At 41.9% G+C, this 72089-nt stretch overlaps 1 protein-coding gene and 1 non-coding gene across 2 annotated transcripts; both read right to left on the reverse strand.

Moving 5' to 3' along the window:
- Positions 1–8906: 8906 nt before the first annotated feature.
- TEKT3 (tektin 3) lies at positions 8907–37791 on the reverse strand. The gene is made up of 7 exons (XM_045778183.2): positions 37193–37791; positions 34409–34492; positions 26776–26846; positions 22958–23101; positions 20213–20435; positions 17285–17439; positions 8907–9220 (listed from the first exon to the last, which is right to left on the reverse strand). The coding sequence occupies exons 1-7, from the start codon at positions 37769–37771 to the stop codon at positions 9004–9006; spliced, it is 1473 nt and encodes a 490-aa protein (XP_045634139.2). The 5' UTR covers positions 37772–37791; the 3' UTR covers positions 8907–9003.
- On the reverse strand, positions 21297–21400 carry LOC123779789 (U6 spliceosomal RNA). The gene has a single exon (XR_015726807.1). It is a non-coding gene; the product is annotated as a U6 spliceosomal RNA (small nuclear RNA).
- Positions 37792–72089: the final 34298 nt, after the last annotated feature.

Genomic DNA, 72089 nt, shown 5'->3' on the forward strand with positions numbered 1-72089 from the left:
ACTAGTCCTTGGTATTTTCTTCTATAAAGCAGGGACACAACTCCCACCAGTAATCACTTTATAATGTGAAGACTCTCAAATGAGTGTAATATGCAAGTTTTAAGTGAAAAACAAGCCAAAATAGTCTCTCCGATATGTCTAACCATACCTTCAGCAAGTCCTCTCCTTTCTCTTTTTCTTTAACAATTACATTCCTTCAAAACCACTATACCTTTGAATGAATTTATAATTTTTAATATTTGAATATAAGCTCTCTTCAAAACCAAGGCCAATCCTAATCAGAGTCAGTTGGTTCAGGTCAAACAATCTCTTGCCATCCTTGCACAATTTTAGTTGGGATGGTGGGTTTGGCTCCCTTGATATCTACTCAAACCTTCTGAAAATATGCCTTACTATACTGTAGAGGCTAAAGCCTTAAAACACACACACACACACACACCCTCCATTTCCCAGGCTGTCTTATAGCTCAGGCTCTGGATGTGATTCAGGTTGCACTGATCGGGCTGTGCTTCTGTAAGGCTTGCCTTTGGAATTCAGCTCCACGGGAAGAGTGTAAGGATGCGAGGCATGAGTTTTGCTCCTGTGGATGACAGAGGTCATGTTGCTGGAGTTGGTAGCTGTGTCTACCACTTCCTGATTTAGCAGGGGCGGCCTTCTGATCCCAACAGAAATAGTGCTGGATGCGATAGATGTTAGTGGTAGCTTCTCAGCTCAATGGGAGTTTCCCCAGCCCGTAACAGGCATCTTCTTTGGTGGCCTAGTTTAGTGACGTGGTTTGGGAGTAACTGAGGAAGCCAGCCAAGAGTCTGTTTCTTTAGCTTTGCCAGTGACCCTAGAAAACATTCAGTACTCTATACAGATGGTCCCCTACTTAAGATGGTTTGACTTATGATTTTCCAACTTTACGACGGTGTGAAAGTCATAAGCGTTCAGTAAAAATCATATTTCAGACTCTGAATTTGGATCTTTTCCCAAGCTAGTGGCATACGGTATGATCTTCTCTCGTGATGCCTGCAGGTCTCAGTCAGACAGGGATCATGAGGGTAAATGACCGACACTTACAGCCACTCTCAACGCCTGTATCCATTCTGTGTTTCACTTCCAGTAGAGTATTCAATTAATTCCATGAGATATTCAACACTTTATTACAAAATAGGCTTTGCATTAGATGATTTTGCCCAACTCTAAGCTAACGTAAGTGTTCTAAACACATTTAAGGTAAGCTAGGCTAAGCTATGATGCTTGCTAGGTTAGGCGTATTAAATGCATTTTCTGATGACATTTTCAACTTATGATGGGTTTATCAGGATATAACCCCAACATAAGTCCAGAAAGATCTGTGTCTCTTTCTGTCTAATGTAGCCAGAGGAGATCATCCTATCACAAAACTGCCCAACAGGGATAGTCATTGTTTCACCAGTCATAGATCTGTCTCATTCCCAAGTCTTTGAGCTTTCTCCTCCTCAAGAGATAAATATTATCCTTGTCTTCTTGAAGGATGAAAATAAATATCTCAAAACTTCTACCCTCTATGTAGACAGTTACTCATCCTGAGTACAAATTAACCAGAACAGGGATGATTCTGGAAATCTCACTAGATAGCTCTGTGCTTGTAGATTTTGACTTTTCATTGATTACTCTCTATATTTCATAATTAGACTCCTTTCTACATTCCCTAACACTATCACACCATAATACTCAGTACTCATTTTATTAATATACGTTCCTGTGTCTCCTGAGCTCATATGAGTAAAGAAATATGTTGTGAACTAAGATGGGATGAAGAGAGTCCACACCAACATAGCAGATGGCGAGATCTAGTTCTGAATTCTCTTTTCTCTCTAGAGGAAGTTAGGGAGCTATTTTTGTAACTATAACTCCACCTCAGATGAAAACATAAAATGCACGCATATGGGAAAGAACTTATTTTAGTTAACCAGCACCAAAATCCTGCTGTATGTGGTCACTAAACATGATCACTTCCCATCGGGGACCGAACGTTCTTTAAGAAAAATATGCTGGCAAGACCCAGTACATGGAGGGCAATCCTACAATCCATCAGTGTCTATGGTTATCACCGACAGGATTCCAGAAGAGGTTGAGCGAAGGAGAATTTGATTTCTAGAACTGAGTACCTTCTGTTAAATGGTCAGGGATTTTTTTCTTCCATCTTAAAAAACAGAGTATACACCCAGTTATTATCTTTAAATTCTACTTAAGGATAAAATCAAGGAAGTTTAGAGCTAAGACTTTCAAATACTCTGGTAAAAATAATTTACTGTGTTTATGAGACTGCTCAAAATATTATATCCTCATGAACATCTTTCAGGAAAAATAGCACATTGGTTGTAAAATAGTTTTTTTAAAAAAAAAACCCACAACTTTGAGAATGTCTTAATTCATTCTAAAGAGTTTAGAAAGAGGCAATGCAGTTATGTATCAGTGAAAAAAACTTTTTAACTTTTTATTTAAATTCAATTTAGTGAACATATAGTGTATTGCTAGTTTCGTGGGTAGAATTTAGTAATTCATCAGTTGCATATAACACCCAGGGCTCATTATATCAAGTGCCCTCCTTAATGCCCATCACCCAGTTACCCCATTCCCCCCCCCTCCCCTCCAGCAACCCTCAGTTTCTTTCCTATAATTGAGTCTCTTACGGTTTGTCTCCCTCTCTGTTTTCATCTTATTTTATTTTTCCTTCCCTTCCCCTATGTTCATCTGTTTTGTTTCTTAAATTCCACATATGAGTGAAATCATATATTTATCATTCTCTGACTGACTTATTTCACTTAGCATAATATTCTCTAATTCCTTCCACATCATTGTGAATGGCAAAATTTCGTTCCTTCTGATGGCTGAATAACATTCCATTATATATATATCGCCACATCTTCTTTAGTCATTTATCTGTCGATGGACATCTGGGCTCTTTCCATATTTTGGCTATTGTGGACATTGCTGCTGTAAACATTGGGGTGTATGTGCCCTTTTGAATCACTATGTTTGTATCCTTTGGATAAATACCTAGCAGTGCAATTGCTGGGTCATAGGGTAGCTCTATTTTTAACTTTTTGAGGAAACTCCATACTGGTTTCCAGAGTGGCTGCACCAGCTTGCATTCCCACCAACAGTGTAAGGGGGTTCCCCTTTCTCCCCATCCTCACCAATATCTGTTGTTTCCTGAGTTGTCTATTTTAGCCATTCTGACCGATGAAGTGGTATCTCATTGTGCTTTGATTTGTATTTCCCTGATGCCTAGTGATGTTTGGAAACAAACATATCTGAGTTCAGCTCCTGACTCTGAAACTCACTAGTGTCTTGATTCTGGATTATTCTACTTCCCTCAGTCTCAATTTCCTCATTTTTTCAATGTGAATAAGTTAGATGTGTGCCTCTTGGAGAACAGCTGTGATTGTGAAATAATATTTATAAGGTTCCTCTACTCAGCACCAGTTGGCTATCACCGTTATCATTACATGTGTCACTATCAAGAGATTCTGATCATCGACCCAGAGGCTGGGTGCCTCTCATGCTTTAATTCTATGCACATTTCCCAAAATTAGAGCTTCTTCAATGCCTCTGTCCTCAATTCTAAATCTAACAGTGCCATCATTGTACACACTGTTTTGTTGTTATTGCTAAGATCTATCTGGAGACTCTCTAACTATATAAAACAAGTAGTTAAGAGCTCATATTCCAATGTCAGATAAGGGGGTTGAACACTCAATCCAGCATTTCTATCTGAGTAACCTCAGACTAGTTGCTTAGCAACTGTGGGATTACACAATCTCTCTGAGTCTCAGTTTCCCCATTTGCAGAGTGGTAATAAGAACTGTCTCATGAGATTGTTGTGGTTATGATGAGAACATAGTAATGAGCAACTCAAGAAACTTGTTTGGGCTGCCTGTTGTGGCATAAAAAATTATCCAAGAACTTAGTAGTTTAAGACAACAGTTTATTATTTGTTATGATTCTGTAGGTTGGATGGGCAGTTCTGCCTCCCATGGTGTCAGCAGAGGCACTGGGAAGGCAGGAAGATTCCAGCTGGCCTCATTCACATGCCTGGCAGGTGGTGCTGGCCTCCCTATGAGCCCATCTGCAGCTATTGGCTGACGTTTTGTTCCACATGAGCCTCTCCGTGTGGCTGTTTGGGCTCCTTCACAGCATGGTGATCTCAGGGCAGTCACACTTCTTACATGGCAGCTAGATCTCAAAAGCATAAAAGCAGAAGCCTCCAGGCCTTCTCAAGTCTTCGGCCTGGAATTGGCACAGTATTACACTGCAGTCTGTTGAGTCAAGTGATCAGAAAGTCAGCCCATAGTCAAGGAGAGGAGAGGACTTTGCAAAGACGTGAATACTTGGAGGTGTGGTTATTTTCCCCCAAGACCGTGAGAAACATTTACTATGTCTTCCTTTTAGGAGACTGAGAACGTTGGTTGCCCCAGCATGATTTTAAAGCATCCATGCTTTGGGGTGCCTGGGTGGCACGGTCAGCGGAGCGTCTGACTCTTAGTTTCAGCTCTGGTCATGATCTATGATCTCAGGGTCCTGGGACAGAGCCCCAAGTTGGGCTCTGCACTCAGTGGGGAGTCTGCTTGAGGATTTCTCTCTCTGCCCCTCCCCCTGCTCCTGGGCATGTGCTCTCTGTCTCTCTCAAACAAATAAATAAACCTAAACAAATAAAGTTTCAATGCTTTAATCTTTCATTCTGTGGTGTGGGTGGTGTTCTTACGTCTTGTCTGTGGCCCTGGCTTATTATTTTCTCAGGTTGCCTGGCCTCATCTCTCTTAAAGAGCCTCTATCTTTACTACATATATCAAGTGGCCTGGGGTTGAAAGGTGAAACCGGTCAGCTTGTTGCAAAACAATGGATACCTCCCAATACATATAACAATTTTTGTTATCAGTAAATGCATATGTTTCCATAAAGAGCAGGTTCTCAGGCAAGCAGAGCACCATTTGGTGGGGAGTGGGGAAGTAGGAAAAGCATCCTTACGTCTGAGTGACTGAAGAGCTAAAATATACCCAAGACGAGAACCTTGAAATTTGGTCCAAAGCTATCACTTCACCTTACAGGGAGGAGGAAAAAGTAATTGAGAAAGATAAGCAATTTTTATGGTTCCTGCAGCCCCATCCATCCATACACAATGGGGTACCATTTAGAGCAGCAGTTAAAGTCCCCCAACAAGCTCCCTCCTCGCTGTGCCATGATGCCACCAGAGTTCCTTTTTGGTTCTGGTGAGCTCTTTAGAAGGTCCTTTTGCTAAAAGGAAAAAGTTGGCAGCAGAAATGGTCTCCTATTAACTCCCAGAAAAATTAGCAAATAGCAGGGTCCTGAGGGAATGAGCCCTAGATCACAAAACAGAACCTTTTTGATGTTGACAGAGAAAGATCTGTGCTGAGGAGGATTCGGAATGACTTAGGGCAGGGCTAACTGTATTTGTGCTGCCTCTTCTCTGCTCTGGAAGCCCTGCAGGCAACACTATCCTGGGGCACATTTAGATTCTTACCTGTCCGAGCTCACACGGGGCCTCAGAATCCTTCTCAACTCAACACTCCATAAATACGCACTACCATGGTCTAGCGTTGGTCCTGCAGGGTGAAATCGCTTGTCCAGCTCTGGTGAAGAGATTAAATATTGTCTTTTTTCCCCATGAAGGCACGAATATATAGGGTTCCAAAAATACCATCAGAGCACTCTGCCCTGAAGCCTGGTCTTGGCAACGACGCCAAGGATGAACCCAGTGCTGCTGGGAACAGTTGAAGGAAGGGTCAGGGCTAGCAGAGTGGACACTGACAGGGGAGCCTGGGGACATGACAATGAGCAGCCAGTCCGCCTCTTCCTGTGTGCCTGGGGTCAGCCCTGCGTACAAAGGGAAGGACTCCATTCCTGCTTTCAGAGCAAAACAAAAATTATAACCTCAAACCAGACCCCAGCTCAGCTATTTACAGCATGAACTCAGGACTCAAAAGTGCCAGGTGAGGTGTTTATGACAACACTTCCCTAGAGGCATAAATGGAAATTACTAAAATTATAGGTGACTTGGCTATTTAGGGACAGTTACGCACATTTCCAAATCCGAATGATGCGTGGGGAGGTGGAAGCCTTGGACATTCTAGGAGCCCTTCTTAAGCCCACATACTATTACAGATACTTGGGGCCTGAATATATAAAGCCACATCCCCTGTTGATATTTGCAGGCCTATGATTCTCAAACAGGATCACACTTTGTGATTCTTAGCTGTTCGTGGATTTCGGCATTAGAATATTTACCCTCGTGAAGTGGCCACAACATTTAAGACTAGTAACCGAATGTTTATTTGTGGAACTTAGCCTTGCCCACAGTTTACCAAAATAACAAGAAAACTGGCCTTTTTCTGTGTCTGAACTACGTTTTCTTCCCATCACATTCTTGCAATGCCTGCAACATATGTTTAAGGAAAAAAACTCCACGGGCATATAGTCCTTAAAAAAGGTAGCAATTCATGGAGAAAGTCGGCAAGATTTTCCCCGAAACATGTGACAACTTAGAGACATGTGGAATTTACGTTTATTCTTACTGTCTTCTAAAAGCGATGACTATCAACATTTGATTGCCCTCATTGCCTAAGTGTTTGACAGGGACTTCTAGGTCTTTGTTTCCATTAGAAGCAAAGGGACAAGGACAAAAACCTACAATTTGATTTCTAAAATGATATACTGAGACCACAAAAATATCCCTGGTCCAAGCTTACCATGTTTATGTCAACTCTACTAGCATTTCGAGATGTTTCATGAAGTTGACGAACCAAGGTCTGAGAAACTTCTAAGAAACAGAAAGAGAGAGAGAGAGAAAGAGAGACGGGGTTTGGGGTTAATCGACAATGGTTAGATGGGAGCAGAGAGGACAGACAGAGAGATGCTAGCTAGCTAGTCCCATCTCATCACTTCTGCGTCAAAGGATTCAAAGCCAGAATGCTGGCGACATCCTATCAGGTTCAATTCCAGATGGTTAAATGTAAGTTCAGAAAACACTAGAGGAAGTAAAAGAAATTACAAGTAAATACTCTTGAGATGAGGAAGAGCTTTCCTGGTGTAACTCCAAAGGCATAAATAAATCATAATGGAAACGTGTACATTTCACCCTCTATACGTTAAAAACCATAAACAAAATATAAAGGCGAGTGCCATATCAAGAATCCATGTTCGGTACCTATGGCGAAAGTGACCTGTGGTTGATATACAGGGAACTCTCAAAAATAAATGGAAAAAAAAAAAAAAGATAAATACTCAGGGGAAATAGGCAAATAACAAAAACAAGCAATTAACAGAAAAAACTCAAGGGCCCAGGGAACAATGCTCTATCTACATCACTAGTGTCCAAAGAACAAGATGTTAAAGCAATTAAGACCATTTTTATGCTATTAAATGGTAAAAATGAAAAAAAATCACAAAGTATCAAAGATGCAGAAAGACTCGCCCTCCCATAGACTGCTGTCAGGAAGGCAATATGACAACACACCGTAAAAAAGCCTTTTTTCAAAAAATTGGTTATAGAACATTCTAGAATATCCATGCAACGGTACATCAAAAAACCATTAAAATGAAGTTGTGAAAAGGTGTTTAATGACATGGAAAGTGTACATATGATGAAGTGGAGGAAGCATAAATGGGTTGAGGTGAATGAGGCACTGAGAATAGTATCGGACACATAGTAGGTGCTTTAAAAGTGCTACCTACTTTATTCGAAATGATTCCGATTTTGAGAGGAACACCAGTGTATAAATACAGAAACAAAAATCTATGCCTATCAAAATACCTCGTTTAGAAATATAGTAGACATTTATTTTCTTCTTTTGTTGTCCGTATTTTCTCAAGTTCCCATGAGCAATATGTTTGGTTCTTGGAGGTAGAAAGGAAAGGTTTTCAAAAATGATGCTGTGGCTGAACGGCCAGGGACGTATGTATATATGTAAATAGCCATAACCATTACATATTACCCACACGTGTAGATAAATATTATATACACATGGAGTCAAAGCCAAGGGATTGAGAGCACAGAAAATAAAATGCTGACAAACCTCAGTGATCATTTCTGGGGGTTATGGTCACGTGTGTGTTTTAGGAGTTGGTGTGTGGGTGTTCTCCATTTCCAAAATATGTCATGCAAATGTTTTTCATTTATAATCAAGAAAAAGTTACTGTAAACAATAACCCCTGGGATACCACAGGAGCTCCTGGAATTTAAGCAATGCCCCATTTTGCAACCCATCTAGGGTCAACGCCTCTGTCGTCCTGGACCCTTTGCGCTCAGTTCCCATGGAAAGAGTTACCAAGTCCTGTTGATTGGTTAGAGTGTGTTTTGCATTTCTCCTTCCTTTGGTTCTACTGCCGTCACTCTGATGTCATTTCTCCATGGCAATTTCATAAGGCCATTTCCCTGCTCGGAGATGCCTGTCAGCTCCCCGCCCCCCCCCCCCAACTCCTTGACCTGGAGGTGAAGGTCTCCCCACGTTATATACCCTGCATTGTGATTCACAGTCAAACTGGTCTCCTTACCATTGCTCCAAATACTGTGTAGTTTTCCACCCTTGTTTTTGCTCAGACTACCCCCAACCACCACACACCCAAGGGCCCTTCTCCTTCCCTTGGGTTTCCTTTGCGGCAGAGCTGAAAATCCACCCTATTTGTGATTCCTGCCCCCCATCGCCTCCGAGGAAATACATGTCTCCTCTCCAGCCCATTCGTGTTACGCAGACAACAACAAGAATAAGACAAATAATCTTTTTTTTTTTAACCTTCTCTATTAGATGGATTCTATTTCTTTATATCCTTCCCACAGCTCAGAAGCCTAGTCAATCATAGAAAATGAAGGTTTGGATGGAAACAAAAGACTCTCCAAGACAGGACGCTGGTACGTGTCTATCAACACAATCCTTTAATACGTGAATATAGTAGCACTCTGCTTAAATGAGCCTCCACAGGGCTTTGGTTCCTCGCTTCCAGCTCCTCGCGGGGTCCCTAACAGAAGCCCACCAGCCGGAGGGTGTTGGGGAAGGTCTTGCGCATGCTCATGCATTTTTCCTGGTCGATGTACAGGGAGTTGGCTTTGACGGCCAGGTCATGCTCCAGGGTGGCCTTGGTGTGGACCAGCGACTGCAAGGTGTCCTCCGCGTCCCTCAGGCGCTGCTGCAAGGTCTGGATGGTGTCGTCCACCTCGTACACCTCGTTCACAAGGCTGCGTGAGGACAGAAGCGCAGGGTTAGGTTAGCGGAAGTCACAGTCCCGAGGCTGGATATGTGCTGAATTAAGAGCCTGCAGGGATATTGAATTCCTACTGGAAGGGAGCAGCTGGGCTGAGTGCACTCGGGGCCCCCATTAGCACACAGGTCATCCCTATGTCAGAACAAACGTGCGGAGGAAGCAATCCTTGGGCTTCCCTGTGGTTCTAGAATCAGGCCAGCGCCACTCCCATTTACAAAGCCCAGAAGCCAAAAGGCAAACGAAGCATATTTTAGGGAAGCCATCAAATGTTCATACACACACACACATATTAAATTATTATATTTTTAAAAAGAGAGGAACTTGTAAACATGTGACTTTCTTTAAATAGGAAAAATGGGACAAATCAAAGCTTAGCTGGGCTAACTTACGTTGGTATTTTAGCATAGAAATTATTTTCATTGTTAGGAAGAGGGGGACTCCCAACCTCACAGGGTGGCTAGAATTCAGCACAATGGCGGTGGGAGGGGTTAGTTAACGGGGCATTCCTGACATTATAATGCTCCTGCCCCCCAGCAACGTCCCAAGGCAACGCCTCAAGTTCCCAGACTAAACGTATTTGCAATTGTCAAAAACGTAATCAGGGAAATTCAAATCAAAACCACATTGAGATACCACCCCACGCCAGTTAGAATGGCAAAAATTGACAAGGCAAGAAACAACAAATGTTGGAGAGAATGTGGAGAAGGGGGATCCCTCTTACACTGTTGGTGGGAATGCAAGTTGGTACAGCCACTTTGGAAAACAGTGTGGAGGTCCCTTAAAAAGTTAAAAATTGAGCTACCCTATGACCCAGCAATTGCACTACTGGGTATTTACCCCAAAGATACAGACGTAGTGAAGAGAAGGGCCATATGCACCCCAGTGTTCATAGCAGCATTGTCCACAATAGCTAAATTGTGGAAGGAGCCGAGATGCCCTTCAACAGATGACTGGATTAAGAAGATGTGGTTCATATATACAATAGAATATTACTCAGCCATCAGAAAGATCGATTACTCAACATTTGCAGCAACGTGGACGGAACTGGAGGAGATTATGCTAAGTGAAATAAGTCAAGCAGAGAAAGACAGTTATCATATGGTTTCACTCATTTATGGAACATAAGAAATAGCAGGAAGATCAGTAGGAGAAGGAAGGGAATAATGAATGGGGGGTAAACAGAAGGGGGAATGAACCACGAGAGACTATGGACTCTGGGAAACAAACTGAGGGCTTCAGAGGGGAGGGGGTTGGGGGGCTGGGATAGGCCGGTGATGGGTACTAAGGAGGGCACGTATTGCATGGAGCACGGGGTGTTATATGCAAATAATGAATCATGGGACACTACATCAAAAACTAAGGATATGCTGTATGGTGACTAACATAACATAATAAAAAATTATTATTAAAAAATAAATAAATTAAATTTAAAAAAAAACGTTAATAGCACAGGATAAGGCTTGAAATCAGCTATATAAACAGTGAAACAGGTTGTAGTTCTAATTACTTTGTGATTTAAAAAATGACATATTTTTCATTAAGACAAAAAAGGAAAAATTCATTTCATGGAAAAACCTATAGCATCTCCTCAAATTATATTAGTCAATATTGTATCAATTTTCATTTCTCTGATTATTAGCAAACCTTCCCTAAGTGTCTACTGGCCTTGTTGCTTGTTGCATTTTTTTCTGTGAACTGCTTCTCTCCTTTGCTCCCTTTCTACTGAACTGTTACTATTTCTCTTACTCATTTGCAAAGAACTCTTTCCATATTAGGCATATCGATTCTTTTTTTTTTTTTTTTTTTTTTGGTCTGCTTTGCTTCTGGCAAATATTTTCTCTAATTTGTTTTTTTGCCTTTTTAAATTTTGCTTACGAAGTTTTTATTGTATGTCAGATTTCAATTTTTTACAGTCAGCCAAATCTTTCTCTTTCTTCGTGATTTCTTCTATTGTGTTTATATTTAGAAAGTCTTTCTCTTCCTGGGGAGCAATTAAGCAGGGGCAACTTTACCCACTGATGTGACCAATTATATTGAGGAGAAATGACTATGAGGTTACTTAAGAAAAAAATTAGGGGACAGTTTATAAAAAGACAATAATAATAATGATAGCAACACATTTATTAAGTATTTTATCATATATATATACACTATACATGATATATAGACATCTACCCTAAGTACTTTACAGGATCAGACAATCTAATCCTCAACGCCATGAAGTAGATACCATGATTATCTCCATTTTACAGATGACAAAACTGAGGTATAAGGAATTCAGATAACTCTCCTTACAGTTTTGCACAGAACTACCCATCGGCTGCTTTTAGTTACCATGCTGCTCCCTTGCCTAACTCCGGTCAGCTGAAAACACAAGTCCAGATTTATCATATTGTAACTAGTGACTCAATTTTAAGGTTTTCTTCCTTTGGGAATTCATTTATCAGCAGACTGGAGGTGCATGGAATTAATTAAAATATACAGTAATACAGGGGCGCCTGGCCGGCTCATTCGGTAAAGCATGAGACTCTCGATCTAGGGTCATGAGTTCAAGCCCCACATGGGATGTGGAGCCTACATAAAAAAAAAATTTTTTAATTAAAAAATTAAAACATACAGTAATGTAAAGAGAACAGCAGCGATGACCAATAAAGATATGTGTGTCCCTAGGGATAGAAAGGGATTTCACATCATAGAAAAATATCCAGGCCATGCTAAAATCATTATTATAGCAAGGCAACAGTCTAGCGTCCCAGAACTCAGCAGCTGGAAAATAAATGTGAGAGGTCATCAAGCCCAGCTTCCTTGTTTCACAGACAAGGAAACTGAGCTGGGGGACTGATGAACAGCCCTTTCCACAGGCACGAGGCCCACATGTGTTATTAAGCTTTGCACGGTTATCCAGGAAACCAAGAAGGAAATAAGGAGTCTCACTGGCCGTAATAAGGAACCGGGTCCCATTTCCTGCCCCGACTGGCTCAGCTCCCTGCAAGCAAAGGGCAGAAGCAGAGACCCGGGATATTGGTTTCAGCATCCAGGACCCCCGTGGGTAAGACCATTTCTATTTATAATCCGCACCGTGTAGGGTGGCCAGGTTAATACACAGGATGCCCAGGTAAGTCTGAATTTCAAATACATGTGCAATTGTTTTAGTGTAAGTATTATTTTTAATTGCAATCAAATACACACAACAGAGAATTTATCGTCTTAACCATTTTTAGGCGAACGGTTCAGCTGCATTCCCTGCGTTCACACTGACGTGCAAACATCACTACGGTCCAGCCACGGAGCTCTTTATCTTGCAAAACGGAAACTTGGTCCTCATGACACCCGGACTCCCCGTCTCCCTGAGCCCCTGTCAATCACCATTCTACTTTCCGTCTCTCTGAATATTTGGGACATGTTTATACTGAAAACCATTCATTGTTTATCTGAAACTCAAATTGTACTGGCCATCCCGGGTTTTTGATTTGCAAAATCGGGCAACCCCACCACAGGGGCCTAGAAAGTGCCTGGCCCAGAATATTAAGACGGCACTAATGTAACAATTTTTTCTACCCCAAACCCTCCACGCTTTCTTCTTCCTAAAGGCACATTTTGAAGGAGATGCGCCAAATCGGAAGCCGCTGTTAGGCTGAGTGGAGGGGAGACAAGAGGGCAGAGAAGGGGGTTCTCATTTTGGACTCCATAGAGATCTGTATTCCTTGAATTCATTTTAACATCAGAATGCCTCGCGAGCTTACTTGTGAAATTGAACAAGAAAACTTGCAGGGAAAAATACGGTGACAACGTTTGACATAAAAGAACAAAGGAATCATTTCTTTGCAGTGATATCTTCTGTTGAGTAGTAGTATGAGAAAACAAGAGGAAACAGCATTCGTACCTAATGATCACCTATGCTCTAGCCACATGATGGAAGCAATGCCAGCAACACTTGGGGAAAAAGAGAATTTGTACTTGCTGTGGGGAAAGAAACTCACAATATGATGCTGATTGAAAAAGTCCAGGTAGGGGTGCCTGGGTGGCGCAGTCCGTTAAGTGTCTGACTTCGGCTCAGGGCATGATCTCAGGGTCCTGGGATCCAGGGGAATCAGGCTCCAGGCTCAGCAGGAATCTGCTTGTCCCTCTGCTTCTCCCCTCCCTTGTCCTGCTGCCCCTCCCCTCCCCTCCCCTCCCCTGCTTATGCGCAGGGGCTCTCTTTTTCTCAAATAAATAATCTTAAAAAAAAGAAGAAGAAGAAGAAAGAAAAAGTCAGGATAGAAAACCCCATAGGCAGCGCGATCACAATTGGATCACAATAAGGACCGCTTATCCATGTTCACGAGTCGGGTGGCAAATATCACAAAATGCTAACCTCCGATAGCAACCCTCGATGGCACAAAGAATCCAAGATGGGTTTTATTTTTTTACTTCCTTTTTCTGATTTTTTTTTTCCATCATGAACACATGGTACTTTTAAAGCCAGGAAGAATGCGGTAAGTATTTTACAAAAAAGGAAACACAAATTTGAGGGACTTAAACTCTCTTTGACCTTTAGAGACCAACACCGCAACAGGGCAACGGGGCAAACTTATCTCGCCGGGACAGCACAGCAATCGGACTGCGATGGTCTAGAAACGCGTCCTTGGGAAATACACCAGCCCGGAGGGGTCCACTCTCAAGACACCTGCAGGCAGCCCGAAAGCCGCAAGGTGCTCACGAAAGGCCCACAGAAGCAACAACAGGCTAGGAAAACACCCCCGCACAGCGCCTCTCCCCGCACTGTTGAGAAAACAAAGACTTTCGGGGGGGGGGGGGGGGGAGGGGAGGAACTGAAACCAAAGTGCCTAAAGTTTCCTTTGGTCTCCGATTGGTAAACACAAAATCTGCTGTTGCTTCGATCAAGGTGGGTTAAAAAGAGAGTCTCTTGGAAGATCCCAGGGTATAAAATACCACTAGCAAAGCAACAGGTGTTTGGGGAGGTTGCGGCAACAGTGCCACTGATGGGGTTTATGGCCCCAGGTTCTGGATAATCGCACCGGCCCCCGCCTCTCACCTTCCCCGGAGCTATTCCACGGGCTTTAAAAGGAACCCAAACCCAGAGGCAGGAAACGGAGCACAATGATCTATGAGTCCTTAGTTCTAGCTGACAAACACTAGTCTAGTGGAAAATTTATCCCGGGAGGGAACTTTTGGAAATACAGATGTTGAAAGATCAATGATTTATTTTTTTTTTTTTGTAATTTTTAATTTTTGGAAAGGGAATTCAAGATCCACAAAATGCGGGGGGCTAGCAAACACCCTTGCCGCCCGCTGCTGCGGGATGAGGGCTGGGAGGTCCTGTAATTCCCTCCCCTTGTGCCCTTAGAAACACATTCTCACCCATCTTTCAAGGCCACATCTCTGCCTCGGCTTCCTTGTTCTGGGGAGATCACAGAGAGCTGTTCTGCTGAAACCGCTCATTTTGGGGGGAAATTACAGAACTGAAAAACATCTTGCATTCAAATACAAATAAAGCTACCGTCCTTTTTCTTTCCCCCCTAAATGTACCAAGATTATTGAAGCAAAGCAGAACCTGGTCTGGCCTGCCTCCAAAGATGCCAAAAATGTTTAGAATTACTTTTGAAAGAACCCGTTCAGAACATTGTAAATGAAAATAAAAGTCTCGAAATAAAAACTGCCGTTTTTCTCTGTCCTCGCTCCCCTGAGTCCGTGGTCTTTTTGGCAACGATACTTAAACAAGAAATCCTGATGGAAACAAAAGTAGGTTTTGTCCTAAAGTCAATAAAGGAGCAGAGGAAATGGACATAGCATGGATTCTATAGGAAGCAACGGGAAAGTAAATTCCGCTAACTGTGAAGGGGGATAAAAGTAAAAACTCAGCTTCTGAGAAGCAGCCTTCAATGGCTCATTGTCTGTAACTCCAATTAGACCACTGCTCAAAACCCTTTGAAAAAGCAGCCCCGGGCTTGTCCGATGGCAGGCTGAACAACTGAGAGATCCCCATCTTGACTTAAGGTGACTCTGCAGAAATTTTCAGAGAATGAAACTTTGCTCAGCTTCCCCTACTAAGATTTGCAGAAAGCCACAATGCATGATCTAATCCTAACTGGCCAGATGGCCGTGGACTCGCTGCCACCCTTTTCGGAAGCACGTGGACACCGCGGCCAGGCCGTGGGGCACCTGCTTGACCTCCGGAGTGGAGGACCGCTTATCCTAAATAATGAACGGGCTGTGTGGGAAGAGGGGTTCTCTGGAAGCCACTTGGGGAAACGTGTGGCCAGCCTGGGTGCACAGCCTATGGCTCAGGCCCAGACAACAACAGCTCCACGAGGAGAAATGCAGCTAATCCACGGGCATATATTCTAGAGTGTTCTTCTTAGCACCCAACACGGACAACATGCATGCTATACGGGTAGGGTGTTTTGCTGTAAGGATCTCCTCTGTGACCCTCAGTTTCATCCTCTGTGAGAGAGAGATGGGGGTACCGTACCTGCTTGGTCAACCCGCTCCATAAAGGCGCTGAGAAGGTCAGATGGGATTGGGCGTATGATAGGACTATGACAAAAGCACCATATATGCAAAGGGGGGATGGGGGGAAGCAGAAGCAAACAGTTGGTTTGGTTGAATAGGGCTCTGCAGTGAGGCCAGCAGGGACTCAAACTGTACCTCTACTTAGCACGTCACGCAACCCACTTCTGCCTCAGTTTCCTTATTTGTGAGATGCAGATAATGAATGAGGTTGTGTAAGGGGCTGAGGATGGGACTCAGCACAAAATGAGATCCATACACGGCGCCCGACTCTCCTGCCATTTTACCATCTTTCTTGTCTTCCTCGTTGTTGGCCTCACAAAGATCTCCCTTACCCTCTGGGAAACCCACACTTGCTTCCTTGGCAAGGCTTAAAGCTGTTTTATCCCTAGGATCAATCCTTTGGGACGATAAGGGAATCCCATCATGGAACCAGATAGGAGACGAGACTAGTGGCATTTCCCCACGGCACCAGAAAAGAATTTGGAGTTCAAGTGCGGCCCCTTTGTTCCTCCAGTTGCTATAAATTTGATTTGCTTCTGCATAAAGCATTTCCTGACCTGAGAGGAGCCATGAAGAAATCCAGAAAGAAAAGGCAAGCTGGCCGATATTGGGAAAAGGGAAATGAAGCCAAGACATCAGGGGGAGAAAAGCTTTGCCCAGTTCCTAAGGAGCCCATCCTAAAAGGAATGTTCAAAGTTAAAATCATCATAATAAAAGGCGCCTAGGGTTGGGTAGATAAATGGCGGCATGAGAGTCTTGTGGCCGCGTCTATGGGGGCTGTGCTTGATGAAGGCCAGCTGTTTTCGATTTCCACTGAGAACACAACAAACTGAAGTGACCCTGAAGGGGTCCTAGGGGACCACAAGGATCGTCTTAATGAGGAGAGTAGATATTAAATGCCAGAAGAGGCCAGTGAGGACAAATGGGTGAGAACAAATAGAAAGGGGTCAATGGAACTGGCACCACGAGTCCGTTTTCTGATGAGTCCCAGGCCCTGAAAACCACACAGCAAGCGATGCACTCTGCTGCTTATAAGAGAGGTGTTCTGGAAACTCCAGACCCCAGGGAAGCACAGAGGAACCCAGAGGACACATTGGTCCCACTGAATGAGGCTTCGGGTTTATTATCACTTTTTTTTTTTTTTTTTGCATAGAGTGTTGATATAATTTCCTTTTCTTTAATTGTGATAAAATGTACATAACATAAAAAATTTACCGTCTCAACTATTTTTAAGTGCACAGCTCGGTGGCATTAAGTACTTTCGCACTGTGGTGTGCCAATCACCACCATTCATCTCTAGAACTTATTCATCCTCCCCAACCGAAACTCCACGCTCCTTATTAATAATTATTAACACTTCCGAAGAAGGCTCCTGCACAATGACCACTACCGGACTCTTCCATGTGGCCGGTGTGAACGCGGAAAGCGCCTTCATAAAGAGTATGGAGCCACCATGGGGCTGGTGGGTTGCCCCAAGGAGCACCCCAAGCTTGGCCCTCCCACCGAGGGACCACTCCTGCCTCACCGTAGCTGAGCCATGTCCCTGCAGAGCTCTATGTTGGGTCTCCTCGTGCGCTCGTCCAGTCTGGTCTGAGCCACCTTCAGGAAGGCCGACTTGTCCTTGATGGCCTTCTTGATGGATTCCATGGTCATTTCAGTCTGGAAGATCTCCTGCAGGGTCTGTGTGAAGAGAAGCAAATGCTTGATAAGGTCTGAGGCCAGCCTTGGCCTCTCCAGTGGGGAAGTGGGTTCTCTGAGGGCCTTGCTCCCTCCCAGCCCCCTCCCCGGGGATCTCTGGAGAGCTGACTGTGTATGTCTCTTCCCAACTCCAGGTGCAGTCTGCCAGGCGGGGAGTATCTACACCACAGAAATGAGCAAATACGAGAAATTGGAGCCTCCTCCCCCCCCCCATCACTGATTGTTAAATATTTACAGCACACATGGGTGCGCGACTCTGTAAAAAGGTGAGGCCATGAGGTGTGCGTGGCCCTTACATCCCTCCTCACATCGGTATGTCCTGCCTCTTTTGTCTTCTCACTAGTGTCTTAGAGATGTTGTCCTGCTAGTGGAAGATTTGCCTTGTGGCAAGTCAAGTTCAAGTTTCTGAGTGTCTCCCTTGCAAGAGAGGAGCACTGGCAGTTTGGGAGTCCTGATTTTATATTCTTTTTTCTTAAAGGAGGGTCCCCCAAACTGCATAAACCCACATCCCTCCCTGGTCTCCTCTCCTATGCTCGGACAACTCTTCTTTCTTCTACGACCTTGACCTCTGCACTCGCAATTCTCCACCAGCTCATCTCGAGGTGGCCCCTGGATTCCTGGACCCAGTGGCCCTCGTGAAACTGTACTCTCAAAGTCGACAATAACCCTCCCCGATGTCTCCCTCTCCTTGAAACCTGTGTGTCTTCTCTGGCCAGCCGCTGTCCTGATTCCTTGCCTCTCTCTATCTGTTCCTCACTACCTCCAGGACAAGACTCTGTCCTGAGCCACTTCTCTGCTCCGTCCTTTCTCCCCCTGCAGAGCTCTCATGTAACCTCACGGATCTGACACTTGCATAATCCAGGAGCCCTGAAATCTGTCACTTAAGCTTTGACCTCCCTCCCAAGCTTTCAACAACCTGCTGAAAATCATTGCACTGTTCCTATCACCAAAGCCAGCCTCGGGGGCTCCCTGCCCCCTGAAGCCATCCCTGTCTCTCACCAGTGGAAATAACTCTTCCTTCTGCTAAACTTAATGTTTTATCTGCAGCTCTGAGGAGTTCTTTCTGCACCTTTCTGGTCTTTTCTACTTTCAGGTCTCGTCTCGCTCTAAGATACAAGATGGCAGGGCCAGTGTGTTGCTCTTGGTGCATACCCCAAAGCACCCAGCACAGTACTTCGAATGGAGCTGTGCTGGCCTGAATGCTATCCTCCTCCCCACCCCCAGAAAAGTGCCTGTGTTGAAGTCCTAACCCCCAGTATCTCAGAATATGATTGTATTTGGAGATGGAGCCTTTGAAAGAGGTAATTATGTTAAAATGAGGTCATTAGGCTCGATCCTAGTGCAATACGACTGGTGTCCTTATAAGAAGGGGAGATTAGGAGACAGATGCATGGACAGAAGAGCAAGTAAAGACACAGGGAGAAGACGGCCATCTCCAGCCAAGGAGAGAGACCTCAGAAGAGACCAACCCTGCTGACACCTTGATCTTGGACTTCTAGCTTCCAGAATTGTGAAAAATAAAAAATGACAAAATGACTGCTGTTGTTGAAGCCACCCAGTCTGTAGTGCTTTGTGGGGACAGCCCGGGGAACTCATGCAGAAGTAAATACAAATTTGTTGAACGAAGGGACTGCATCAGGTCAGGCTTCTAGAGGCCTTTAGAATAGCTCCGTACTGCCCAGTGACCATCTTCCCATCGATGTTCTCTACAACATGGCTCTGGCTGCCTTTGCAAGCTTCTCTCCCAGATCCAAACTCAGCCTCCAACGGGCTACCTCCCAAGGCTTCGTTCGAGACGTCGCCCACCTGAATGTTCACCTCTTTCTCTGAACCCCAACAATGCTTTCTGCGTCTGTTATCTGGCAAGCGCCATTTGTAATTTTCTATCGTTACTAATTGTTCATGAGCTCTTCCTAAGTAGGCACATCTTCACAGATACACGCTTCCTGGGACCCAAACTGCATATTAGGCTTCTCGCTGCCCTTCACAGAAGGGAGCACACCGTCTGGCCCCATAAATATTTGTTGTCCAAAGAAGACACCACGAGAAGGGAAAACTTAAATTGCTGCCGTCTGAGAAAACATGTGCCCTCAGTTGGGTAATCCCGTCTTCCAGCACACATGGCCGACTGTGTCAGGTTCTTAAAATAAGAAACGAAAACCTATAGGCAGCCTAACCCACAGAAATAGTAAGAGCTCCAAGACCAATGCTAAAGAAAGAAAGAGCTCCTTGTTTATCCTGAAACACTCAAATTCTGTTTAAATCCTTCATGTTATTGTCCCTGTAAAATGCTTAGGCTTAGAGCGCTTTAAAAAGTTCAATATCAGAAACACTTTGAAGCACCTAATAGTTTCCTGTATTTGGTTTGTATTCCAGAGAAAGGGCCTGAAATAATTTAACAGAAAACATTCCTACCATATGTTCTAATAATAAATTCACTTCCTAGTTACATACAGTGGTTCATTAAACTTTAATCATAATATTTTTGTTTCTATTAAATACTAGGAACCTTTCAGTGCATAGTGCATTCTTTGTATTCCAAAAACCAGTGGATTCCAATTTCATTTTGACACCTGGCTACCTGGCTAAAATAAATGGTGTGCTTTGTACTGTTTTTAATTTTTCTTCGTCCGTATGGCCAGGAGGTCATGCGCCTTACGGCATCTCTCCGGGAGTGGTGAGAGATTTGTGGTCCCAGAGCCCCCTGCTCTATCTCTCCAGGTCAGCTAAGGGGTACCACTGGCCCTTGATTTACCTTCGCTAAGTGAATCTGAATCTTATTTTTAGCATCTGCAGTCTCAGCAATGCGATTGGTGAAAGCCAAGTTCACTTTGTTGAATTGATTCCACATCTCGTTGGCAGTCACGACCAAGAGGTTTTGAATGTCGTCTCTTAGCTTGGCAGAGCCTGCTCGTTCACTTTGGGAACGGAGAATATTGTCATCTGTAAATTTGGCCCAGGACTCGGGCACTGAGACCCTGGAAAAAAAAGTAGAACCATACAATGGTGACAATGATGAATCGGCCTAGACCGTCTGTAGGCGATCATTCATTTTGTGAAAGGGGAAACCCTCTATCAATGAATCCTGGTTTATTGCATCAAACGTAAACATCAGAGGAAAGCTTATTTAAAACTTTTCTTAATTGTTCCTTGTTTTTCTGCTCAGTTTCTGTAAATCCAAAGCATACACTCAGTCCTCTGCCAATCAGCAGGGAGGGGGCAGGAGGGGGGAATGGATGAAGAATATGGGTATTTTGGCTTGTAAGAAATGTCTCTCACTGGCTCTATAAGCATGTGAGAAAATACCCAACTTCAGGACTAATCAAAGGAGTCCTAACGAAAACAGCAACATACTAATAACCCTTCCGCAGAACAGCAAAGACTGAAGAGAATGAGAATTATCTGGTGAGCATGTTTTTAAAAGATTTCTCTCATATCCTGCAGACAGGAATGTTGGATCGGTAGAACAATGCTAGAGGACAACATACAGCAAGATACTATCAAATGTGTATAACCCAGAAATTCCATTTATGGAAAATTTCTACTGAGATACACTTGGCATATAACATTGTATTAGTTTCAGGTAGGTGCGCAACATAATAATTTGATACACATCTACGTTGCCAATTGACTATCACAACAAATTTCATTAAGATCCATCACCATACATAGTTACAATTATTTTTTCTCCGGATGAAAACTGTTACGTTCTAATCACTGAATAACTTTCAAATACACGACATGGGATTGTTAACGTTCTACTCTCTGAATAACTTTCAAATACACAACATGGTATCGTTAACTACAGTCACGGAGCTCTACTTTACATCTCTAGGGCTAAAAATAAGGAGTGCTTCGTGAATTTGTGTGACATCCTTGCCCAAGACCCATGCTCATCTTTGCACCATTCCAATGTCAGTATATGTGCTACCAAAGCAAGCAATGTACAGATTTATCGTAAGGAAATAATGCACCCCAAAATGTATATGTGAGGACATTAATTTTCAGCAATATTTATGACTATCCTTGAAAAACTGAAAAGAGTCTCAGTGTCCAAAAGTGAAGTTGAGTAACTTATGGTACATTTAAATAAGTAATCCATATAACATGCAAACTTATACCATAGAATATTCTCACAGTGTTTTTGATATATCGTGAAATGAAAAATCAGACGGAGTATAGAAATAGTATGCGTGTAATGCCGTTCTTTAAACATATAAATCTCTTTCTACATGTGTGGAACAATTTTGGAAGGACTAACAGTTAACGTTAGGCATGGGGGCTTACAGGTGGCATTTCTTTGTTGAAATAATGGGATATCAAATAAGACTCTCACTGTTGACTAGAGGTGTTAGCTTGGGCCACAGTGACCCAAAATAACCCCCTACATGCTCCGTACCCTGACATTCCATGAAGGATGGCTAAAAATTCATGCTGGAAATAGAGGAGGCCCTTGGTGGAGGGCAAGGTGCTCAGAGTATGTGGTTTGATCACAGCACATCCCCTGCCCCAGAAGGAGAAGAGGAAGATGATTCTTGCTCACCTTAAGCCAAGTAAGGGGCATTTCAAGGGGACCACTTAGGACATAGGGTCTGAATCTGATTCACACTGAAGAATTTAAAAATCAAAGTTGACATATGCTGCTCCTATTTACAGGAGTGCTAAGAGACGGTGCTGCTTTGGGGGTGACCAGCCCCACAAAAGAGAATCCATGTGGGGGTCACTTTAAACGGGGGAGGGGCGTGAGCATGGGACGGAGAACAAGGGAACTCTCTGAGGTGACAAAAACATTCTTCATCTCGACCATGGTCATGGTTACACAGGCATAGAAAGTGTCAAAACTCACCAAAATGTACGCTCAGACCAAACACATTTTAGTGTAAGTGAATTTCACCTCAATCGATCAAGTTGATTTTTTTTAAGGGGACGGGCTGGAAAAAGACTGTGAACCCAAGACTGCATCCAGAGCCCTGGCAAAGAAACCATTGGTAGAACCAGTTTAACAAGCAGCTTGTACCCCACGGAATCCAGGGCATCCAACACACTGACAACACTTTATTTTCTTTACGCTTTTTCTGTGTTTTCTAGGTTTTCTGCTTCGAGTTGCTGTTATTTTCACAGCTAGAAATTCAAACAACAAATATTCTCTTTTTTTGAGCTTTTTAAAATATTTATTATTGAGGTACGGTTGACTTACAATGTCCTAGTACTTTCAGGTGTACAACACAGTGATCTGAAAATTCTCTATGTCACTCAGTGCTCACCACAATAAGTGTAAATGACAAATATTCTTTTACAAAACAATAGAGGAGGCAAGTGTCAAGGCCTGACTGAGGAATATGCATGCTTACTGAAAACTTGTCCAAAGCAGGGTGTGTCTTTTATCTTCCCCACATCTTCCCATGTTTTCCGTTTTAACCTGTAAGCTGCGTCATTTTGAAGGGGGAGAGAATGAATTAAATGACATCGAAATCATAGAAGTGGTTCGTGCCTGACTTACGTCGCATCAACCCTCTCCACTCCGCGAAAGTAGCTGACACCATCCGATGTGTTTCGTAGGTGGTGGCATTTATCGTCGATTCGGTAAGCCGCCTGTTTATCACTCAGGTCCTTCTCCAGCTCATGCTGGGAAGCTCGGTTAGCTCTGTAACACAGAGTGGGAAAATGGAGTTTCAGGTTTAGGAAACAATTTGATATGAGGAAGAGAAATTGCCCTTCTGTGCTAGGACCCACCCACTACTGCTGTCTGTGTCTCTCCTCTTTCACACAATGTCCAGTTTCCCAATTAAAAGGAGCCTCCGCTGGAGATGTCCATACATACGAGTAATTAGAAACCTGTCCACAATGCCCCTCCCATGGTATGTGGTAGAGCTTGGAGGAGAAGAGGTGTAGATAAACAGAAGGTGGATATCTGGAGCCCCGGGGCTGGGACCCATCTTCCTAACACAAACACTGTTCCAGAAGGGACACTGGTTTAAAGTAATCTGTCCACATCTGTGCCTCTCTTTCCTTCTTCTTTTTCCTCTTCTATACCCTAATTCCCCCATTCTTTGAGTGCAATTCCCCCAAGAAGTTCTGAGACATTTATAGCCAGCCTCCCTTCAAATATGGATGAAGGGCCACAGGTGGTCACGTGGGACCTAAGAAGTTTGCCAGAAGATAGAAACCAGTGTCAATATTGAGCTCTGGGGCAGGAGACAGAGTGCTTGAAAGGAGATCAGGAATCAGGGGCCCCCAGGCTCATCTGCCCCAATAGCCACCCTCCTAGGAAGGAAGAGGCTCTGAGATGCATGCTGTTCCCTGCCCTGCCAAACAGAGGGACACCTGTCAGCTCACTACCAAAAAGATAGGCCCATGGAGTAAGCATGGGTGACAGGCGAGCCACGTCTTTACTCATGCAGTAGCTGATTCAACAAATAATTACTGAGTGTCTACTACCTGTTAGGTACTGTTCAAGCCTGAATGCATCAATGGACAAAGCAAATATCTCTTCTCTAAAGAAGCTTACACTCTACAGGAAGGACACAGGCAATACCCCTAATGAATAAGCAAATCGTGTGGTTTGTTAGCAGAACAATGCAGAAAACAAAGCAGAAAAAAGGAAACAAGAGTGTGAGTGATGATTTAAATAAGATGGCCAGAGTAGGACTCTTTGAGGAGGCAATGTTTGAAAAAAGACTTGCAGGAAGAAGAAGTTGATCACGCAGGACCTTGTTGGAGGACATTGGAAGGAGTCAAGTTTTCCTCTGAGTGAAGTGAGAGACCACTGACTTATAATTTTAAAGCATCATTTGGTGCCGGGTTTAGAACAGATTGCAGGGGACAGGGAGACCCGTTAGTGGGTAGGTACAATTAGCCAGGTGAGAGGTAGATAGTAGTGGCTTGGACCGAGAGGGTAGCAGTGAGGGAGGGGACAAGTGTTCAGATTCTCAGTATGTTTTAAAGAGAGCCAAGAGACTCCCCCAGGAGATTAAACATTAGTTGGGGAGGAGAGGTGAAGCTGAGTAATTGGAGCAGAATTCCATCAACAGAGGTGTGCAGGTAGGCTGGGGAGAAGACAGAAGTTCATGCAACACACTGAGCTTGAGCATCCATTAAACAGCCAAGTGCAGATACCAAGGAGGTCGCTGGAATTTGGGAGAGAGGTCTGGGATGGAAATAAAAATTGGGCAATCATTAGCACATAGATAGTATTTGAAAAAGCAGGACAACAAGATGATCATCATTTCAGTGTTTCTGGCACCCAAAATGGTCTTGGCATCCAGAACCACTTGCTAAAGCCTACATTGAATTGAATAGATTAATTCCAGCTGCAGCTTCCCCTTAGCTTAGCTCATACCTAAGTCACTTGACCTATCAGAGCTCATCTCTTTGTGTGAAACAGAAATGACGGTAGCAACACGCCAGTAGCCTGCATTTTGTGAATCCTGAAACACTTCTGTGAATTCTAAAACATGTGCAAGAGAGGAAAGATGAGAAAGCTACCTCCCCTTGTTATTTTTGTGTTCAATCTCCCATCTCAATGTTATTGTGTTGAAACTCTGGGATTAAAGGCCTTTCTCATTTGTGGTCTGGGACCAAGATGCCCCATAGTCTTCCTCTCTTGGGCTGACACACCCTTGACTTGTCTGACCTTACTTCAGAACCTCCTTAAGGAAAGCGCTTGAGGCAGCACCCCCTCCACCTGTCTTATAGCCCAAGATGGGAAAAATCTTGGTTGCCATGTTGATGCCTAACGACATTCCATTTTCAACTGAGGTCCAAACTGAGGCCTTCATTGGGTGTTCCAAAGCACATAGAGTTGAAAAGCCCTCCTCCCATCGCCTTCCCTGGACCAAGCCCAATGACCTCGGTAAGGACCCCATAAATCCCAGAGAATCCATCCCAGGAAACGAGGTAGGCATTTTATCCACTGCATATTAAATGAAAACCAAGGTCTTTAAAGGATCACCAATGAAGATTCCACACAAGTGCAGACATGGAGCCAGAACTTTCTGCAAAGACCTGAACAGGTCCGGGAATGAGGTGGTTTGTAACAGAGACTGATATGAAGATGTGGTGTTCTAGAGTAGAACAATCTGAGCAAGAAGAATGAAGAACGTGGAGGAGGAGCTGCAGATTTTAGTTATAAAACAAAATAGGAATAGGAACTGGACCCAAAGAAAACAGAACAGACCCCATTCTGTGAACCACACTAAGCTGTGGTTCTGTGATTTCTAGGGAGCAGAAGCCAAAAAGTAGTATCAGAACTGTACTGTCTTGTATTTATAGCTCAGGTAAACTGTACAGTTAACCAAACCATGGGTAGTCAGTCTTCCTTAACTAATCTTCTACCTATTCTCAACACTGCTATAGACCCCTTCCAAACACAGCGAGAGAGATCCCAGCCATCTAAACCTCGGTGACCTGCAGAGTATCAACCCTGATGGGTACAGTGGGCAAACAAAGCAAGCAGAACTGATACCTCTCTAACACTTACTCCTTTTGGGGTCTCACACGTTATCCTTGACAATGTCAGCAGAAGCAGAAGCATCCTTTCCTTTGGGTGACATATTTGATGCTGCTTTCCATGGCCATAGCCAGATGAACATTCATCTTTCTAGTGATGTTAGGAAAGACACTCAGCCAATGTGTCTTCTATGCTGACAGCTGTTCTCGTTGCTTAAGACCTTCCTTTGATTATTATTCTCCCCTGCCCCAATCCCTACCGTAAATATTAAGTACCTACTATCTACTGTTGTCAAGAAAAGGGGGATTTGTATTCTGGGAGAGAGTAGGATGGGTGAACAATTACAGGGCTGCCATGGTGTGACCAGAGCACCAGGGAGCAGGTACCAGGGTCCCTGGGAAATCAGAGAAGGCTGAGTCTTAGAGAAGCTATGGGAATAATCATCACAATGAGCCACAGTTCATTACTCTTCCAGCTGTCGGGCTGAATACATACAAGTCAATCTCTCCTCAAAGAATGAAAGTCTTTTGAGTTAAAAGAAATCTTAGCCATGCTCCAACTTAGGGCAGAAATCCTTTCTGTAGCATCTCAAAATTATTTTTTTAAGATTTTATTTGTATATTTGAGGGGCGCCTGGGTGGCACAGCGGTTAAGCATCTGCCTTCGGCCCAGGGCGTGATCCCGGCGTTATGGGATCGAGCCCCACATCAGGCTCCTCTGCTATGAGCCTGCTTCTTCCTCTCCCACTCCCCCTGCTTGTGTTCCCTCTCTCGCTGGCTGTCTCTATCTCTGTCGAATAAATAAATAAAATCTTAAAAAAAAAAAAAAAGAGAAAGATCTTAAATTGTATATAGAGTTAAAGGTCTTACGCAAGTTGAGCAATGGCCTTATCCAAATGCAGCTTCATCCTTTCTTGACAACACAGAATAATATCAACTTCCTACTCAATTGAGAAAAAAAAAACACATTAATGTTTTCATCATCGGATATAACATCCAAAGTCAACAGCGTAAGAAAACATCGACAAAGAAAACCGTTCCTGGAAAAATAGTCGAGTAAAACAAGAAAACAATTTTTACACGCACTTATTTACCTCTCTGCCCTCACGGTACTGCAATCTAAACATTAGACTCAGTTTCACCCCCTTTATAGGGCTACTGGAAAATTATATTATGGGACAAGTTGAGAAAGGAGTAGAACTGAGGATTTGTCTTTTTTTTTTTTAATCTCTGTCCCTTAACTAAAACAATATAACAATAAGTTAATAAATAAATTCTGGTGATGTGTAGGGTTGAACTTAATGCAGGCTTCTTTTATATTAACTATTCTTCCAAGACAAAGTAAACTGGGGAGGGAAAGGGGCAAAAAAGGACTTCCCCCTGGCAGTGCATATGTCCTCAATAGATCCAGCTCTTGGGTCCAAATGGAAACTTGACTTCCACACAGGGAGGCCAGCCCTCCCTCTGTTGCCTGTGCCCCGCAGCTTAGCTCCTACACTCATACAAACACGTTTGTACGCCGCTCTGCTTGACCACACGCATGGCATTCTGATGCCTCGAGGATATATACACTATGACATAGCATGCATTGTATCAGAGATGTTTGAAGTAAACAGTTTTTGCTCCCCTCTGTAATTCATATTCACATTAGAAAGTCTAGAAATCCAAAATAGCACCAAGAAGACATTGAAAAAGTACACATGGTCACTGTTTTCACTTTTCAAGCACAGAATGATCACACTATAGGTATTGTTTTGTGGCCCGCCTTTCCATTTTATTTATTTATTTTTTTTTTAAGATTTTATTTATTTTTTCAGAGAGAGCAGGGGCAGAGGGAAAGGGAGAAAGAGAATCTCAAGCAGACTCCCTGTTGAGTGCAAGCCCATGCCGGCCTCGATCTCATGACCCTGAGATCATGACCTGAGCTGAGATCAAGAGGGGGATGGCCGGGGCGCCTGGGTAGCACAGTCGTTAAGCGTCAGCCTTCAGCTCAGGGCGTGATCCCGGCGTTCCACGATCGAGTCCCACATCGGGCTCCTCCGCTATGAGCCTACTTCTTCCTCTCCCACTCCCCTGCTGTGTTCCCTCTCTCGCTGGCTGTCTCTCTGTCATATAAATAAATAAAATCTTTAAAAAAAAAAAAAAAGAGTGGGACGTTTAACTGACCGAGCCACCTCGGGTGACCCTCACCTTTTCATTTTAAACCCGAACATCTTCCCATGACATTAAACTCTACCATGATGAACAACCTCAGTAAATGTTTACACACCACCAAAGGGTGTGATTTTCCCCAGGTTTTGACAAATACAGCCAATTGCCTTCAGAGAAGTCGTACCCATTTACAACAATAAATGAGAGTACGCTTCCTCACCTCACCTACTAAGAGGTCATTACCAAATCCTCTCCATTTTTGCCAGTGTGATAGGACCCCTCCCCCAAACAACAAACTTCGTGAAATTTGCAGGTTAATATTTTAACTATATATTTGCTCATCATTCAACTTTCTTCTTTTGTGAATTACCTGCTTCTGCACTTTTTCTGGTTTTTTCTTATTAATTTATAAGGATTCTTTTTTTTTTAAAGATTTTATTTATTTATTTGACAGAGAGAGAGACAGCCAGCGAGAGAGGGAACACGAGCAGGGGGAGTGGGAGAGGAAGAAGCAGGCTCATAGCGGAGGAGCCTGATGTGGGGCTCGATCCCACAACGCCAGGATCACACCCTGAGCCGAAGGCAGACGCTTAACTGCTGTGCCACCCAGGCACCCCAAGGATTCTTATATTTAAAATTCAATCATTTCCTATCATAGATGTCATAAATATATACATAAGTATATATAATATAAAAATATATGTACATTCTAAACCAGTTTGCCCCTTGCCTATTTTTGCATAGCGAGTTTGACATGTAGACATTCATGATTTCTATGATGTCAAGTTTATTAAATATCCTCTTTTGGTCTCCACTTTTGTTCATTTGATTTTAAAGGTCTTCCCCACTCCAATATCAATTACTACTCAACTATATAGTCTTATTCTTTCTTTGCTTCACATGAAAATATTAAATATGCCTGGAATTCATTTCAGTGATAACCCTACCAACTCATCCTTTGATCCTCTGAATTAATGGAGTAAGTGAAATACTACATTCCCACCTCATGTTGTCATCAAGGCTCCCCCTGTCCTTACAGGTAGCAAAGCTTTCTTGCACATTCTCACCATGGGGTGTGCATCAGTCTTTGTTTTTGGTGTTGTTCAATCCTCAACTTTCTCTATGGTTTGGTGTGTGTGTGTGTGTGTGTGTGTGTGTGTGTAGCTATTTCACTAAGGTGTTGCCAAAGGCATACTGCTTCGAAAATACTACTCAACACCCAAAATCCTAGTGAGCTTTTATACTATGAATACACAATGCCTATAGTGGGAATTTCTGGGACTTTAATGGGAAAAAATGCATTTAATGAAACCCTTGCTATAAAAAATATTCAACAATAATTTCTATATTTGAATTTAAATAACATCATATGATAAATGTCAGATGGTTGGGGCAGAAGGGTTCATGGAAATAGGGAATGCCTACAACCAAAGACCTTTGGAACTGTCTCCAGTGTTAATTTATCTATTAATCTGTACTCAAGGTTCATCTGACTTTAAAAAGTTCAAGGAGTTAGCCTGGTCTGGGAGGACCAAAAAGATGGTACCCTGATCAATCCCCCAAGGGAAGCCATTCTGTAAGAATTTGGTGAATATCACTGATTGAATGTAAAAGTCAACAGAACTCATGAGAAAATATTTCAATGCTGCCACCTTCTTCAAAAGCAGGCCTTTTAAGGCTACTTCTTTTCTTTGCCAAAGTTTATTTAGTTTATTCCAAAAAATTAGACCAGTGTTGGTTAAAAGAAAAGATATGCTAATATCACTACTGTGAGTGACCTAAGGATACACTCATTACTTGAATTAGTTGGCAATGAAGGCACCCCTCAAATGATGAATCATTACTTGAAGTGCAGATTTAGGTATTTTGAGATAAAGTAACCTCTGCTACTGGTCTAAAAACTATTAAACCTCTAGGGGTGCCTGGGTGGCTCAGTCGTTAAGCATCTGCCTTCGGCTCAGGGCGTGATCTTAGGGTCCTGGGATCAAGCCCTACATCGGGCTCCTCCGCTGGGAACCTGCTTCTTCCTCTCCCACTCCCCCTGCCTGTGTTCCCTCTCTCGCTGGCTGTCTCTCTCTCTGTCAAATAAATAAATAAAATCTTTTAAAAAATTAAAAATAAAAATATTAAGCCTCTAAAGCAGTGGTGGTGGTTGTTTAAAAAATAGATTTATTGAGCTATAATCATGTACAATAGAACTCATGTATTTGTATCATTCAATGGTTTTTAGTATATTCAGAGTTATGTAACCATCACCAGAACCAATTGTAGAATATCCTCATTACCCCCCCAAAGAAACAATATACCCCTTCCCTGTTACTCCCAATTTATAACCTCCTGAGCCTGCTTCTCCTAGGCTACCACTAATCTACTATAATCATGGTGGAAGAGTGGAAATAATGTCTATAGATTTCCCTAATCTGGCCACTTCGTAGAAATGGAATCCTACAATGTGCAGTCCTTTGTGACTGACTTCTTCACTTAGCATAAATTTCCAAGGATCATCCATGTAGTAGAATGTCTCAGCACTTTTTATGGCTAAATAACATTCTATTGACGGTTACACCACATTTTATATATCACTCATCAGCTGACGGACATTTGTGTTGTTTCTAAATGGCTGTTATGAATAGTGTTGCTATGAACATTCGTGTACAAGTTCTTGTGCGGGCGTGAACTTTTTTTTTCTCTTGGTCAGATACATAGGAGTGGAACTACGAATCATATGGCAACTCTATGTTTAACTGTTTTCCAAAGCAGGTGCATCCTTTTACACATTCTCACCAACACTTGCTATGAACTATGTTTCTGAGCATAGACATCCGATGGGCTGTGAGGTGGTAGTCCATTGTGGTTTTGTTTGCATTCCTTGATGAACTAATGATGAGCATTTCTACTGTCCTTATCAGCCATGTGTGTATTCACTTTGGAGAACTCTCTGTTCAAATCCTTTGCCTATTTTAAGTTGGGTTATTTGGGTATTTTTCGCTTTAGTTTTAAGAGTTCTTTATATATTATAGATACAAGTCCCTTATCAGATATATGATTTGAGAAGATTTTCTTCCATTCCATGGATTGTCTTTTCACTTTGCTGATGATGTTCTTTGAAGTACCCAAGTTTGTCATTTCAATGATGATCAATTTCTCGCTTTTTTCTTACATTGTATTTGCTTTGTGCTTTTGGTAGCAGATTTAAGAAATGATTGCCTACTCCAGTGTCACAAATATTTATGCCTATGTCTTCTTCTAAGAGTTTTACAATTACAGCTCTTACACTTATGTCTTTGACCCACTTTTATTCAATTTTTATATATGGTGTGACGTCGAAGTCCAACTTCAGTCTTTGGCACACAGACATCCAACCGTCCAATCACCATTTGTTGAGAGTATTCCTTTCCCATTGAATCGTCTTGGCAACCCTTGTTGAAGATGAATTGACTGTAAAAGGGAGGGTTTATTTCTGGATTCTCAAATTCTATTCCATTGATCTATATGTCTATCTTTATTGCCAGCACTACTGTCTGGGTACTGTAGCTTTGTAGTAAGTTTTTAAATCAAGAAGTGTGGGTGCTCTTTCTTCTTTTTCAATATTATTTTGGCTATTCTGAGTCCCTTGAATTTCCATGTGAATTTCAGGATCAGCTTGTCAATTTTTACAAAGAAGTCAGCTAGGATTTTGATGAGGATTCTGTTGAATCTGTGGTCCATGTTGGGACGTACTGCCACCTTAACATTATTTAAGTCTTCTAGTACATTCACATGATATGTCCGCTTATTGAGATCTTCATTAACTTCTATCAGCAATATTTGGTAGTGTTTCTGAACTCTGGCTCTTCATTAAAATTAAATGGGGAATATTTTTAATACCAATGCCTTGCTCCCACTCCAGACTTGAATCACAATCTCTGGGTGTGGGACCCAGTCATTGATGTTTTTAAAACCTTCCTCAAGTGATTCTAAGGTTCAGCCAGGTTTGAGAGCTAGATTAATACACTAGAAGTAGTAAAGTCAAAAAAAAAAAAAGAAAGAAAACGTCTTTTAAATACCAAGAGATATTCTCATGAAGTTAAGAATTGTTAGAACCAATGTATCATTTACTTGATACAAAACATCTCAGGATCGGTGAGAACAATAGGCCAGGGGATATTTGCCGGTAAATTCTTCCCCCTTTAGAATGACTGAGTAGATAAGAGATTATTTCAAGATGGGAGATTCATCAGAGGCAGGGAAGGAAGAAACAGCAGATTATCGACCCATCCCCATAAAGCTACTTGATTCAGGATCTTGTTCCTAATCACTCATGTGCAGCAACAGGCACTGTAGCTTTTACAAAATAGATTGCATAGCCTGTTGTGTAGTGGCCAAAACTTTCCTGAATTTATTATTTCCACTCAAATTTCTTTCGGAGAACCACACAGTAGAGGAAAGCAAAAAGCAAAGAAAAAAAACTTCTACTTATCATGCATAATGCAATAGGTCACTAAAAATAATTTAATGCAACGTTAAAAGGGACCCTGATGACTTATGAGGATAATATTACTGATGACCAACTTGCTGGCTCATAATATTTACTTTCTTACCAAGGATTCTTCTTCTTTTTTTTTTTTTTAACCAAGGACCAATCACAGAAAGGCAAACGGGTGAGACCCAGCCATGCTGGTTCAGGGATAGTGAGTTGATTTCCTGCTGCAGAAATTCAGCAAGTCAGAGTAGGAAATGGGACTGAGAGGAGTGAGAGGCAGTCAATGGAAGGTCATAGACATTTCGGAGTCAAGGAAGAGTTTCTAGCGGCTGGAACCACTGGTGATCATGGTAGTACAGAAGCAAGTGAAGGGGAAGATATTTGGGGATTTCACATTAACCAGCACTGAAGGAGGAAAGGATGGTTTTGAATAATGGTTGGAGAGAACAGAATGGAAAGGAGAGGAACAATCTATAGGAACCGGAAACTGATTACAAAAAGGTGGAGAGAGTCAGCAAGCCATGCCACAAGTGATTGGAGAACTTTGGTACCATCAGTAGGAAGGGGAAGGCAGACAGCATGGGGGTAGAAGGAAAGTATACTTTTAGGCTTCATGAATATGAACCAAAAAGGGGAGGGAGGGGTAGCAGGCTTACCAACATAAATACGTTTGACAGGGACTTAGGGACAAAGAACTGATGCATAGTAGAGTGTCTGGCCTGAAAAACAGATTAGGAAGGGCTGAGGCACGTAGTGGCTGAAATCCTAAGGAATGGCACAGATCTTGTGGGAATAAGTCTGGCAAATGAAGGCCAGAGAACTTAGACCTAAGTCACACTTAATTGGTGGAGGTGGAAGAGAGCTTAGCGGGAGAATCAGCACAGTAGTGCACATATCACTGTCGGCTTCTGGATGACAATTTGGCTATAGAGCAAAACCTCCCAAAAGCATCTGCCTTTTGACACATCCATTACATTCCTTGAAAAGTGTCCTAAGGAAATAATCAGAAATACATAGTTATCAATAATAATATTTTTGTACACCGCCGTGTTATTAAAATAGCAAGAAAACAACAGGTGGACTGAGATAGGGAAACTATTCAAAAAGAGAGGATTGATTTTTTTTTAAATAGTAGCACTTTCACATTGTGGAACACAGCATAACCATTAAAATCATGCATGTTGTGTGTATATATATATATATATACATAATGCTATAGGAAAATTACCCCAACACAATTCTTAAATGAATAAAGTGCTTCTAGAAGATGAATGGGCAGAGCACACAGGATTCTTAGGGAAGTGAAACTACTCTGTATACTACAATGATGGGTATGTCATTATACCTTTGTCCAAACCCATGGAATCTACACCACCAAGGGTATACCAGACTTTGGATGACAATGATGTATCATCGTAGGTTCATCAATGGTGACAAATGTACCACTCTGGTGGGGGATGTTGGTAATGGGGGAGGCTGTGCCCTAGCAGGGGCTATATGAAAAACCTTTAGGCCTTACCCTCAATTTTGCTGTGAACCTAAAACTGTTCTAAAAAAAAAAAAAAACTTAAGTCTTTAAAAAGAACGGTGCTGCCTTCCCTACAACCATATTTAAGAATAAACATCAATGAGCATTTATCCAACCAAAAAAAGCACAGTTTTTCTCTTTCTTTAACCTAGTCTGTATCTTTTGAATTCTATGAACATCTATTCAATGAACACCTATTACTTTTATAATAAAAGAAAATCTTTTCTAAATGCTATAAACATTTGATACTATAACCTCTTACTTAAAATGGCTTCATATAACATAATTTTTTTTTTTTTGGTCTCTTTCAAAACATTAAGCACATGTCTGCAGCTACATTTCTTGTTATTGACCACACTTACCGTCAAGAGTTCAGCTTCCACTTCGTCGTGAACTAGATCGATCCCCATTCTCTTCTCTCGATGAAATAGACATTCTCGGGCTACCTACAGATACACGAATAATGGAAAAACACTAATACAAAGTAACTGAAATCATTGACGAGCAGCTCTAAGGATCTGGTTCTAAAACAAGTCAACAGATACTCCCAATACCGACTTACCAACTCTTCGAGCCATTTTGTCGAAAATCCGCCATGAGACCCACCATAACAACTAAATAAATCCTTATTGCTAGTTAAAAGGTAAGCATTTGTTCTTCAAAGTGGTTTGGAAAAAAAATTCTAATCTGGAAAAGTGACACAATCAAGCATATGGCATTTACTAGATTCCTACAAATTGGCATCTGAGAAAATTACTTAGCATTAATTTCTTCTACAGAAATAAGAACCTGAAACATAGTTTTCAAGATATTATTTCCAAATATTTTCTACTGAGATGAGTGAGGAAGAAACAAATTATTATCTTTAAAGATGCCAAAATATTTGTGCTTCCAAAAATCCACGTGATTACTTTTTTTTTTAAAGATTTTATTTATTTATTCGACAGAGAGAGACAGCCAGCGAGAGAGGGAACACAAGCAGGGGGAGTGGGAGAGGAAGAAGCAGGCTCCTAGCGGAGGAGCCTGATGTGGGGCTCAATCCCACAACGCCGGGATCACGCCCTGAGCCGAAGGCAGACGCTTAACCGCTGTGCCACCCAGGCGCCCCCCACGTGATTACTTTTAAGTACCATTTAATGTTTTCCTAATTACAAAAGTAGGGTGCCTTACCCATTAAAGAGAAAAAATATAGAAAAGTAGAAAATGATTTAGTCATACTCCTATCACTGTTTTGTTTGCTGTTTATAACAAAACAGAGGTTGTAATGTCCTTACAGTTTTATATTATGCCTTTTTAGGATTGACATTAAATGGTAGGCTCCGATCATAAAATATTCTTTGAGACAAAGTGTGCTAATGACTCCAGTGGAAAACAGCTTGGATTGCTAACAATAAATTATGTATGAAAGAACATTATGCAAATGTTAAAATGCTTTTTTCAAAAACTATTTCATGACATGGAATGATGGTATAATGTTAATTTTTTCAGCACAAAATAAAATAGTACATACACTGTAATCTGGACAACATATTGTTGAACAAAATCTTTGAGTGAATGTATATTTTTTAATAGTAAAACTCATTTACTAGAAGACGAATTGATGAGTTGAAGGGAACTCTGATTATTTTCATGTATATTACTAAACTGCTTTTTGTAAGTTTCTACTAACCTACTGTCTACTAGGCTTCTACGCATCTTACCAGCTACAGAGAAAGGTATCCATCTTTTTCACTTTGGCCAACTCTAGATGTCATCAGTTTCCACTGTCGCAAGTATGATACACCAAAGATGGATCCCTCATTGATTTAATTTACTTTTTTTTATTAGGGAATTTTAACTTTTTTTCTTATGTTAGTTGATCACCTGGATTTTCCCTTTTGAGATGTATCTGTTTATGTGACTAATTCTAATTTTAATCAGGACCTTCGTACACTGTGCTGGTAGTAAATACTCGAACACAGAACATTTGGACACGAAATGCAGAAAAAAATAGAAATTAGACCTGTCTCACTGAAAGGAAGAAACTGGATGTCCTCCAGAAATTCAGAGGGTAAGCGGCTATCATTTTAAGGATACTCTAAAGTGAAGTGGGTAAGGTGGGGTGCAGAATAGACCAGGAATCCTCAAAATGAGCCAGAGCACGAAGGGCTTCTGAACCTGAAAATCATCTCATGATGAGTTAATTTAAAAGAACGTCATTCGAGAAATCCTTTCTTGGGATTTCTGGTGGTTGTGTGTATTTGTGTGTGCTTGTGTTTGGTGGGGGACAGGGCGAAGGGTGCGGAATAAGAAGTAACAATGTTCAGGGGTCTCCAACAAACTCTTCTACCCACTAGACTTCTAGCTCCTTAATTCTCTGAACTCTTCTGCTACAGATGCCATAATAAAGACCACGGCAAATGCTTATCCTATGGGAAATAGGTCATACAAACACGAAGAAAAATGGTGTTTGCTTCATCAATATATATACACCTTCTGAAATAATTTCTGTAACTTGTGCATCTTCAAATACAGAATGTCTTCTTTCAATGGTGGTGGGTTGAATGGGGTTGGAGTCCCCCCCAGTCACACACTCAGTGGGGAGAGCGGTAGCCAGAGGCCAGCAACAAACTAAAATGCTGCCTCCATGACCTTAACGACTGGCTTAACCTCAGGCCCATTTCCCTATTCAATCAAACTCGCCCCATTTCCAAAGATGGTCTCACTGATCATTTCACTGTGCCTTAAAAAGGAATCATAATATATGCACAGGAGGCATTTCATGACACAGATTAAAAGAATAGTACTTTTCCCCCTCAAATATTATATACGGTAATCCAGGGACAGCAATGCCCAGGCAGCCTTTTTAATAAATGGGAAGATGGCATTCTCAACATAAAACACTGTGGACCCTAAGGGTGTCTCTCTAATTAACCTCCTTTGCTTTGCATTCGGATTCTTTCTACTTAAATGATTGTTCTGCAGAATGTGTAAAACAGGTCATGGTTTTACAAATTACTGAAAGTAGTTACAGATGTACAAATAGGAGGTTGGCTTCTATAAGTAAAATGAAACATAATTCGACAGATAATAACCACAGTAATTCAACCAGTGGATTATAATCATACAAATATGTAGTGTCTTTTATCATAAGGTCTTATATTTACCTGAAGAGGGGCTTCTGTCTCCATCAAAGCCCTGTCCAATTTTTTCTTAACATCAGTGAGTTCATTTGTCTCTCCAATCATTGCATCCAACTCATGAGTGATTTCAGATTTCCAAAATCCTATGTCATTGACTCGTTCTCCCAAATTCTGGGTGGAGTCTGCTTGAGTTTTTCTTGTTTGCTGATATTTGTCTTGAATCAGGCGAGATGTGTCTACCCTTAGTCTCTCTGAATTATGTCGGGAAGTGTTGGATTCTAGATAGTTGGTTAAATTGGACCTGTACCAATCATCAGCAGTGTACCTTGTGAAAAGAGTGGTTCTATTGGAAACAAAGGGAAGCATGGTGCTCTCGCACACCTTCTGGGATCTGGTGCAGTACGGACCCAAGGTCGGCAAGTTGGACGCTACTTTGTAGTATGTGCTTGGTCTCCAAGGAAGGCTTAAGGTATGGGTTAAATTGTCGTGGGGGAAGCGGTCCCTATAGCTTGATGCCATAGTACTGATGGCTGGTAGAAAGTTGGTTGGTGTTGGTCTAGGGTGGGCATAAGTTGCTGTTAACGTAGAACCTAAAGGCTCCATGATGCTCAAATACTATTTGTAAATCTCTCCTGTTTAAAAGAGGGGGGTGTAAAAACAGACAGTCACATAAATTAACCTTTGGTGAAAATTTACAAATAAAAGCTACATTTGACTTTTAGTAGCGGTATTCCCTAACATAGTAGGTATTTGTTCTAATTTGATATCCACCTTTACCAGTGATAATATGTCCCAAGAATATTTTTTTCCACCTCTGTTTCTAGAATATACTAAAAATTATATTTTTTTAGACTGGCAACTTGAATTTCTGAAATTCTTTAAAATTACGATTTAAATTTACGTTATTATTATCTTGTAACAAATCTAAATTAAGAGCCTAAACTATGCATTTTAACAGGGACTCAAATCTTGGCTCTGCTGTTTACTAGCTGGGAGGCATTGGGCAAACTACTTAACCTATCTGTGCCTCAGTTACCTCATCTCTAAATTGGGAATAATAGTAGTAGTTACTTCTCTGGGTTATTATGAGAGGTATTAACAGCAAGGTATTACTTGGCAGTATTTCCCCTACCAAGTCATCCTAAATGAGCACAAAACCTGTATAACAACAGTGTGCTTGGTAAGCAAACATCGCTCAAGGCAAATACCTGGCTCCCTTCTCTTGGCAACTTGCCATCTCTGGGCACCTCCAATATAGACATTCTAGGGCAGTTATAAGGGCTAAGTAAGACAATGCTAAGTATTTGGAATACTTATCACAGTTCTGGCCTCAAAATAAATGTCCAATAAATGTGAGCTTTTTAAACTACTAATCCACAAGACTATATAAAGTAAAAGATAAATATGCATCCTGCCCCCAAAAGTGAACACTTTGAACATTGAATAGTTCATCAATAGCTGTTTCTTTCCAGATTTTTCCTATTATATGCCAACATATGTATCGTTTTTAAAGCTACCTTAAAAATGCATCTACTTATATGCCACTTATACATATAAACAGAGCCTTTTAAATACAAATATATGATTATCTTAATCATTATATGTATTATTTAGAACACACATTTTTAAATATATATATATTTCTTTTTTTTTTAAGGTTTTATTTATTTATTTGACAGAGAAAGACACACAGCGAGAGAGGGAACACAAGCAGGGGGAGTGGGAGAGGAAGAAGAAGGCTTCCCAGCGGAGCAGGGAGTCCGATGCGGGGCTCGATCCCAGGACCCTCGGATCACACCCTGAGCCGAAGGCAGACGCTTAACGACTGAGCCACCAAGCACCCCATTAAAAATATATATTTCTGCCCTCTCCCCCTGTTAGAACTTATAGATGTACTTCATCCTTTTTACTGGTTGAAAAACATTCTATTGTCTAGAACTTTTGGTTATTGTTAGCCCAGAAAGTCAAGATGCCACAGCTTATGACATACTTTTCAGCATGTAAACATCATTCTGTTTGGGGGTTAATATTTATGGACCCATTTACTGAAAAGGAAAAATAAATCAGATCCAATTCTATAACCATCTCAGAAAAAAAAAAAATCATTCGATGAGTATTTAAATAGCTATGTCTAGAGGCCTTTGGTCCCCAAACCACAAAATAATCTATTTGTAGACTTGTGGTCAAATTGAAACACACTCATTCCACATGTGGTGGAACAGCTGCCCGCTGCCATGGTGGTGGCCCACACAACCCTAGCTCCCTGACCTTTTCCTAATTCTTCCCTTCCTCAGTCCCCAGATACCTTGTACTGGCCAAGCTTAGGAGTGTGGTGGTGAAAAAGAAACCTTAATAATCACTTGCTGTTCTTCCCCTCAGTTTGAAAGTTAAACACTGTTTTTCAAAAATGCAAATTCAAAGCAACTTGAGACCTTAGGATTCTCATGGCTACTTTCAGTTCTAACCTCTTCTCCAGTCAAATCTAGAAATAATCTTGTCAGTTTTCTTTCAGCAAGAAACTTCAAGTGGGCTTTGGGCCACTCTTACTTGGATTTTCTTAATTCTTGACAATAAAAGCTAGAGACTCACTTGGTCCTTCAACCAAGGAATTCCAAGTGTAGAATTACCACATATATTTACCCAACACCTATTATGTTGAAGTCTTGAGGCATCTAAACCCATGTTTGTCAAACCATGAGTCACCTACCATGAGTGGTGATTTGTGAAATGCAAAGGTTCATAAGCCAGAGGAGACATATGGATTGAGAAATTCAATACGGTTTACAAAAGTTTCCAGTGATATATTTTTTAATTAGGGATGGGATATAATTTAAAATCTGGAATCTGAAGCATAAAGCTCCATTGTTTAAAGTTCACAGATGTAGAGCTCCTCGTGTGCGGCAGTAAGTTTCACATGGAGACACAATATTCTACACAAGAAACAACGTTCTATACAATTACACAATGAAAGTTCTAGCTCCAGCCAGCCATATTATAAGTCATTCAGGAAGACTGATTAAAAGGCAATAGCATGGCAACATGTTATATTTTGGGTCATTATTGGTCAAGGAAACTGAGAGTGTCATGGCCTAAAAAATACTTGAAAATTCAAAATAGACTTCTGACTCCAACCATGATAGAGTAATAGAAACTAGACTTCGCCTCTTACATCTAAAACACTAGACAAAATATATGAAACACCTGTTTTGGACAATAGACAGCACAAGACTCTGATCTCCGAGAAAAGAGAAACAAATAAGGCAAGCCTTCTGATTGTCCTGGCATTCTGCCTGGAGGCAATTTCCAGATTACGGGAAAAACAGATGAAAACTGAACAGATCCTGGCAACTTTGTGAGTTGAGGAGGAGATCAGAATTTTGGGAAGCTGAGACAGCTGAAGTTGTGAAGCAGGAGAAAGCAAGCTATGTTGAAAAAGAGCTCTACATAGGGCTCTATATAGGCCCCTATATAGGGGTCCACTTGCGTCTTTGCTGAGCAATAGGCTACACATGCATCAAGGGACACTGCATGAACTTTGGCAAAGAATGACGGCAGCATTGTCAGCTGAACAATTTCTAGAGCTCACAGAGGGTGGAGAGACATTTTGAACTCAGACCAGTCAGAGTGGAGAGTCGTCAGTGATCACCTACAGCATTCCATGGAGACCCCAGAGGAGTCACACATTAGAGACAGGCTGACCTATCTCTGAAGTAAAAGTACTAAAGATTCATTCTAGCAAAGCTTAAAAAGAGGCCTCAGAGAGATCAAATTAATCCACAAGTGATTTAATTGCCTGACAACATCAAGACATTCAAATAGGTAATATCACAATGTCCAGCATTCAATCAAAATTACCAGACCTGCCAAGCAGCAGAAAAAAATTGACACGTGATTAGGAAAAAATCAGTCAACAGGAAAGATTTGATAGAACATGCAAATGATGTACAGGTATTTAAAGGAAAACAAGAACATAATGAACATAAAAAAAGAACAGAATCTTTAAAAGAGAACCAAATGTAACTTGAGGAATAAAACATACAACATATACATATACAGTATATACCTGAACAATTTCACTAGATGGGATTAACAGCAGAGTAGACACTGGAGAAATAAAGATTAGTGAGTTCAAATCTAACCAAAGCACAGACTTTTTCTAACTGAAAAAGAGAGACAGAGAGAGAGAGAGAGAGAGAAAATCCTCAGTAATATAGGCACAATATCAAGTAACTAACATCATGTATTTGGAGTGTCATATAGAAAGGGGAGGGACACAAAAATATTTGAAGAAATAATGGCTGTGTATTTCCAAATTTGATGAAAACTATAAATCCCCAGGTCTAAGAAGCTCCAAACACTCCAAGAGGATAAGCACACACCCATACACTCACGCATACACACACTAGTACCCCCATCCTCAGCACCACCACCATCACCTCAAGGATCATCATAATCAAATTGCTGGAAATCAGCAATAAAGAGAAAAACTTAAAAGCAGAGCAAAAAGACACATTACATAGAAAGGAACAAAGGTAAGAATTAGTGCAGAATTCTTGTCAAAAACTATGCAAGCCAGAAGACAATCAAACAACATCTTTAAATGGCTGGGGGGTGGGGGGAAAATGTAAACCTAGAATTGTATATCCAGTGAAAGTATCCTTCGAAGATGAAGGTGGAATAAAATTTTTTCATGAAAATAAAAGCCGAGATCATTCATCAGCAGCAGAACTGCACAAAAAGAATTGTTAAAAGAAATTCTTCAGGCAAAAGGAAATTATACCAGATGGAGACTTGGATCTACACAAAGAAATAAAGTGCCAGAAATGGTATGTGTACTAATATAAAAAAAACATTTTTTTCTAACGTTAAAATTTCCTTACAAGATGATTGTGTAAAGTGAAATAATAAAAAATTATTGTGGCATTTATAGTAAAAATAGATGTAAATTACATGGTCATAATAGCACAAATGATGGGGAGCTGAAGTGGAAATGTATTATTCTAAGGGTCATAACTAAAATGGAATAATATTGTTTTAACATATACTGCAATAAGTTTAAAAACGCATACTGTAAACTTTACAGCATCAGTTTTCAAGATAGGACCCAGAACCTATGGACTTGTCCGAAACCTTCTCAGGGGTGACAAGGTTAACATTATTTTCAGGGTAAATGCTCAGGTGATATTTTCCTTTTTCACTCTCATTCTCTCACAAATTCACAATGGAGTTTTCCAGAGGTGACATGATATGTGATATCACAATAGACTAAATACAGTAGATAGGAGAACCCAGCTGCTAAGACAGAAATCAAAGAACTTTAACACATGTAAAATGATGCTACTCTTCTCACTAGATATTCTCTGTTTCAGAAACATAGCTTTTTAATAAAACATTTTATTTATGTTACTTTATAATGGGTTGTAATGCTAATTTTTCAAAGAATTCATATTTTTAACTGTTCAATTTTAATTTCTAATATAATAAATATCAATAGATGCAATCCACAAAACTAAAGATCTTTGAGATCCTCAACATGAGATTGTTTAAGTACAAAGAGCTCCTGGGACCAAAAAGATTTTGAACCACTGAGCTGGAACATCTTCTAAGAAAGAAATAAAACAGAATTAAAACCAATCAGCTAAGTGGGGAGGGGGAAAATAGAAGACTGACAAAGACATATAATTAATCCAAGAGAAAAGAGACAAAAGTAAGACAGAGGAAACAAGTAGCAAGATGGTAGACACAAACCAAATCACATTGATAATTACATTTATAATAAATGGTTTAAACAATAAAATTAAAAGGCATAGATTCTTAAGCTGGTTTTTATAAAGCAATATTGAACTATATGCTGTGGATTTAAAAAATCCATTTTAAATATAAAACACAAATAAGTTAAAAATAAAAGTATGGAAAAAGGTACACCATGTAAATACAAATCAAAAGAATACTGAAGTGGCTATATTAATAACAAAGCAAGCAGACTTCAGGACAATAAATACTATCACAAATAAAGAGAGAAATAAGGATAAAAGGATTAATCAAGGAGATATAATGATCTTCAACATCTATGTAACCACCAATAGAATTTTAAATACATAAAGCAAAAACTGGCAGAACTAAAATGAGAAATAGATCCACAGCTATAGCAGATATTTCAATACTCCTCTGTCAGTAATTGTTAGAACAAACATAAAATTGGTTAATAAATAAGCTATTTGAACAATACAGGACCTAATTTACATCTATAGAACAGGCCACTCAACACAGCAGATACTTTTGTATCTATATGAGATGACAAATGTTAACTAAACTTATTGTGATGGTCATTTCACAATATATGTAAGACATCATGCTGTATACCTTAAATTTATACAGTATTATATGTCAATTTACCTCAATAAAAAATGAAAGAAAAATATTTTTAAACAACAATTATATACAATTTCCAACTACACAGAGAATATTCACTGAGATAGACCATATACTGACAATTAAACAAGTTCTCTATAAACATAAAATACTGAAATGATACAGAATATGTTCCCTGACCATATAGAACTAAATTAGAAATCAATAATAGAAAGATATTTGGAAAATTCTCAAATAGTAGGAAATTAAACCACACACTTTTTTTTCTAAGTAGGCTCCACACCCAGCATGGAACCCAATGTAGGGCTTTAACTCATGACTCTGATATCAAGACATGAGCTGACATCAAGAGTAGAATGCTCAACCGACTGAACCACCCAGGCACCCCTAAACAACACACTTCTAAATATCCTCTAGGTCAATGAAGAAATCACATGGGAAATTAGAAAATATTTGGAACTGAATGAGAATAAAAACAGAGCATATCAAAATTGTGAGATGCAGCTAAAATAGTGTTTAGGCAGAAGTGTATAGCTTTCAGTGCTTATACTAGAAAATAAAAATTAGTTAAAATCAATGATCTCAGGGCACCTGGGTGGCTCAGTCGGTTAAGCATCTGCCTTCAGCTCAGGTCATGATCCCAGGGTCCTGGGATTGAGCCCCACATCAGGCTCCCTGCTTGGCGGGGAGCCTGCTTCTCCATCTCCCTCTGCCCCTCCAATCCCACTCATGCTCTCTCTCTCAAATAAATAAATAAAATCTTTTTAAAAATTTAAAAATAAAATAAAATCAATGATCTCCACTTTATTCTTTTTTTTTTTAAAGATTTTATTTATTTATTTGACAGAGAGAGAGACAGCCAGCGAGAGAGAGAACACAAGCAGGGGGAGTGGGAGAGGAAGAAGCAGGCTCATAGCGGAGGAGCCTGATGTGGGGCTCGATCCCATAACGCCAGGATCACGCCCTGAGCCGAAGGCAGACGCTTAACCGCTGTGCCACCCAGGCGCCCCTCCACTTTATTCTTAATGGCTGGGGGGGGGGGGGCAGCAAAGTAAGGCCAAAGTAGAAGGAAATAAATAATAAAAAGAGAAAAGTCAATGAAATAGAAAATGAACAAACGGGGGGGGGGGGGAAGCAGTGAAACTCTAACAATAAAATTGATAGACCTCTCACCAGACTGATCAAGATAAAAAGAGAGGAGACAAATTACTAATATCAGGAATGAAAAAGAGATATTGCTACAGACCCTGAAAGCATTAGAAGACAGTTAATAAAGCAATGTTACTAACAACTTTATGCCAAGAAATCTGCCAACAGAGATGAAATGTACAAAATGCTTTTAAAACACAAATACCCAAAACTGACTAAAGAAGAAATTGATCACTTGAGTAGCCCTATGGTAGTTAAAGGAATTGAATCTGTAGTTTAAAATCTTTCCTCAAAGAAAACTTCATGCCTAAATGGGTCTGTTGGTGAATTCTACCAAACTTTTAAGGAGGAGTTTTTTTAAAGCCTATGGCTTACTTTGATGATGTGCCCTTTACAACATTTAAATCATTTTCTAAATTCTAACTCAGTCACATCTTAAGAGGGCTCGTGCAGCACATACTAAGATCATTAACTGATGCTATAAACATCTCCTATTTGCAAGCGAACTGAACAAATTCTTTGGAAAAATGACTGAAAATAGCTGTGGAAAAATTCATACCCTAAGTTATGCAATTGTTTTTTATTATACTTTTAGGCATGACCAAAAAAACATTTTAAGAAATGAAGTCAAATACAGCGTTTGCCTGTATTTATTTAATGTGGGGTCAATAGTTATTTACCTACTGGAAAAAATGCTATAATTGTCTTCCATAAATATTAACGTGTTAAAAATATAATCAATAACACAAAGACTGTAGGTACTGGGAAGTTCCACTTATAATCCAAAAGATGTGACCTCAAATTGGATAAACATATTTTATTAGCATATTTAGGCAAGGCTTTAAAATCATAAATATTTTAAGGTATAAAAACCTGTGTGGCTCATTTTCTGCAGAAGACATGACAAGTACAGATTCCCACGAATTTCACCACACTCTGCCTCAGACCGATGACCAGGATAGGCTTGAAATGATCACAGACAACCCTTCTTGGCTCCTTTGGCCATATCCATCTAATTATTCACAGTTTCAAACTGAGCCAAAAATAAAACACTGCTCCCACTACATTAATGAGCAGCAGGTTTTTAAAAGTTCTATCAGATGTCAACATTTAAGCCATTTCTCTTTATGCAGAGTAAATAATCTCTTTCTTTCAAAAAAAAAAGTTTAATGCGGAAGTCTCTTCACTGAGAGTGGAAATATAAATTAATATACCTTGGAGATCTATGCGGCAGTATCTAGCAAAGTTGAAAAAGCCCGTTTGCCATGACTCAGCAATTCAACTTTTTGATAAACCTAGAGAAACTCAAGTATGTACCCAAGAATGTAGACGAATGTACAAGAACGTTTCTAACAATCTTTGAAAAGGAAACAGTCTAAGAGTCTATCAACGGGGTAGGCATACAAGTTCATACGAGTATTATCACACAGCAGTTAAAATGAATGACCTAGAGCACAATACCATCATATAAACTTTAAAAATAACACTGTATATTCGTTTTGGAACAAATACATAAGTAGAAAAGGTATACGAATATACAGAATGTAAGTAAGCACTGAATTCTGGTAAGTAGGTACAGCTGGGAAAGGAGAACGGGGAATGGGATTCGCAAGGGGTACATAGGAGGGAGGTCTCATCCGCGACTGTAACGTTGTTATTAGCTTGTTTGTCTTAAATGAGGCATGAGCGCATGGATGCTTGAACGCTCCACTTATCGCGTAAAATATTTCACTTTAAAAAGAAGAGAGTAGAATAGTTTATCAGAAACCTCGGAACACTTTGCCTATTACTGAAACAATTTGCTTGCTTTTTTTCACACTGGCCAAACCACTAATATTACCTATTTCTAAAATATCTACACCATCGTAAGCATCCTGGGAGAAAACATAAAGGGGCTTGGTCTAAAAGGTCAAAACAAGTAAGAGGTTCAGGATCCGAGCGGAACAGAAATGGCCGGAGGCCAGGGAGAGAAGACCTGCGCTGATCGGAATCTCAGGAACTCTATCTGAACAGCCAGGTGGTTCGACCGCCCTCCCCTTGGCAGCATTTGGAAAACCTGGCAGATGAAGCCGGACGGACGCGGCGCTACGGTGGAAAAGCACAGCAGTGCTAACTGGTGTAAGAAATTACACGAGTGCGCACAGGGTCGGGGGGTCGGACGCCCCTTTGCTGGTTCCGCATTTAGAGATTACTTCTCAATCCTTGAAAAGCATCAGAATGTCAGTTACAAAGGCATGGGGTGGGGGATTGGGTAGCGGGTACCAGTGCGTCTGTATGGTGTCTATTTTGAAAGGTGGGAGCAGGGAAGTGCAGATTAGGGAGAGGAATTGCAGGGTTTCCACGACTTCACCCCGAATTCTGAGGTCAGACGTTGGGGCCTCACTGGGGAAGGGGACGCTGTCGGGGTCGTCCCAGCGGCAGGCAGGAGCCCACCAGACCACTCACCTGTCAGCGGAGGAGGGCAAGGGGCGGGGAAGGGGCGGTGAGCCGGAAGGGTGGCAGCCCCCCACCTACCGCCCTTGATCGCTGGGACCCGGACCCGGCCGGCTCTGGCCCCGCCTCCCCTACCTGTGACGTCAGGGCCCGCGGACCACTCAACGGCCGCTCCTGCCGGCTCGCCGGGAGCCGATTGGCCGGTGGGAGGAAACGCGGGAGCGGGAGGAACTGAGGGAAACCCTGAGGCAGGCGGTTGCCATGGACGCTCTCGCGCCTAGTAACCATGGCTCCGGCGGAGACCTGCTCGGTCGCAAAGGTGACGGGGTGAAGCGCAGCCCAAGGGAGAGGTTGCGATGATACCCCCGCCGCTCCTGCGGCACCTAAATGGGAACTCCTCAGCGGCAGAGCTTGGTGGCCCATACTGGGTGCAGGACGCGGGCAGGCCTCCACATTTACACCTGTCTTCTGCCCAGCCGGCCGGGCTTCTCCCGTGGTGGCATTCTCTAGTGACCTTCCCCTCCTGCCTCACTCTAAGGGAAAAATTTGGGGTTTCTCTCTCTCTCTCTTTAGCAAATATTTCCGTAAACAGTAGCCTCCGCCAGTTCATCCAGGGGCTGGGTCACCAGTCTCCCATACATCTCTGTTCACCCTTGCAACTTCCTTACAATCCTGTGGTGGGAATTTTCGTTTTACATGGAAAAAAATGCCAGTTTGGAGACGTTAACTGACATAGGCAAGGTCACCCAAATGGTAAGTGGCAGAACTACTACTAAAACTCAGATCTCTCTGGCTTCAAGGCACTCTTTCCACAAGACAACAGTCTTAATGGGTGAACAGTGAGGCCATGGAGTTACTCTTAGTGCTAAAGAAAATACAGCCCTCAGTTTATCAGTCTTGGTTGGTCTGGGAACCCCTGTATAACACTTCACCAAAGGGTGACAGTGGGGGACTTGCTGCCAGGATAAGGTACCATCAGGCTGGCCCCTAACAGACCTTAATGAGATGACTCAAGTTTAGGGACCTCAGCTTTGCCAATACAGAAAAGTGGTTCTGTTTCCTTTCCAAGTTTATTAGAGGCTAACTCACATTAACTGAACTCATAGGAGCCTGAACTAGAAAAACAGGGATGGGGGTGCCACCACAAGGGTTTATATTAAGCAACAGGGCACTTCCAACAATGGAGACAAGCCCAGAATATTTTGCCCAAGCAGGAAAACCACAGACAACATCTGATGATCAGAGGCTTCTCATTAGCCTGGCCACAGGACTAAACAGGCCAAGTCTAGGCTCCCGGATCCCACCAGGGCACCAGGGCTCCCCCAACCCTGTCCTCCTGTTTTCCTATGTTCCTGACCAACAACTCTTTCTATTTCTGGCCTCACCAACATTTTACCTTCAGATACCTTTTTTAAAATTACTTTTTCTCATGCATAGTGTATACTTTGCATTAATTCTCAGAATTCTGGATGGGCCTGTAGGCTGTAGACATGGTAAATGCTACCATGGGTCTAGAATGGTACCGGTTCATTTGTTTTGGTTTTTAGATTTCACATGTAAGTGAAATCATATGGCATTTGTCTTTCTCTGTCTGACTTATTTCCAAACAAACAAAAACAGAAACAGACTCATAAATGCAGAGAACGGACTGGTGGTTGCCAGACGAGAGGGGGTAGGGAAATGGGCAAAATAGGTGAAAGGGATTTAGAGGCACAGTCTTTCGGATCCAAAATAAATAAGTCGCAGGAATGAAAAGTACAGCATAGGGAAGATATATGCTATATATCATCGTAAGTTGGTGGGATGACAGATGGTACCTACACTTCTCATGATGAGTATTGCATAACACATAGAATATATAGAATTGTCCATTTGCTATGTTGTACACCTGAAACTGAAACTAGGCTTCATTTGGGGAGGGGGGCACCCTACCTATAAATACTACCGGCCAAAAGGCTGCAACAGTCCTAGAACAGATGTAACTGTCTGTTAAATGTAACACACGGTCTTTGTGGTTGGCACGCATCAAAATGCCTAATATCACAGCTAATTGAATATCAAATTCATTCCATGCATATTCATTCAGTGTTTGATCTAAACATAAACAGGTGAAATTATAGCGGAATTTGGTCCTTTGAATGCTACGTGGAGCCAGTGAAATTTTAAAACCTTCTGATCAAAATTTCCGGGTACATTGGGCAGCTCTGGTCTCCACAGACAGAACTGAATGATTTTTTAAAAAATAATCCAGACACCATCCCCCTAAAATTGTTATGTGGTTATCGAGTCTTTGACAGAATGAAGGGGTTGTCTCCCGCCTCCGCTTTATTTTACAATGGAGAGCTCCTACCATGCTCGTTTGTCCCTGTTTACAAAGAGAATATAGCAAAACAATGTATATTCAGCTAATTAACGTGATGTTTGTCAGCGGCTTCACGAGTTCAGGGACAAGTGTGTTTCTGTCCATCTCTGTATCTGCCGGACCTGGCTTGGTACCTGCTACAAATCAGGTGTGTGATCGATGTTTGTTAAATGAAGGAGTGAACCTGTGATGATTGGCGGGATAGAAGATCATCAAATGTACGGACGTGGAGAAGGAATAAAGCAGTTTGCTTCTTTTATAATCTTGCCTCAGGGCTTCTTTCCCCGCTAACTTCCATACATTTGTACGGACTATATTTTCATTCCCCTGCCCTATATCACCAAACCTCCTCTCCGGGCTCGCTGGGGCTTCCATCACTCCTTATCCAGGATGCTATCAGCCTCTTCCCAGCTCGGCTTCCTCGTGAGAAACCAGGGTGGCCCTATCCATCTTCGGCCCCCGGCCCCCACCCACCAGCTCCACCTGCAGGGCTGACTCGTGAGCACAGCCTGCTTCCTCTGGGCCTCCTCCCGGACTAGAAGTTGTGCCAGCGTTTAGCAGATGTTGCTCATGACACGGCAATGCCACTCACGTTCAGTCTAAGCGTTGATGCTACTCCTCAGAAATCTTTTTGCTGAGCTCTGTGCATCTCCTTAGTTTACAAAGGACTATTCCCCTAAAACTCCCATTTCATCCCTAGATGCCCAAGACTCATGGTGAGGGGAAAACTTAGCCTCCAACTATAGGAAAGCCAAGTCATCACCCTCCACAGCTGACTGCCTTGTGTCCCCTCTATACCCGACCACCCCGTCTCCCCTTCCACACCTGACCACCCCGTCTCCCTTCCATGCCCGACCACCCGGTCTTCCCCTCCACACCTCACTGCCCTGTCTCCCCCTGCACACCCTTACCCTGTCTCTCCTCCACACCTGACTACCTCTCATGTCATCTCTCACTCATGTCTTCATCCTTAGACAAAGGGGACTTTCTCATTACTGCTCACTCAGAACCACAATGCATCCCGCCATTCAGATATCTAAAATATTTCCTTTACTCTCCAGCATTTTTCACTTCTCTTACTCCCTAGACAACTTCCCCTCCATCTCCCAACATACTCCAACCATTGCTGTTATTGAATTAAGAGAGTAGGCTTTCCCGTGTCATCAAGTCATTGCCCTATACCTGTCTTCCTTTCCCTGTCAAGTCCCTGGTAAATGTTATACGACCATGACCTCTACATAGATTCTTGCCCTGTGGAGTCCAAGGAGTCAAGTCTGTATCTATGTTGTTAGCTCCCATGTCTACATCTCCAACCCAGTGTTCCAGTCTGGTTTGACGTGCTCTGAGCTGGACAGCCTGTTGCCACCGCCTTCCACTGTGAGCTCTTTGGGCTTGACAAATGCCTCATCCGTCCAAATTACGGCCCATAATGTTTAGCCAAATCTCTTTCCGTGAAGCAGGGACCCAAGGTTCAAAGTAAAATATTGAAGCCCCTTTGTCCCTCTGCTTTCCAGTTTCCAGCTAAGATAAAAGCACATGCTAGAAATCTCTCATTCATTCATTCGACCATTACTTAGTGCCTGCTCCCATGTGCCAGGCCCTGAAGAGCAGAGAACTAAGAACACAAGGTCCCTGCCCTAAAGCAGTCCAAGTTGGGAAAGGTGGAATATGGGTGAGCTCTCCAACCTTCCCTCCCCACTCCATGACCCCAAACATAGGTGAACACGCAGCCTCTGCCCCAGCTTCCCATTCTCCAAGTGGGCCCCCTAATTTTTCTGCATCCATGATTTGCTCGGACTATCCCCTCAACCTGGAGCTCCCTTCCTCCCATCTTTGCCTATATAAACACTACTCGTTGTTTGAGGCTAAGGACAAATGCTCCAAAACATCATATATTTTGCTCATCAAAACTAATCTATTCTTCCCTATCCTGTTAGTTTGTATGGAAAGTATGGTATAATCCACTTGATGCTATTTTTTTTTAAGATTTTATTTATTTATTTGACAGAGAGAGACAGTGAGAGAGGGAACACAAGCAAGGGGAGTGGGAGAGGAAGAAGCAGGCCTCCCGCTAAGCAGGGAGCCCAGTGCAAGGCTCGATCCCACGACCCTGGGATCATGACCTGAGCCGAAGGCAGACGCTTAATGATTGAGCCACCTAGGCGCCCTGATGCTATATTTATTTACTAATGCTTTGGCCTCACTCCCTAGATAGTACGCCTTGGATCTGCACACACACACACACACACACACACACCCCACCATTGGACTGCAATAATAATCGTAGTTAATGTTTAATGAACCCTCACTCTGCCATATACCATATCTTATACTAAGGCTTTAGATGCATAATCTCATTCATTTCTCCTACTAGCAGTAGGGAACAGATTATTATTACTTCTGTTTTCTAGATGAGGCAATGCAGGGTTGGAGATGTTGGGTGGCTTGCCCGAGACCACACAGACAGTGAGAGGGAGAGCCGTGCTCTGAGTCCAGGTCTGTCTGGTTTTAACTTCTATGCTCTTTGTCTCTATACGATAAACAAATAAGCTTGAAATAAGTCATATATCAGAAACACAATACCAAGCACAAAGAAGTAGCTTTAAAGGATTGCACCATGCCAGGCACTAGCCTTCACATCCATGAACTTCAACTCATCAACACCCCTGGGAGAAAGGTACCACTGGCCCAGCACACATTAATACCTGCTGAAGGCCTTGTGAGTTCCCTTGTCTTTACCAACAGGTAAAGCAGGCACTGGAGCACAGGTCCCCCGTTGGGAGGCATTAAAGTCACCTTTTCTAGGATCACACCTTTAATAAGGCAGGCTAAATAATTTTGATCACCTAGAAGGGAGAATGACAGCTCCCCATGTAAGTATCCTGCCTAGGAGCGTGGGAGATGGGGAGGAGGAGTCAAAGGGTAGCTCTTGGAAAACTGATGGAAGAAGGACCGAGAGAGAAAGAGAGGTGAAAGAGGTGTATGGGGGCATGAGTGTAGGGGGAGTGAGGGAGAATGTTTAGGAAAATGAAATAGAAAAGATTGTCTTTATAGCCAGCTGTGTCTAGTCTGCCCACTCTTTCTAAATTCTTCTAATTCCATAGTTCTGTTTTATGGCTATTTATATGGGGAAACGGGAAATACTGCATTGTAAAAATGTGAGAGTCTGAATTATAGAATACTGTAAGCTCTAAATTGCAGTCTGAAATTAGAGGATAATGTAAATTCTTGAAATGTATTATCATTGGTTCTCAGAAATTACTTAGAAACAGATGCATGTCATTTTATTCAAATTTGCACCATCCATATCATCAGTACTTTTGGAAGCAGCAATGTCAACCTATGACCTGGATATGGGATCCACGTTGACTTAATGTACAGAATACGATACTCATATTTACAGAAAAGCGCTTCACTGAGGACTGATTGAGAAACTTGATTGAGTGCGTGATGCATTCGTTGAGAATTTTATCATTTACAACCACAGTAAGGCGATATCAGCTGTCACTGTTATGTTTTGCTTTCGTTACTAAGCTATTTGAAGGGGTGTGTATCACGTCAGCTTTTCTAACTGAATAGACTTTCTCATGGCACGAAATTGTGGAGCACACCTTGTCGGGAGCACCTCCAGAGATCCAAAGGTAGACAGACTCGGCCAAGTTTAAATATCATCTTCTAGCTCCCTTGGTTAGCAGGTGAGGAGCTGTGATTCTAGAGGCTAAATCACATGCCCAGTGTTACATTTTTGCTCCGGCCTCCTGATCAAGTGGGAAATGATAGGCTTCCACGGGGCTCTCTTTCCCTGTGTTTCCGTCAGAGTCATTATTCCATCATCATATGTCTGTATATTTCGTCTTTCCCATGAGACTGTGAGTCCTCTGAGGACAGGAACGATGTGTTTCCAGCCCTAGTCACAAGAACCATTTTGGAAGTCACCCATGCTGTTGAGTGAAGTTCCAACACACATCTTCATTTTTGTCTTACCTGTAAACAGAAATGAGGGTATCAACCAACATTCAGGTCGGGACTCCCCTTGTTCATCAACTGCAACTAAAGGTTGGCCAGGGATAGAAGAGTTTAGCAAAAATCAATAAAATCTCCCTGTGAAAATCAATCGGCTATGTGGAACTTACAACGCAGAGTATTGTAGACCTTATTATTATTTACAAATTGTGTGCTATACGTCCTTTCTATCATTAAAATGTGTAATAAAGTTGTGTATGTATACATGAATACATTTTTCCCAGACAGCCAGTGGTTGAATGTTTGTATCGCTCTAAGTGGGTCCCTGTGCTTATCTTTAAAGAAATTACTGTCTAGTGGGACATGGGAAAGCCATGGTGCAGGCTCCAATGTGGTGAGAGTCCCCAAAGGAGGGAACACACTGTCAGCCAAGGATTCCTAAAAGGCCAGTGTATAGGTAATATGGAATATCATGCGGCTCTTTAAACGGAAGAGAGTTTGTGGAAATAAAAATGGAGCTGGCTGTAGACAGACGTGCTATATTTGTATCGGATATTTGAAAGGGTGTTTCTCAGTGATTAATAAGAAAGTTAATTTCTTTTTGTTGACATGGTTGAAAACAGTTCATCTCTTCTTAATACACTTGCCGGAGTCTGGCGAGTGTGAACTCTTGTCTACTTTGTGTTGGTCTTTGTCTGATTTATGTGAGTTTCAGTTGACCGTTTCTGAAGGTGCCATTCTGTAGACACAGGTACCAGATACCTGACTGCACGTTTTATGTTCTGAAGGGAAGTTTTCAGCTCAGTTTGTTGTTGTCAGGCAATATAGGGAAGACTTCATTCAGCTCATGGTGTTGGCCATAGTGCCCTGCTGAAGAACACCTCTCTAGCTCATTCTTTAGGGGCTCATCAGATGCTGTTAGTGCTACAATCCACATTCCCTCAGATGCTTTGACCTTTTTTTTTTGAAGATTTTATTTATTTATTTATTTATTTATTTATTTATTTATTTATTTGAGAGAGAGAGAGAGTGCATGAGAGAAAGCATGAGCGTGGGGAGGCGCAGAGGGAGAGGGAGAAGCAGGCTCCCCACTGAGCAGGGAGCCCAATGAGGGGCTCAATTCCAGGACCCTGAGATCATGAGCTGAGCTGAAGGCAGATGCTTAACCAACTGAGCCACCCAGGTGCCCCCACTTTGACCATTTCTTAAGCACAACCTGTCAGTGTGCTTTCACCTGTAACAGTGGACTCTACAAGTCCTTGAAGAAGGATTGCCTTCTGGCTGCCAGCATCTACTTTGCCAGCATAAGAAAAGCTAGAAGTGTCTAGGAATTTGTGCCTGAGCCAACCCTCACCCAGAGACTAATGAGTTCAGGGGTATAAATACCCCAGTTCCCTTACCCTCATGGGACAACTCTGAAGGGTGACCTACCCTGTCTCCAGAGCTCCTCCTATGGGATTAAACCAAACCTACCCTCTTGGGGATTTGGCTTGATACCATACTCCTACTTCCCCTGATTTCCCATCTAGATATCTAGATCTCACTTCCTCATTTCTCTACTACTTTTTCCAGGGGAACACTTTCTGATAAATCATTTTCACACTAATCCTCAGAGGTGGTTTCTTATGAACCCAACTTCTGAAGGTGTCCATGCTTCCTATACGTTATCCACTCCCATCCAGCACTCCCTGACCACAGCTGATTAGATCACAGGTAGGGACCTAGTTCAAAGGTAGCCAATCTGTAGTTTTGCCAGCAGACTGAGGTGGCCTAACACAAAAGCCAATCTAACTAGATACTCTCTCTCGGAACGTTTGATTTTGTGTCATACATATGGAGAGTAGCTGAGTCAACATATTTGAGGATGGAAAATTCTAGTCGAGATTCATAGATTCGGACTGCCAGGGAGCAACAATGACTCTCCAGTTCGCAAATATTTTCCCATTTCCATGAGATTTCTTATTTCTACACCTCTCTTTCCTATAACCCTCATTATTCAAGGTAATGGGATATCTCTGTTCTCCAAAGAGCCTAAAACATAAGCTAGGAATGACCTCATTGGTGGCCCCAATTTTCTGGCCACTCATTGCCAAATTCTTTACGGAAAGTTTCCTGAGAATTATCTAGAGGGCCATAATGATCCAAATAGATGCAACATGAAGGCAAATTAGTTTTCAAATAAGTTGAATAATGAAGATGGAAGGAAATCTGTTTGAGATATTGAAAAGCTGAAAGGAGGCAGACTAGCGCTCATGCTTGAGGTAGAAAAAGCATTTGATCCTCTTCAGACTTCCATAACCCCTTCTGTCACTTGCAGCAGCCAAGATGAGGTTCCCAAGCTAGGGAGGAGACAGAGAGGGGAAAGAAAGAGTCAAAAGCTACCAACCAGGAGTGTGGAGGGAACTCTATAAACCATAAACATGGGGCCCTTTGACTTAGAGGTGACTCTTGAGTCTTTGGTTCAGTGACGAAGGGACCAGACTAGAATGGAAACTGAAGCGTGTTGTCTGTGACTTTCTCCAGGTTTGCTGTGTAAATAGATTAAAAAGGACCTTCTGATCTAGCCCATCTCACCAGGGCCCAAAAAAGAGAGAGGAGCACAGGACAGACATCTTCGTTCAGAAATGGAAGTTGAACGACCTTTGAGGTATCAGGCCAGCTAGGACATGGAGATGAGTGGTACCGTCACTACAACCGTCCATGCCAGAATTTTACAGAAGCAACCAAATGCAAACAAACAGAATTCAAGCTTGCCTGGAATCAACATCAACTCTCCCACCCCTACCCCACATTTCTCTAGAATGCTCATAAAAATACCAAAGTTCTTCAGAGGCCTAGGCTGGTAATTGGCTCATCTGAGTCACAACGCAGAGACATCTTTGCTTTGCTAGAACATTCCCAAGTACTGAGCATGACACATCAGAATTGCCCAGAGAGCTTTTAAAATGCAGATTTCAGGGTCTCATCCCAAGAGGATCTGATTCAGTAAGTCTAGGGTGGGGCCTGGGATTCCATACAAACTTTATTGCAAAGGAGTTTCCTTGGATTTGAGCAATAACACTGGATCTCTCATTTTGTTTAGATGACTCTTATTTTAATCTTGGGGATTTTTTTTAATGGAAGTATAATTAACATACAGTGTTATATTGGTTTCAGGGGTATAATATAATCAGGGGATTTTTAAAAGCCAAGAATGCATTCTGTCTCCTGATTTCTCTACTTATATAACTTACATCGTAAACAAGTTGTCATTTTTCCTGCTTGTGAGAGAGGTTTTTTTAAATAGTTATTTATATTTCTAATTTAAAGTTAGTTTTTTTGTTTTTTGGTTTTTTTAAGTATCCAGGAGGAATTTTTATGTTTCTCCTGTTTCTCCCTCCCCAGGCTTGGGAGATCTGTCACCAACATCCTTTGACGTCTCCCCTACTCTCAGGAGGCCTGGTGTGAGCCTTCTCGTTGGAGCTTTATTTCTAGTCTTCTACAAATAGTACTTCTAGGCAAACTGAGCAGGGATGGACATATTGTCTCTGAACGGAGCCTACCTAGGTAGCTGCTTCTTCCCTCTGCTTGAGCAGACCCTGCCTACAAAGCATCCCCCCCTCACTACCTTGAAGCTTCCCTAAGGAAGAGCCTTCAAGATTACAGTTAAAACCAAAAAGCAAATTTCATCATGCCTCGAGATACTCTAACGTATTCTCATTTACATCAAGACCTGGAGCCTGCTTACTCATATCTGCTGAGAATATATACCTATCTATTCTCTCTTGTCTCTCTGTCTCTCTCTCTGTGTCTTTCTTTTTCTCTCTTCCTCTCTCTCTCTATATATATGTGTGTGTGTGTGTGTGTGTACATACATATACAAATACATACATACACCTATATATTCTCTACTTCCTTAGAAACCATTTGAGTCCAAAATGAGAATCATCAACTCCACACTGTATTGGTTCTTACTTCATTCATAACAACATTTGAATTGTCAATCAATTAAAAGAAAAGGAGAAAAGACAATGAGCAACTTCATGATCTGTATGCAATCTCAGGCCATCTCTCCAGGGACAAGAGCTGTTACAGCTGCCCAGGAAACACAGTGTCCTCCCGCTTTCTTCCACCCTACTATTCAAAGTCACCTGAGCTCTGAGGACACTAAGCATGTCATCAGGAATTCAAAAAGGATCATCTATTGCTTCTCCTATGAAGGGATGCAGTTCTGCAGAGACCCCACTGCCATGGTGGCTGGTCCTCAAGGACCGTGTTTGAGTTGCACCTGTGCACTGTGGGTCAGACCACCATGCTCTACCTGGGTCGCAAGTGTGCTGTCTTCAGGAGCTGGGACGACATTGGGCCTGTTGCTTCTAGCCTTGGAATGCTTCTGTATAACCCAAATGCCTGCTTTCCTCTTCTCTACGTGCTGTGATGCAGAAGTGGTTGGGAAGCACTCCTCTGGACACACATAGGCTAGGCATTTCTGAGGACCACAGTCATCTACCACAGCGGCTTCCCACACCCCCATCTCATGTACCGACCACAGCTAGGGAGACGTTTTGTACCCAAGGTGGCCCCATGCCTGCTGGAAAGAACACAGCCCCAGTAATAAGACAGACCCACCAAGTAGTCTTGGTTTTGCCCTCCACTGGTGAGCAACAATGACCAAGTCTTAATCTCTCTGAGACTTGGTTTCCTTACCTGTAAAGTGGGGATAATAATACCACCTTCACAGGTGGTTATGCAAATTAAATGGGAACACGGGTGAAATAATAGCTTCCCTTCTCCTCAGAGGAGCGCATCGCTGTTCCTACAGAACAAGGGAGGGGTGACAGTGGAAGGTTCCTGAACCTCCACAGCCACACATGGTGGCTATTTTCTCCTGGCCTCCCCCTCCCACAGCAGCATAGCAGGAAAAGAAGCATCACATTATCTTGCAGCAGAAACATGGCAAGACAGAATTTAATTATATGTGGCTGCAAGTTAACCACAACATTGGATGAGGTCATCAGTTCTTACAGAAAATGACCAACGCTTCTTGAAAGGTGACAACTATTTTTAAATAACTAGACTTTTTTTTTAAGTGTTTTCTTCTCTCTCTCCTCTCAGCTTAAGGCAGATTGGCCCAAGGCCTAATTTAGATCAGGGTTTCTTGTGAGTGCCAGAGCTGATCTTTCTTCCCCTGGTTCTCTATCCCTGGAGTTCTTAAGCACTTCCAAGAACACAACTTTGAAATAACAATGGAAACATACAACTTGATATCTGAGGCACACATCCAGGATGTTCAAATAATTTATTGGGTGCTTCACTCTTTTTGGGGGGTTATCTAAGAGAACCAAGAAGAGACTGCAGAGGACAAGGTCACAGTGAGTCTACCATGGCTCTGAGAGTCATCCTCAGAAAATGCAGAGCATTAAGAAGGACAGGAGTGTGTGCTGGGTCTGGGGCAGGAGCCCAGGTGCAACACAGCAGCTTTCTCTAGCCCAGCGGAGACTAGACTACTAGGCAAGTCTACTGGAGCCATTGGGATACTTTCCAAGAGGGCACGTCAGCACTCAGATGGTATTAGAACATCAATTTCCAGTCTTCAGCTTCAGTACATGTTCATTCCTACAACTGATCTGCCTGGAGGGGAGCAGGGCCAAGGGGTCCTCCTCACTAAGACCCTTCTTACTTTCAGTAGTGTATTGGCCTCAAGTGTGAAACATCCTAGGATGCCAAACAAAGGGGCAACCCAAAGACTTGGCAATGGTTCAGAAAGTGTATCACTGTAATAATCAGGTAATGAATTATTTTGCCAATCTAGTGGGTTTTAGTTCATTTCCTATGAAATTGAAGGAAGACCTAAACAACTGTCTATCCATCAAATAATTTTTGACGATAGATGATCTTGTTAATTGGGGCATATCATTCAGAAGGAGCTATAGTTTAAATTGAGTAACATTGATATAAGGATTCTCCTTCCAGTCCTATCTAATCTGTATGAACAAAGTTTCTCAACATCAACATCCATAAAAATGAGACATTGACACAAAAATAACAGTGAAACTCAGCTCAGGGTAGCAGTGCTATGTGTCGTAGTAGTAAAATAAGTAGATCGTGTCCCATCTATCTCATGGAAATGTGCATTTCCAGTAAAATGTTGCTTTGGGAGTTTAATAATAGGAAACTTCCGTTTTTTAGGTCAATAGTATACCAGTAATTAAAAGTTTGACATTTTTCCACTCAGAGCTTTATTTGATGGAGTTATAAAGATTTCAAAATTGTTAAATTTCACTTATATACATATTTCCGTTTTGTTTATATTTTCTTTTTGTTTCATTTATATAAAAATGTTGGCAGAGAAGCACAAGAGGGAGGTCAATGGGAGATTTGCAAGCCTAAATACACATCACATTAAAATGCATTTCTGTGGGGGAAGTGGAATAGGAAAATGAGCTCAAAGAATTGACATAAAATTTCTGACCATTAAGATAAGCTTGTTCATTTATTTTTAAATAGGTGATGGTGGATATCATTCATTTTGTATTTAACTGGATATATTAAAAAGAATGATGTAACAACTTTTAAATATCAATGTTGACAATACGTAAAAATTATTTGTTTGCAACTACTTAAACTTACAGGGTTTTTTGTTTTGGGGGTGTTTTTTGGTTTTTGGTTTTTTGGTGGGGTTTTTTTGTTTGTTTTTTTGCACATCAACTATAAAAAGTGCAAGAGAGGACAAAATTTTTCAAAAAAAATTTTTTTTAAGATTTTATTTATTATTTGACACAGAGAGACAGCCAGCGAGAGAGGGAACACAAGCAGGGGGAGTGGGAGAGGAAGAAGCAGGCTCATAGCAGAGAAGCCTGATGTGGGGCTCGATCCTAGGACCCTGGGATCACGCCCTGAGCCAAAGGCAGACGCTTAATGACTGAACCACCCAGGCGCCCCTCAAAAAAATTTTTAAGGTTACATGAGCTCCAATACTTTGAAGACTGTGGCTCTGATGTGCCCAGATGGTGTTGATTTGCTCCTCCTATCCCTACCTCCAAAGGAATTCCTGCCCACGTTTTAGCATTCAAACCCAAAGCTGCTCATCACTGTCCTGTCACCCAGGGATAGCCCTAGAATGATCTGTTCATGAAGAAGAAACATTCTGGTATTATGCTTTTTAGTCACTATCTTTCTACAAAACGTAGAAATAATATGAAAGATTGTTGTATCTTTTCAGGACATAACCTTGAGATAAAAGAAGTGACAAAAGTGTTATCCAAAACCAGCTACAGCGAGAACAGTTCCTGGCTAACACAAATTACATCTGGGATGGAAGAAAAGATTACTCTGGGAGAGGGGGAAGGCAGGGCGGTCCCCATCTGTGCTTGGGCAGGAACTAGAAGGGAGAGAGCAGGGAAAGGATGTGGAGGGGACATGGTAGGACAGATGCTAATCACAAGTCCCTCCCCCACCCATGCTCAGGGTCCCCCAGACTTGGAGATGAACCTGCCCTTTATCAGGGTCACCATGAGTCAACCCCATGAGCTCCTACCAAAAAGTGGATATTGTAGTGAACGCAACTGACTAGTAACAGATTCATTCCAACGTTGAGAAATGAGCAGGAAATAGCAGCAGGAGGCACTGAGCCCCATGAGATCAGGGAGGGGCCTTCATTTTCCAAAATAGGCCACCAAAAGCAAAAGCTGGACATGCCGTAGGAAAACTTTATCAGCTACACAGTGCTGCTATGGCCTGACCATGTTTGCTTTCAATGGGGTAGAAGAAGCAAGTAGAATCGTACAGACTGATGGCTTAGGTCATGTGGATGTCACAAGTACCCCACACTACAAAACCCTTGCTCTGCTTACCTAGGCATACACACCCATTCATATTCCTTAAGCACCTTCTGAAGAATTTTTGCTTTAACATGGCTGCCTTCATGATTGGAGAACTTTGTTCACAGGTAATTAGTAATCAAAGCAAGAATGGGCCCACCCCCATCTAACCCATGGCTGCAAACTGGCTGCTCCAAGTGTGGTCTATAGACCAGCAGCAACAGTGTCCCCTCGGAGCTTATAAGAAATGCAGAGCCTAAGATTATGCCTTTATGACAGATTGACCGAACCCAAAGGTTTATAGCACGTCTAGACGAGCTGTACGTACACTGAAGTTTGAGAAGCACTTGACAACGTGGTCCAGCTACTCAGAACATAGCTCGATAGATGAGATTAGGGTTGGATACGTGATGTACGTTGCACAGACCGGTATCTTTCTTGAGAACCATCACTGAGAAACAATGATCAGGGAAACTAGATCTTCTTAGCTGTCATCCTTCCTGGGGTATTGTATAATAATATACTTATTGGACACACATTTTGTTTCAAGTGTCTGGAGCAGCTTGGATTTTTGGTAAATTATAAATGTGTGTGTGTGTGTGCGTGCGTGCGCACGTCCGTGCACAAACATGCATAAAATGCACATCCAAAGCACAAGGAAAGGAAACTACAGACCAATATCCCTTATGAATGTAGATGCAAAACTCCTCGACAAAATACTAGCAAACCAAATCTGACAGCATATCAAAAGGATTACAGAGCATGATCAAGAGAGATGCATTCCTGAAATTCAAGGGTGATTCAACATGTAAGAAGCAATCGATGTAATACACTACATTAATAGAACAAAGGGGGAAAAACACATGATCATCTCAGTTGATGCATAAAAATATTGGACAAAATCTAACACCCTGTCCTGATAAAAACACTGAGGAAACTGGTAGTTGAAAGGCACTTATGAAAAACCCATAGCTAACACCACACTCAATGGTGAAAGACTGCATATTTTCCTCCTAATATCAAGAATGAGACAAGGTTGCCCACTTTCACTCCTACCACTCAACATTGTACTGGAAGTTCTAACCAGAGCAAGTAGACAATAAAAGAGATAAGATAAAGGTATCCAGATAGAAAAGGAAGAAGTAAAACTATCTCTATTCACAAGTGACATGAGCCTACATGCAGAAAATCCCAGAGAACCCAAGGAAAACCTAGAGCAACAAATGAAATCAGCAAAGTTGTAGGGTACAAGATCAACACCCCAAAATTGGTTGTGATTTTATACACCAACAATGCACAACCTGAAAAGCTAATTGAGAAAACAATTTCATTTACAATAGCATCCAAAAATATAAAATACCTAGGAATAAGTTTAACCAAGGAGGTGGAAGACGTAGGAGTTGAAAACTGCCAAATATTGCTCACAGAAATTAAACAAGACCTAAAGGAATAGAAAGCAACCACATTCCTGCATTGGTAATCGTTAAGATGGCAGCACTTACCCAAAGTGATCTTTAGAGTCAGTGCAGTCCCTTTCAAAATTCCAATGGTCTTTTCTGCAAAAATGGAAAAGCCAATCCTCAAATTCATACGTTATTTCCGGGAGTCCAGAAGAGCCAAAACAAACTGAAAATGCAGAAGAAATTTACAAGACTCACACTTCTCAATTTCAAAACTTACTGCATAACAACAGTAATCAAGACAGTGTCGTACTGGCCTAAGGAAAGATACACTCAATGAAATAGAACTGAGAGTACAGAAATAATCCCGGAGAGCTACGGCCAATGGATTTTCAACAAGAGTGCCAAGATCATTTGATGGGAAATGAAGAGTCTCTTCCATAAACTGTCCTGGGTCAACTGGGTATCTGCAGACAAAAGAACGAAGTTGGACACCTACCTCATTTCTTATACAAAAATTAACCAAAATGGTCCAATGACCTAAATACAAGAGTAAAACCATAAGCCTCTTAGAAGAAAGCATAGTTGTAAATCTTTATGATCTTGGATTTGGCAATGGATGAAGGGATTACTTTGTTTTCATACTGATTGCAAAATTTTCCACATCTATAAAATTTTACTGAGTACCTTAAGAAACCTGAATTTGCTTAAGATGAGGGCTACGAAACAGCAAGTGTATGTTGAGTGGTCATATGTAACACACAGGACAGTGTGCTTCACGTGTATTATGTCATTGAAATTCAAAAATCGTGTTCAAAGGGGCAGTATTATTAACCTCATTTTACAGAGGAGGGAAAAAATGAGATTTTAGAGCTAAATTAGTCCGTACAGAGTTAAGCAGTTACTATGTGATGGGACTAGCACTTGATTCTACATATCTCTGATACTTAACCAGTTTGCTTCCTCATAAGAAACTTGGTTTTTACTTAGTCTTAGCTGTCTGGGGTGTTTTGCTCTTAAATCTTGGTGCAATCCATCAGGCATGCCATCAGGTGTGGCGAGAGAAAGCACACCATCACCCCCAGTCTGGAAACCAGAACAGCCGGTATGGATTATGGTGGGACTCCTTACATGGGATTTCAAGCGATGACACCGTCAAGAGGGGCTAAGGTGTGTCATGAAATATCACATGACCCAGAGCTTGAGGCTATTGGGTGAAAGGGGAGGCTTTACCTGTTTTCCACTCAAATGTTTGTTTGGTTAAAAATAACTGTAAGATGTAAGACCGTGTTCTTGGATTTAAATATAAGCTCATATTAACGAGTAATATGTTCGGTAGAGATGCCTCAGGCTCTATGAGTTCCACCAGAAGGGGCTCAGGCCAACGCAAGACCTCAAGAAAGTTGACAATTAGTGCATTTTTACTTGGCTTACTTCGATTTCACAATAGGCGCACACATATAGACCACCCCAAATTTAACTTCGATGGTTACACAAATAAAGGAATAGTAGGCTTTTAGAACTGGAAGAAATGTCAAGTGGCTCTATTTTTCTTTCTATCTTATTCTGGTACCAACATTTTGTTCCACAGGAAGTGAAAAGTATATATACTTGCACTTTTCTTCTGGAAAAAGTTAATCACTGACTTCTTCCTCTTGCTCTGCAAAGAATATTAGAAATCTAAGGAAACTCAAGAATTATACAGTTCGGTCTCATTTCTTTACAAACAAGGAAACCAAAATGAAGCCCAGGGAGTTTCAGTGAGTTGCCCAAAGTCACACTGTTGGAAGAATGTGGACCAGAGCTAAGATGCTCTGACCCCAGGGAGCATCTCCCAGCCCCGTTGAGTATGGTTTTTGCAGAGCACATTTGAGCTTCACCTCACATAGCTGACATCCTGAGACTTCCATTGACCTTTTTTTTCTCTCTCTCTCTATTAAATATTCTCTTTCCTGGCTCCTTTGTTTTTTTCATTTCTAGTTTTCGTTCTCACTTGAGTGGAATAAATCCTTATAGCTTCCTATGCAAAAGCTCATGGTCGGTAAAATTTGTGCTTCCCTATCTATCTGAAAATGACATCAGTCTTCCCTCACTCCTGATTAACAGTTTGACTCAGGATTAAATTTCAGGGTGAAAATAATTTTCCTGCAGGATTTTGTCATCTGCCTTCCAAGTTTGTGTGTTAGCACTGTGATTTCTAATCCTTCCACATGTATCCTTGTTTTCCCCCCCTTTTCGTCCTCCCTACTGTTCTGAAATTTTATATAGATTTGTAATACAGTTGTTGCTGTTTGCTTATTTACTTTGTCATGGTACCAGGCACCTGGCTGGCCCTCACTGTGTAGACTGCATGTCCATCAAGCACTATTTCTTTGATAACTTTCCCCCTTCTGTTTCCTCCGGAACTGGTGTTGGGTGGATTTAGGTTCAACCATTTGAATCATGGATTTATTTTTCACATAGTTATTTATTCTTTGTATAAAAATTCTAAAAATCATCTTTTAAATTTATAGAATTCCTACTTGGGTCTTTTTTTACATCAGGTATTCTTATCAGCTCATCCAATTAACGCATCATCAGACATTAATTAATTAATTAATCTTTATTTTAAAGTATTTTTCTGTTTTTACTATTTCCTTGGAGGATGATTTCCCCACACACACCTCTTGTTATGCTCAATGGTTCTTTTTCTGATATTTGTTTGTCTGGAAGGGTCATTCTTATGCTTCCTTACGCAGAGGATTCCCTCCTTGTCTGTCTGTGGATGAGGTTTACTTTCACTGCACTTTGCTCTTGGTGATTGTAAAGTGGGGTTATCTGGCTTTGGGCAGGTCTCCATCCTTCTTCAGGTTCAATAGCCTCTGGGGGTACCTCCTTCTCTCTTAGCACCCAGCGCTCACTCTCACTAAGTCAGGGTGCAAAAGTCATTGCTTCTGGAAGTAGGAGTTGGGGGAAGGGGCTGCCTGGCCTTCCAAATGCAGCTCTCAAGTTATGCTCCCAAAGAGAGCCCAAGGGTCCTATCTGCATCTGGGTTTTTATAGAAGACTGGGCACAGGGCTTCCTCCCACCACTACACCTGCAGCCTTTTGCCACAATATCCTCTGGGTGGCTTTTCTGCTGTTCTGTCTTGCCCTCCATCTTCAACAACAGCCCTCCGTCCTTATTGACTAATGGAACGCAATCTTCTTTTTCTTATGCTGTTATGGATTTATGACTTCAAGAAACTTTCATATAGGAGTTCAGTCCACCCCCTTTAAAATGCCCTTCATTCGTTCTTTTTAAATGCCTCTCTGGGGAGGGCCATGTTTCTTCTTAGGTCCACACCCAGCTGGTGAATTTGATACGTTTGAATGGTTTTAATAGGTTTGAATAATACGTTTGACTGGTTTTCCACATCTGGGCTGGGTCCACAGAGTCCGTCACAGCTACACATGCTCAAACAGACAAAAGGGACCCTTGTGACCAACCGAAGGTGTTTTCCTCCACAGGCTGCTAGGTAAATGGAGCCTGTCGTTTCTTGCATACCACAGCCTCACACGCACTTCCCTGGGAGTGCAGGAGACCAAGGTGCTGTGTTCTGCTGCTGCGGAAAGACCAGGGAGTGGAAACACTGGCTGTTTTGATACCAACACCATAAAGAATCAATGCACAACCATGGAGTAGAGAGGGACATAGGCGTCCTTTTGTTCAGCAGCAATTAGTGCATTCCAGTAGAGCCAGTTCTGGGCAGGGGGCAGAGGGAGTAGCCACAAAATGGCCTTTGTCCCAACTCCCCATAAAAAATTCCAGCCAGTGGGAGTGAACACAGGCACAGTCCAGAGAGTCGATTGTAGATGTCCCGGATCTTGGCTTTTACAGTGAAACTATTCCAGGAATTCATGGAGCGTGGTCTGTCGAAGGAGGAGGAAAGCAAACACCCTCTCAAGAGAAGGTGCCACTTTCAGAAGCGTTGACTTTATGATCGAGGACTTACTAAGCACTCAGTCTCTAGAAAGCTGGGAGGGTTATTTTGTTAATAGCATATAGATGCAGCCATCCAAAGACATCTTTCCCCCTTCACTCAACCCCACTGCCCATGCCCAGTTCCCGCATGCACACATAGAAATAAGTGTTTGGCCATTTTGATTCACCACTAGGTAATCCTAAAACTGTGTTACACGGTTCTAATTATAGACATACATGGTACAACTCGCTCTCTAGGTAGGTAGTATTATCCCCAAGTTAGAATCGGGAATACTGAAGACCCAGGAGGTTAAGTAGCTGGATGAAGGTTAACTGCAAGGACTGAAATTTTAATCCAGATCCGTCTACCTGCATTCCCTGGATACCAGATCTGCCGCACAGAAGACCCTTCTGCTGAAAGGAAATATTGGCACAGCGGTGGGTCCCCTGGCTCCAAATCTGCCTTCATTATTCACCCATAAGCCACAAGATGAACACATCACTTTCTTCAACTTCACAGAGGGCATGCTGGTAGTGCCTCGATCCTAGAACTTCAGTAGCATTAAATGATGGGAAATGTGGTGTACTTAGCACAGTACCTGGTGCTTAGTAATCAGTAAATGGACCCGTTTTAAGTATGTCAAGAGCCATAGAGTAAGAACTTATTCAGGATCAGTGAGATGTGCTTTGAAAGATTCTTCCAGCTTGGAAGGATTTACACTGATGCACACATTTTTAGTCTCACTTGGGACCGATCATATGCACTCAGATGGTGGATGGTAGACTAATGGTGCACTTTTTGGCCACTCAGGCATTAACTGAGCTCAAATGTCTTAAATGCTGACCACCTCTGGGCAAAGTAGAGAAGATGGATGGGGGACAGCTTAGTGTTTTAGTGTCCACCTCAGCTAGGATAACCTACCTTTCTTTTTTTCCAAGAAGGTAGGATTCATTCCAACAGCTCTAGGGAGACAGTGTGCTAACAAGAATCTTGAATGGAAGTAATGGGATCTAGACCAGAGACATCCTCATTCACTAGCTGGTGGGGCCCAGTGGGGGACACGGCCTTAATTTCTTCATCTGCACAAAGAAGAAGAAAAAGCTAATTCACATCTGAGGTGGTTTTTTTTTATTACTCTAAAAATATATAATTCTTCAGCTTTATTTCTTTGTGAAAATTAACCCTGGTTTGTCTCAAGGTCAGACTCCAGCCAACCACCACAAAAATGAGCAGATCCAAATCTTTGACTGATATACGGTAATTTCAATTGTAGTGAACCAACTCGGTCAAACCTGAAACAGTAGAAGCAAACCTTTTGCAAAATAAGTATCATAAGACGTACTTGGGCCATAACTAGGCGGTAAATTCACCTTCTTGCCTTGTACAGGACATTTTTTGAGTGTTCCTCCTCCAATGATTCATTTCCACTGGACTTCAGCATATAATTTAATTTTTATGAAGTCTGAATTTTTTATTATTGGAAGGGTGGAAACGAGGTGTGGATTTAATGCCTACACTAGAAATCGCTTCACTGGTCTGTCCCAACCTACCTGAAATGATTCAGAATGTTGTCATCTTCATAATAGATGTCCTTCACTGGTTATTGTGTCTCAGGGGCTTGTGATAGCCTCACACAACACCCAACTCTGAAAGGGAGACAGTTCCAGTTGAAGAATTGTTTTCCCACCCTCCTGGAGAGTCTTCACTATAATGAAACATTTTAATATTGTTGAAGTTTAATTGGTTTGATAGATATATAGGTAATCTATATAAATACAGTTGGTTCTTATTATTCATGAGACTATAGTTGTAGTCTATAAAGTACTGAGAACACTGAATCAGTAAATACTAAACCATTGCTCCTTGGGGAAATATAAGGTTAGGTTCCTGCGAGTCTCTGATCACAATATTTTCATCAACCAATCAATACATCACCCTATTTTATGTGTGCTCCTGTTTAAAGCCAGTTTATTTAATATATATTGTGGACTCACTCACACTGAATTCATGGCCAACAGTGCTGTAACTCATGCCCCACAGAGCTTACCTAGCAAGTGTACTTTCTCCAGAAGATACATCACAGCTTTCTTGCACTTAGGAAGGCCAAACGGCATTTCAGCACTACACCTGGAAGCCACTTTAAACAGCAAAATCACCACCACCACCAACAACAACAAAAACATGAAAACTGGAAAAATGTGGCACTGAATATACCATGGAGAGGACACTAGCTTGCAGTATGGAGGTCCAGAACAAGAATCCAGATGTGACCTTGTGCTCGCTTTAGACACCTCATGTGTTTTTGCCCCTTTGTGCAGGTGCATGTCTGAGAAGGACCAGGAGAGCCATGAGTACTGGCGGAGGTGTTATAAATACATTTGAGCGAGTAGACGAATTCACAAATAAGGGATCCATAAGCCATGAGGATAGATTGTAGTTTAGAACACTAGGGTTGCAAATCAGGGGGTAGAATAACACACAGGTTAAGAGCCAGCTCTCAGAGTCAGATCACATATGTTTAAATTCTGGCTCCACCGTGCTCTATTATGTGGGCAAATTCCCCTTTATGTCTTAGCTTTGTCATCTGTGACATCAGACTAATAAAAGCACTTACTACCAGTGAGTTAAAATATATTAAATTTCTCCAACTCAGAACCAGTGCCTAGCATGTAAGAAGTGCTTGATAACTGCTAGCTAATCTTTCTCACCCTTCGCCCCCCTGTCCTACCTTCTTTGAGGGAAGTGGAAAAAGTAGATTCACCCCAGGGGCACCTGGGTGGCTCAGACAGTTAAGCGGCTGCCTTCGGCTCAGGTCATGATTCCAGGGTCCTGGCATCGAGCCCCGCATCAGGATCCTTGCTCAGTGGGGAACCTGCTTCTCCCTCTCCCTCTGCCCCTGCTTGTGCTTGTTTTCTCTCTCTTTCTGACACACAAAAAATTAATAAAATCTTTAAAAAGTAGATTCACCCCAAACTGAGAGGACCCTATTCTAGGATTCCATACTCAAAAGAGTAGCAGCAATTCCACCAGTGTTCCATCTGAGAAGAAAAAAAATTGAATGAAACACTGAAAACACTGCTAGGATTCAGTAGGATAGTAAATCCACATACCTGTGAGTTTCCAGATGTTTCTGAGCATATTGCCTTTTCACTTCTGCAATAATTTATTTCTAAGGGATTTTAACATATAATTTTCTTGTTATGAAGCTTAATAGTCTTCCCACTAGAAGACTAGGAAATTGGAATGAGGCTAATGTTTACACAGCATACGGCAACACCCATGTGACCCAGCGCCAGAAGGTATGATTCGTTGTGTCAGACAAGGCTGCTTAATCTCTAGATAAATCCTAAATAACACACCTGCCTTGCTGTGTGGATCGTGGAGCCAAAGAACTGTTGTCAGGTGACAGCTCATCACAATTCCATCTTCTTAGAGGGTAATAAACTTTGTTTTAAGGTTGAATTTGCAAACTATTATGTATGGGGGAGAGATTTGTCACTATATGTGGTGCATGGGGATTATAGTTAATAGTGTTGTATCTCATCACAAGAAAAAAATTGTCACTCTGAAGTGTATGATAAGATACTAACTGAGATAGACGAAATAAGAAAAATTACAGGGGCGCCTGGGTGGCTCAGTCGTTAAGTGTCTGCCTTCGGCTCAGGACATGATCCCACGGTCCTGGGATCGAACCCTGCATCGGGTTCCCTGCTCTGCTGGGAGCCTGCTTCTTCCTCTCCCACTCCCCCTGCTTGTGTTCCATCTCTCGCTGGCTGTCTTTCTCTCTGTCAAATAAATAAATAAATTCTTTTAAAAAAAAAGAAAAATTACAAATAACATCATTAATAGTCATTTCAAGCACTAACGACTAAGTGTTCCTAACTCTAGAAAAGGGGGTTATTGAAAGTAGCAAAATAATGAGGATTATCATTACCATCATCCTTATTAACATCGGAGCTGTCCCTGAGGAAGGGAAAGGACAAGCCAGCTTGAAGGGTAACACGAGGATGATGGTAGTAGTTAGCTCCAGCACAGGAATGCAAGCGAAGGGCCACATACAACCAGAGTTTTCATTTTCATTGTCTGAAATGATATCATCATGACATCTGGGAAAGGAAAGCATGGAGATAGCAAATAAGGGAACCCGCCGTATCAGCACTGGTTTATTGGAATGGTCCCTTGGAGCCCTGCTGGGAAGGTTTCTACTAAAGAGCTCAGTGGGTAATGGTGCCAAAACATACAGTACACAAATATTACTCCATCTGGGTAATGCACTCGTTCATGGATTCCTCACAATGAGCACTTTTATTACCGCCATTTTACTGACAAAGAAACTTGCAGAAGATCTCATTGCAGACTAATGAGGCTGGTCGCTGAAGAGTGTCCTTGGGTATCATCAAGGTGTCTCAATGGTCAGAATTCTCTAGCTGGAAGGCAGTACATTTGAATATTGCAATTCCTGATCTTAGCACTTAGTGGACATGAAACCTTGGGCATTTTTTAAAAACCTATGTTAAAATACTGTGTTAAACACATGTTAGCCTATGGTAAAATTTTTCCATGGTTCCACGTTCTAAGCCACATAATAAAGGTAAAAAGAGCCCCATTACACAGGGTTGTCATGATGGGACAGTTCATGGGAAGTGCTTAGCACCATGCACGCAAACAGTCAGTGCTCAATAAATGTTGGTTATTGTTGTGGCCGTTGTTGATCTCCCAAGGAGCACAGTAGGTGCTGACTCCGATGCTGCATTCCTAGCCACACCTGACGAGTCAGGATCCAAAGTCCCCTGATGGAAAAATAATGTAAACTCATCCAAAGGGCTAGAGCTGACTCTTCTCCGATAAATCTTGATTAGACTAACTAAATCTGCCCATTGGGTCATATCTCTTTCGAGAAATCATCAAACTATTCCAAACAGTACAAAAATCCTTTCCCAAATACTCTAGAAATTACACTATACACACAGACACACACACACACACAGACACACACACACACATAATGTGAATGCGTTTTTATTGCAAAAATGACCCTATTACACAGTAGCCAACAGAAAATGCACATGAACAAAAAGAAATCTAAAACCCATCCGCGGGGCGCCTGGGTGGCACAGCGGTTAGGCGTCTGCCTTCGGCTCAGGGTGTGATCCTGGCGTTATGGGATCGAGCCCCACATTAGGCTCCTCCGCTGGGAGCCTGCTTCTTCCTCTCCCACTCCCCCTGCTTGTGTTCCCTCTCTCGCTGGCTGTCTCTATCTCTGTCAAATAAATAAATAAAATCTTTAAAAATAAAAAAATAAAAAAATAAAACCCATCCGCAACCCCCTCGCTGAGATAACCACCATCAACATGCTCGCATGTATCTTCTCAGACTTTTTCTATACATTCTACCTATAGGTGTATTAATTTTTCACAACAGCATGATCATACGAGTGTTTTAGCTTACATTATTTCATTTGATGCATTTTATCTGTTCATGTGAATTGCTCACCCTTGCC

This window comes from Ursus americanus, chromosome 14, assembly GCF_024610735.1.
Source record: "Ursus americanus isolate L20-20 chromosome 14, mUrsAme1.1.p, whole genome shotgun sequence".
Classification (NCBI taxonomy): domain Eukaryota; kingdom Metazoa; phylum Chordata; class Mammalia; order Carnivora; family Ursidae; genus Ursus; species Ursus americanus.

Excerpts from the sequence above, each read along its gene's own strand:
- TEKT3 (XM_045778183.2), bottom strand. The coding sequence starts at position 37,771 with ATGGAGCCTTTAGGTTCTACGTTAACAGCAACTTATGCCCACCCTAGA. Across the intron at positions 26,847-34,408 it reads TGGAAGCTGAACTCTTGACG|GAAGTTGATATTATTCTGTG; the intron begins GTAAGTGTGGTC and ends TCAATTGAGTAG. Across the intron at positions 9,221-17,284 it reads AGGGACATGGCTCAGCTACG|CCTTGTGAACGAGGTGTACG; the intron begins GTGAGGCAGGAG and ends GTCCTCACGCAG.